This window comes from Paramacrobiotus metropolitanus, unplaced genomic scaffold (genome assembly GCF_019649055.1).
Source record: "Paramacrobiotus metropolitanus isolate TYO unplaced genomic scaffold, Prichtersi_v1.0 Parri_scaffold0000196, whole genome shotgun sequence".
NCBI lineage: Eukaryota > Metazoa > Tardigrada > Eutardigrada > Parachela > Macrobiotidae > Paramacrobiotus > Paramacrobiotus metropolitanus.
Window position 1 is genome coordinate 93,381 of NW_026570416.1, and position 69,110 is coordinate 162,490.

General features: G+C 43.4%; 9 protein-coding genes and 1 long non-coding RNA gene across 16 annotated transcripts; 3 read left to right on the forward strand and 7 right to left on the reverse strand.

Annotated features, from left to right (window-relative positions):
- Positions 1–2,728: 2,728 nt before the first annotated feature.
- Positions 2,729–3,323, reverse strand: LOC129600789 (uncharacterized). The gene is made up of 2 exons (XM_055499370.1): positions 2,927–3,323; positions 2,729–2,856 (listed from the first exon to the last, which is right to left on the reverse strand). The coding sequence occupies exons 1-2, from the start codon at positions 3,321–3,323 to the stop codon at positions 2,753–2,755; spliced, it is 501 nt and encodes a 166-aa protein (XP_055355345.1). The 3' UTR covers positions 2,729–2,752.
- A 545-nt stretch (positions 3,324–3,868) lies between these two features.
- LOC129600791 (uncharacterized) lies at positions 3,869–4,922 on the forward strand. The gene is made up of 2 exons (XM_055499371.1): positions 3,869–4,561; positions 4,665–4,922. Exons 1-2 carry the CDS (start codon positions 3,869–3,871, stop codon positions 4,920–4,922), a joined length of 951 nt encoding a protein of 316 aa, XP_055355346.1.
- Positions 4,923–10,969: 6,047 nt separating this feature from the next.
- LOC129600786 (uncharacterized) lies at positions 10,970–12,996 on the reverse strand. The gene is made up of 3 exons (XR_008692132.1): positions 12,862–12,996; positions 11,782–12,804; positions 10,970–11,726 (listed from the first exon to the last, which is right to left on the reverse strand). It is a non-coding gene; the product is annotated as an uncharacterized LOC129600786 (long non-coding RNA).
- A 238-nt stretch (positions 12,997–13,234) lies between these two features.
- On the reverse strand, positions 13,235–16,182 carry LOC129600792 (uncharacterized). Its single transcript, XM_055499372.1, has 5 exons — positions 16,050–16,182; positions 14,779–15,938; positions 14,580–14,720; positions 13,353–14,459; positions 13,235–13,279 (listed from the first exon to the last, which is right to left on the reverse strand). Exons 1-5 carry the CDS (start codon positions 16,180–16,182, stop codon positions 13,235–13,237), a joined length of 2,586 nt encoding a protein of 861 aa, XP_055355347.1.
- Positions 14,725–17,695, reverse strand: LOC129600793 (uncharacterized). The gene is made up of 2 exons (XM_055499373.1): positions 16,870–17,695; positions 14,725–16,609 (listed from the first exon to the last, which is right to left on the reverse strand). Exons 1-2 carry the CDS (start codon positions 17,693–17,695, stop codon positions 16,356–16,358), a joined length of 1,080 nt encoding a protein of 359 aa, XP_055355348.1. The 3' UTR covers positions 14,725–16,355.
- Positions 17,696–18,261: 566 nt separating this feature from the next.
- On the reverse strand, positions 18,262–19,955 carry LOC129600785 (acidic leucine-rich nuclear phosphoprotein 32 family member A-like). Of its 2 annotated transcripts, none has more exons than XM_055499366.1 (4): positions 19,299–19,955; positions 18,779–19,167; positions 18,638–18,712; positions 18,262–18,461 (listed from the first exon to the last, which is right to left on the reverse strand). In XM_055499366.1, the coding sequence occupies exons 1-4, from the start codon at positions 19,691–19,693 to the stop codon at positions 18,373–18,375; spliced, it is 948 nt and encodes a 315-aa protein (XP_055355341.1). In that variant the 5' UTR covers positions 19,694–19,955; the 3' UTR covers positions 18,262–18,372. The 2 variants fall into 2 exon arrangements, with proteins under 2 accessions (XP_055355341.1, XP_055355342.1); XM_055499367.1 differs by having other exon boundaries at positions 18,262–18,471.
- A 4,885-nt stretch (positions 19,956–24,840) lies between these two features.
- On the reverse strand, positions 24,841–26,419 carry LOC129600784 (hatching enzyme 1.2-like). Its single transcript, XM_055499365.1, has 3 exons — positions 25,967–26,419; positions 25,763–25,898; positions 24,841–25,679 (listed from the first exon to the last, which is right to left on the reverse strand). Exons 1-3 carry the CDS (start codon positions 26,187–26,189, stop codon positions 25,001–25,003), a joined length of 1,038 nt encoding a protein of 345 aa, XP_055355340.1. The 5' UTR covers positions 26,190–26,419; the 3' UTR covers positions 24,841–25,000.
- Positions 26,420–30,672: 4,253 nt separating this feature from the next.
- Positions 30,673–31,980, reverse strand: LOC129600787 (uncharacterized). The gene is made up of 2 exons (XM_055499368.1): positions 31,754–31,980; positions 30,673–31,689 (listed from the first exon to the last, which is right to left on the reverse strand). Exons 1-2 carry the CDS (start codon positions 31,884–31,886, stop codon positions 30,911–30,913), a joined length of 912 nt encoding a protein of 303 aa, XP_055355343.1. The 5' UTR covers positions 31,887–31,980; the 3' UTR covers positions 30,673–30,910.
- Positions 31,981–35,631: 3,651 nt separating this feature from the next.
- Positions 35,632–40,425, forward strand: LOC129600781 (arylsulfatase J-like). Of its 2 annotated transcripts, none has more exons than XM_055499363.1 (10): positions 35,632–36,246; positions 36,844–37,003; positions 37,962–38,066; positions 38,180–38,216; positions 38,287–38,360; positions 38,429–38,545; positions 38,794–38,929; positions 38,988–39,129; positions 39,457–39,849; positions 39,906–40,425. In XM_055499363.1, the coding sequence occupies exons 1-10, from the start codon at positions 36,026–36,028 to the stop codon at positions 40,213–40,215; spliced, it is 1,695 nt and encodes a 564-aa protein (XP_055355338.1). In that variant the 5' UTR covers positions 35,632–36,025; the 3' UTR covers positions 40,216–40,425. The 2 variants fall into 2 exon arrangements, with proteins under 2 accessions (XP_055355338.1, XP_055355337.1); XM_055499362.1 differs by having other exon boundaries at positions 35,635–36,246; positions 37,954–38,066.
- Positions 40,426–42,427: 2,002 nt separating this feature from the next.
- On the forward strand, positions 42,428–51,545 carry LOC129600782 (uncharacterized). 5 transcript variants are annotated; one of them, XR_008692128.1, is made up of 6 exons: positions 42,428–42,819; positions 42,986–43,135; positions 43,205–43,287; positions 43,671–43,730; positions 43,873–44,054; positions 51,168–51,545. XR_008692128.1 is itself a non-coding variant. In XM_055499364.1 (4 exons), exons 1-4 carry the CDS (start codon positions 42,770–42,772, stop codon positions 43,697–43,699), a joined length of 312 nt encoding a protein of 103 aa, XP_055355339.1. In that variant the 5' UTR covers positions 42,434–42,769; the 3' UTR covers positions 43,700–44,257. The 5 variants fall into 5 exon arrangements, 1 of the variants encoding a protein (XP_055355339.1); XR_008692129.1 differs by lacking the exon at positions 51,168–51,545 and adding an exon at positions 44,280–44,820; XR_008692130.1 differs by lacking the exon at positions 51,168–51,545 and having other exon boundaries at positions 42,428–42,908; positions 43,873–44,257.
- The last annotated feature ends 17,565 nt before the right edge of the window (positions 51,546–69,110 follow it).

Genomic DNA, 69,110 nt, shown 5'->3' on the forward strand with positions numbered 1-69,110 from the left:
ATCTTCTCTTGGTTTAAAAGGTATCGTCCGTGGCATTTCCTTTAGCAAGGGCGAGACTAAAACGCTGCTTAAGGAAAGCAGTAGAACGTGCTTCTCCAGTTAAGGGAAGTGGGCCGGTACATGGTACCGATTTCGTATACATGCGCGAAAACTTACACTTTCGCGCACTCCCAAACACATTTTTGTTTCGGTTTATGACGTTTTGTAGCCAGAAGGTTTGTATACACTGGCGTGAAAACCGTTTGTGCGCGCAACATCCGGTTCGGGAGTTATGGCTGTTACAAAATTCCAAAAAGTTTAAATGCGTTCAGGTGTAAAACAAAAGTCTCATTATAGACCGATCTCCCTCAAAATTTGCACGTAAATGCACATAACCACGAAGAACGTTTTTACACCGATCCACTGTTCTAGCATGTTTTTCAAATTTTAAAATGAATTTCAAAAATTTTAAAATTCATTTTAAAATTTGAAAAAAATCATGGAAGTCTGGATCGGTGTAAAAACGATCTTCATGGACATGCGCATTTACGTGCAAAATTTGAGAGAGATCGGTCTATAATGAGACTTTTGTTTTACACCTGAACGAAATTTCTAACTCGAACCGATGTTGCGCACAAACGGTTTTCACGCCAGTGTATTCAAATCTTCTGGCTGCAAAACGTCATAAACCGAAACAAAAATGTGTTTGGGAGTGCGCGAAAGTGTAAGTTTGCGTGCATGTATACGAACTCGGTACCATGCACCGACCCACTTCCCTTAAGTCTCGAATTTTGCGGCCCATAAAATGCAACAGTTCACTCAGAGCGGGCTAAATACTCTCAACGTCTCAATCACTAAAGTATAGAAAAATATCCATTTTCCAAAAACGAATATGTGCGACATTTGGCATTTTCTGCAAGCTGAGCCACGTGTCCAGATTTTTCGAGCTGCCGGTGACATGCGATTCTGCGACCGTAGATGTACACCAGCTAGTTGCATCCCACACCAGCAGTTTCCTTGGCGGACAGGAATCAGCGTCATCCCAGCTTCCTTAAGCAGCGTTTTAGTCTCACCGTTGTTACTGCCAAGGCTGTTGTGAGCACGTGACCTTTTAACCTAAGAGACGATAGAGATTTCGGCTGTTTTTTAATGTTTAAATTTTGGTTATTAAATTTTAGTAATGTAACGGCGCTTGCAATCTTTGCTATCCTGGCGGCTTTAACCGATTAAATCTGTTAAAAATTAATCTTTACCTTAATTTCGTGCAGCTACCGCATGGAGACTGTAATTTATTTGTTGTTCTCCCTTCCCGTGTTTTAGTCATTTTGCGCTTTTTCAAGCTGTAAATTATCCTATTACAGTTTATTTACTTTAGTTTCAGTTCCAGTTTGGCCACTAACACCGCTGGTGACTTTCGTACCCCAGCTAAATAATCAGTATATTAACAGAGTAATTGCTCTTGCTATTCCCTTTTTACTATTGCTCTGACCACAGCCAAACACTTCTAAGTAACTAAGGACAGAAGCATTTCGTTGTGTTTCCTTCCCGGCTTTAGCTCTTTTTCAAAATCGGCGCATTACATTACGAATACATTTCGCTGACGTTTCATACAAATCGTATGTTATTAGCAAAACCAAGCTAGCCGTGCAAGATTAGCGTCCACAATGCGTAAGTGTTTTCCAAACAAAGTCATATCCGCACGTCTAGGTTGTCTCCCCAGCGGCTTTATAAGACCTGCAGTGCATACATAAAGCCGAGCGATTACTAACTTTCGAGGCGACAAAATTATGCGGTACTCGTTATCACTGCGCGCACAACATACAAACCTGAGTGGTGCTGATTGTGCAGTTGCTCGTTTCGCCGCTAGTGCTTGCGCGGGCCAATTCGGCAAACACCAAAGAGTACTTAACAATGCGGCACATGCCTAAAATCAGCTGAAAACAATGATTGCGGTTTCGTTCAACACTAACTGCATAGTCGGCATTTATAGTAACCTTTGCATTTGTTACATAGCTATAAGCGAAACCGTTACAGTTTTTTGCCCGACGGAAATAATAGTAAGGCCGCGCAATGCGCACCTGCATTGCGCTTTCCCGGGTGACCATTACGCCGGCCAAAGTAAAACAACCCGAGTAGTAGAGGCATTTGTTCGTATACGCGTTTTGGAGTGATAGGCTAACCTGAACGAGTTTTTTATTATAAGGAGGGTAACCTGTACAGGTTAATGGAGAGGAGGCTAAGTGGAACGAGTTTGCTTAATATGGGGTTGTAGCGTACAGTTAAATGATTACGATGGTTGTATTTGCTAGCCGTTACAATGGTGGTATTTGTTGTACATAGACGCATACACGCACACACACTTCGCCACAGGTACAGTTTTGCTTTTAATTCTAATAATGCAGCGTTTAAATTCTCAACGGACTTGGCGCCCAAAAAATTACATTTCCCGGAATGAAAAAGAACAGCAGTGCATGTCGATAAGCGAATAGAGAGACCGGTAAATAGTTCGGGAGTATAAGATAAATGCAAGCGATTACTAATATCTTCTAAGCTTAATTTATGACCAAAGTCAAAAGTGCCAATCATGTTGACCACTCGAAAATTATGAAATAAACAACGATATCCAAGCGTACGCAATAAACTAATGAAATAGTGTAATAGAATACGAGCATCCCGTCTGGAGGTGCCTCCGTTTACCGTAATCCGTCCATTGGTGTATAACTGACAGTGACCTTTGAATGGTTGGTTGGTCCGCAGGAGCAATCCGGAAAATCTATGTGGTAGATACTGGGCCATCGGTAGTTTCCGCTCCAGGTCCGGTAGGTTTAGCGTGCAGCTTAACTCCGCAGTCACCACAACATTCGTCACCTTGACTGTCTGTATAATACGAGTACATTTATTAGCAAATTGTCAGTTAGGATAAAGGTAAGCAACGAACAGTCCTTACCGCGCCAATAATCGTTTCCACATTCGCATTCATGCTTAGTCAACTGGGTTTTGCGGGTGGGCAAAGCCATCATGCAACTGGGGCAGATCGTCGGATCCTTGCTTAAATATACTTCGGTCAGCCATTTTGCGTAGGCGGCAGGTTTGTTGTACTTGCTGGGGCGATCATTGGACAGGTAACGGAACGGTGGGCAGTCCAAATCGTCCAGATTGATTACAGCAGCCGGTCGCAAGATAGGAGCGAGTAGCGCACACTTGTCGGCTCCTTTGGCATAGAACTTTACGTCATGCTCTACAGCGTAGGTGTAGTCCCGGTCATCGTCAGTACCATTGAACGTCACAGCGTACCAGGTGTCCAGAGTATTCCGTAAACTGCGTCGGTTTTCGGACAACTGCATACCGAACAGTACCCCCTTATTAAGGTTTTCTAAACCAAACTCTTCAACGATGTAATCTTTAGACGGAAAGAAAACATTTGAAAACATGCTGCTGGCTCGCTCAGGGCAAATAATGGCCAAATGTTTAATGATCTTAACGTTTTGCATCTCAGTATACTGCGCATCGACAACACAGTGGAGAGGAGCCATTTTCTCAGCACTGTCAATTGACGGAAAAACAGCAAAGAAAAAATAGAGCAACTAAATTAACTACTGTATCATATACTGTAGTCAAATTGTTCAAGGTTGTAAAACGGACACGGTACCATAACGCAACGGTTGCAAAATGGACCCGTGGTATTTTTAACACCGCTGTCCAACTGGGTACCGGCTTGAGCACAAGTGTGGTAAGGTAGTTTACCGACTAACGATCATTTGTAAACGACCGCTTTCATTTTCAGTTAGTTCTCACTTGAGTCCGTTTCAAATTTCTTCTGCATCTCTGGCAAGTTTTGCTTTTGCAAGCTTATAGATTGTACGGTAGATACTGTAGTTACGATTTTACAATGGAGTTCCTCGCTGATATTCCATCAACACCCCGGAAGAACCCCAAGCGCAAGTTGACCTTCAAGTTCCCCAAGGACCGCCCGGAGGACCGCACGGAGCTGGAGCCCATCAAGCGCCAGAAGCTGGTTAAGCAAGAAGCGACCTATCCAACCAGTAAGCACACGCGTTTCGCTTTTACCGAACAGGGGCTGCCGGTTTACAAGATCGGGTTCGACAAGTTCGCTCTGGTCCGCTGGCTGGGAGGAGAGACGAAGGTGATCCTGGCCGAGTTCAAGGAGCAGCCTGATGGGACGTTTAAACCGACGGATGCCAACAAGTACATCGCCATGACGGTCAACAATTTTTTTCGCCTGAGTGGTTTAATCCTGACCGGGAAAGCTGACCTGGATTCGAACACGTCATCATTCGACAATGGTAAGCTGTCGCCGCATTTCTGCTTGGACGACAACCTGTACTTTCGCTGGAGCCGCTACAACGGTATGGATCTGGCTACTGTGCGTCGCTTCAACCTGACGCCTAACAAGGACCTGTACCCGACCAAGATGGGGATTTCTTTTGGACGCAAGGCCTACGAAGGACTGAAGGAGCTCGTTGTGGATTTTACCTTACTGAAGGAAATCCGGGACATCAATGAAGCTCACGACATTACTCCGGATCCAATGCCCGGGCTGGCTTCAGTCAGTTTGAAACAGGTGATTCAATCATTGTGTGAATATTGTATAATTTTTGGATATTTTATCCTTATTATGTATTGTGCAGCATTTATACTGTTTAAAATTTTTTGTTTTGTTATAGGAACTGGCGGAGATCATGTTTCGGAAAATTCGTGAGCACCGGGAAAGCACTATTGGACGCACACCAATGCGAGGAATTGCCACCGATGAAGAATGGACTATGGCCGAGAAAGACATTTTGGAAAAGAAACAAGTGCATGGTGTGCTGTTGATGTTGAATCAGGTTAATTACGAACAGCTGCTGGCATTAGATTTGGAAGGTTACATGACTCAGTTTCGCACCGAAGTGCGCGCTCAGCTGGATAAAATGATGATGTAATTTTGACTGCGTGTAATTTTCGCAATACCGCTTTTTTCGCATTTGTTTATTTCACTAAGCGAGAAATTTGATTCTCGAGAAATTTACGGTTACAAATTTGTGTATTTAAATTAAAACAATGATTAACATATCGACAAACCATCTTGTCATTATTAATTTTATTGTCATTAAATATTCTGATAATCGCTCCAAACGGCTGACCACTACATCGTTGTAATAAAAAAAACATACAATATTGCCCACAAACGGTAGAGTAATCAGACTGCAACACTTCACTTTGAGTTATCAATCGATCGCCATTGCAAAACCGCTTTTTCAGAGCTTCGCTGTAGTACGCTGGACTTTTGCCGTAGGAATCGAATATTTCCATGACGTCAGGCCGATCTTGGTAAACAGCAATCCAGTGTTCACCGGGTTGCTGAGCTGGGTCGGTATTAACAATACACGTAGCGGGATAGGGTCGTAGGTCCAACGGAACTTGGTCGGCAGCGAACACGCCACGAAAGTGAGCATTTGTAATGGCATTGGCTCGCATTGCCGCTGATATTTGCTCCGAGTTCATGTTGAAAAGTCAGCAATTAGTTGTCGATGCTGGTTAAATTCAATAATGCTATCAAATACCATCATACAAACCATCATTAAGGACTTTGTATGCGATTTTGCAAAGGTCACCGATACGCTTAAATTTCCCTGCTTGATTAAAGTCAGCGGTCCTCTTCCTGTGTGACCAGGCGTTAGATCAAAACCAAAAATAGCATAACCTTCGTTATAGCCATTACGATCCACTGTCCAGCATCCATTAGGATGGTTTTTAGCGCCCAACGCATCCAATAGGCCATCGTAGCATTCTAATGATTGGGACTTTGCAAAATCGGCATTGTAGGGTTTAGTAGGATAACTCTGACCATCTACTTCCACACTGATTTGACGTACGTCAAAATGGTGAAAATTAAACGGATTTTTCTGATAATTTCCATGAAAGTCTTCACTATCTAGAAAACCGATAAATACCACCTTCGGTATTTGTCCGATCTGCAGGTTGGTCACCACTGTGCTCTGTGTATTCTTGGGAATATCGGCCACACGCATTACGATGCGCTCGATATGATATTTCACCGTCCGGTTCAGCAGTTGGCCCGCTACGGCTGTCATAAAGTCCGGAGCTGGTATATAGCGCCGGACTGACAACCGAGCATTGCGGATAAAAGGTTTGTATGTTTTAGTGTCTTTGTCCGCATCGTACACGCGTAAACAAAATTCCGGTCGATTCATAACGAGACGTATTTGGACTGGTATACCAGTACACAATGGTTTACTCTGGTCGAATAAGTCGGCAAATATTTTACCGGACAGTTGGACATACTCACCTTTACCGAAAAGGTCATGGCGCCACAATTCACCTGTGTTGTCGGGATTTGTAGCCATTTTTCCCGGGGTATCCAGAGCAAAGCATGCTGAGGTCAGCTGTGACCTTTGAGCTTCCGGTGAATGAAATAGTAAAGATTCAAAATAAGCACGATAGGGGTAAAACGTGGCAGCATCTGAGATTAGGCGGTTGGCTACAGTCACATGCACCGATTGGAACAGAGAATGTAGAAAGTTATTGACAGGGGCGACTCCCTCTGCGGCAGTTATTACTTCAAAATTATTCTGATTATTTTTCTTGACTTTGATGGCTACTTCTAGTTCCAAAACCATGTCGCCTAGACTCAGCAGACCCGCTGTACTAGGGGGAATATAAAAGTTAATATCTCCAGCGGTACCGTCTTCCGTAAAAATAGTGGTGGGATTCAGTTTCTCATGTTCAGTACGCCAACGATCTGTCAATGTGGCCGGCAATGCAAACAGTTGGTTTTCTAACTGCATTGCTGGCTCCGAGTTGGGCATCATCATCATCGCCATAATTATAAAAAATCGGGAATATTAGTCGGGGGAATTCTTCGAGTGCGTTTAACAGATTTACGGGGTTTACGGGAACGTTTTTTCCGAACACCTTCGCCTTGCTGTATCTGCTTATTAAGGGCTTCGCTAGCTTTGGCCGCTACGTCTTTAATAGCTCCGGTCGCTGCTTCTTGCAAGTGCGGTGTGGCTGCTTCGAGTGCTGCTTTAGCGTGAGGTGCTGCTTTTCGTATAATAGGTTTAGCAAATGATGTTATCTTGGCAATAATGTTCTTTAATACTTGCGCAAAACCAGAACCATTCTGCAGAGTACCACGATAACGCAGAAGAGGGCTACCACCAGTTTGCGCCACAAAAACATCGTCATAACGCCGAGGATCGGGCACGTACGGTACCAGAGGCATCTTAAAATAATTTCTGAGGGCGAAAATGAAGTTTTACTAACGATTTACCGTTTTCGAATTTGGCGTTTTCTCCCAGGTCATCAGCTAGAGTTAGATGTACTGTTTCAAAGTGTTGAGCAATAACAGGGACATAATGCGCTTTATCAAATCTTGCTTCCACGAGAGGATCAGTACCGCCTCTAATAGGTACATTTCGCAAAAACTGCGCTGCCGTATCCCCAATTAGACTGTAGTCAGCCACGTCACAGTACACAAATACATTCTGATTTTGCAAATGGGCATTAGCCGCTTGATCAGCAATAAATTCCCGAGTTTCGGAATAATTTTCATCCTTGCATTTTTCTATAAACGTTTCGACAACGCCATCAACAGCCAAAAAATCTGCCTTTTGCGGGGTGAGATCCCAAAAGTCTGTTGTTAGGTGTGATTTTCGAAATCCCAGCATTTTCTGCAATGCCATGGATTCCGGGGGAAAATACACGGTTGTTCGCGGTGTTCCAACAGTAATTTTAACCCGTTGATTATTATGGCTATCGAGTTGCATTTGCACATACTTATTTTCTGGCAAAATGCTCAAGTTCTTGAGAAGGCTTCCGTTGACGCGGAAATAAGGGCTCTTCATGCTCATCACTGGTGCGTTCTTATTGATCACCTCCAGTATTGCCGCCACATTTTTATAATTACCAGCGGGCACTACTATGTCCTCAGTATAGGAACTCCGTCCTAGTATTTCTACTAACCGATCCGTATTGGCCTCTTTCTCTTTATCCCAGACTCTAGTATACTCCAGGCCATATACAGTATCCAAAATAATATGCTGGTCATGGCTCAGAGTGTACAGAGAATTATTGCACTGAAATTCGACCAAAGCCATTTCCCAACGGCCTTTAAGAGTGATGGGGTGCTTTAGCCGCGTTGTCCAGTCCGATGCCGTGTTCTCTGAGAAGCTGTTGACATCGCTAGGCAATGTTAAGTAGAATGGCGAACCTTCAAACATTTTTCCTTGATCCACGAGTCGTGCTCTGGCCCGTATCCTAACCACCTTACTAATGCTTTTCCCTTACTACGTTTAATAACAAAATCTATAGTATGTTCCTTATTCTCAGCATTCCGTACACGCGATAATTCTTGTTCGTAAAATTGGCCTTTAATAATTACGCCGCGTTCATCTTTTAATCGGTATACTGGAACAGGATGCCGAACGATTTTGGTAATGGTAAATATTTCTTCTTTGAAATTATAGTTGTATCCTTTCTCCAGTTTTCCTTTATTAACGGCTAGTCGAACTGTATCACCGATCTTGAATTTGGGTTTCTGTGGAGTAGATTCTTTATATAATTTATTGAAAACGTCCAAGGAATTTTCTGGCGTGACATCGACCGGGCGCATTCCGTGTGCACGATGCACAGAATGGTTGTACGAGTCTATTAAATCTGCCAATTTGTCTGTGTACCGCGTAGATACCCTGTGTCGGAATAACCGTACCATTCGGGACTTTATCGTTCGAATAACTCTTTCTACAATGGCACATTTAATATCATCGTTTTCGGAAGTAAAAAATTCAATTCTTTTAGCTTTTAGGAATTGTTGAACGACATCATTGACAAATTCACGACCTTTGTCAGTTTGCACTCGCATTGGCTCTCCGAGCTCGTCAAACACTTTTTCCAAGGCGCTGCGAGTTTCTGTCGCATTTTTACTCTTCATTTGAATTACACAGAGCTTTTTCGAGAAGCAATCAATGGCAAACAATAAATATTTAATACCATCATTTTCTTTATAGTACTTGGAAAAATCCGCTAAATCAATCTGGTATTGCATCTGCAGATCTGTCACTATTATCTGATTGCGTTTAAAGCGCTTAGGTCTATCTTTTGTTACCGTATACTCATCCAACTCCTCCAGCAGCTCCTTCGCTTTCGCACGGTTCAGTTTGGGTTGCTTGATCGCTTGATAAAATCTTTCTACGCCTCCAAAGCTTCCGGGGTTTTTGGCGTCGAGATATTTCTTCAGCAGTTGATTCATTACAACAAGTTGATACACAGTTAATTTTAAAAATGCGACAGAGGCGTAACACCGATGGTAAGAAGGCAGACATATCACGGTAAAGTAATCCACTTCAGCTGTGGATCACCCCCACCTCTCTGTGCTCCTTTTGTCTTTCGACGAGTGCGGTGAGCCGGTGGCGTATAGAAAAGCTCTTCTGAAATTTGATCCACAGGCGTTGCGGGTGGACTTAGTTGACGCTTAGGAGCTCTACGTTTCGGTTCTTTTGTCGGCTCGGGCGCTTTAGGAGTGACGTATTTGGGTATTTGCACCGGATTTTCTTCAGGAATAGCGCGCGGTTTTAAAGCTAGAAAACGTTCTAAGGTGGACGATAGCTGATTGGCCTTCTCATATTCACTTATATCTTTGCGTTGAATGATCTGGGCCACCAGATTATCCAGCGATATTACTTCGGCAGCTTCCGGTGGTTGTTTGTTCAGCTGGATTTTTGTTGCCAATCGATCATCCATGACTCGCTTCGGTACAATTAAAAATTCATCCATTACCTATAAGGCTGCTTAAAACGCCAGCAAAGACGGGTAGCAAGGCACCGATAAAACCACCTTGCTGTAAAATCTGTCGCTTTTGTTTGGAGGGATAGCGCCGTAGCGCGAGCAGTCTCAGTGACTTGCGGTGTCTTTTACAGGTATCCAAATGCTCGGCCGGTAAAGAAATGGTGTTTTTAATAATATTCACAGCAATCTCTTCAATAGCCTTGAGCTGATTCCGGTTGACATACTGTAATAACACCTTTCGCTGTTTCGGTTTAAGGCTCCGTAGCGTAATAATATATGGCGCAAGGGCTTTTACTCTGTCCGACATGGTTTGGGTAAACAACAATCGTTCTTGCTTAAATAGATTCGCATAAACTGTTCAGGCATTACGTGTGAGCGAACCCTTAAATAGTCGGGGCAGGTACTTCTTAGGTCTAGGATAATTGGCTGGTATGGTTCAGAGGTCACTTTGCGATACGCATCCACCAAATGCGATAAGCCCATCTGACGAGCCAAGGTACTTATTTGATTTATATCACGGACATTTTTGAATAATACTAGGTACTGACAATTTAGCATAATATCGCGCATTGCCTTTCCTTGTTTGTAGAGGTTTTGCAGTATCAGGACAACGGAAACGTTCTTATGATGTATGCCTTGTGTAAAAAGCTTAGTACAACGCAAATCTTTGCTAATTACATGTGAAAGGTCATCAATAATAAGTAGCGTATGCTGATTAGTGTTAAAAAAATCGTCTTTGCCTAGCACTTCTTCGACACCTTGAATAAACTCTACGGTCGGCACGGCTTCCAATAGTACATCAAATCCTTTTTGGTATTCACCATAGCAGTACACAATACGATCAGGTGGACGATCAATCACTTTTTCTCTGTTTTTTATTAAATTAAACACAAATTCACTTTTACCGGACATGGTCGGCCCGCACACACAACAACCAAAACATGCTTTGAACCGCGGATCGCTGTCTAACACTGAATACATAATTACAACAGATTTGTTAGCTCAATAAAGGCATAATAAAAAGACATTATACGGATACAAATGCAGCGAAACACTTAAATACTTATGTCCACCATTCCAAAGGTTGCGCTCCTCCCGAAAGTCTGTTGTGGACCTCATCGACCCACGCACTCCCACGCATTTCCAGAAGGTACTTGCACAAAGGGTTGAGGGTGACATGCTTTTTCCATGCATCTATGCTGACCCGATCATCTAGATCTAGTTGACACTGGCAGTGAACGCAATTTGCAGACCAACCGCCCATGTAAACAAAACCGGCTTCCGCTAACTGGCGTGATAAGTTTTGCTTGCAAGGAGACTTCCAAAAATCGTATGTAGCTAGCCTAGATTCATACGTGGAGAATACTCCGTCACCCATACGAAAACTTTCCATAAAACTCATTTTTGTGTTTATGTAAGCGCTCGGACAAAAACCTTATAAAAATCAGTTTTAACTGTTACAACTAAAGAAAGGCTAGAAATAAGTTTAGGATGTCGGTGGTTTATTTTGAGCAGTTCGGAACACTAAAAAGGGTTGCATAATTGTACCGGGTCGAAAATGTAACGGTGCTAAATGGAAACCATAATATTACCAAAAACAGATTTAATAACTCCAACTATTTAAGCAGGTTTGTTTTTGTTGAACTTATAACAAAATGGCCAACGTCCAGGGAATGATTCCCAGACTGGACCTTGTCGAGCGGATCGACAACCGTCTGGGAAAATTCTGCATTGGTATTTTATGGTTGATTTTAGTTCTTATTTTAATTACATTTATTTGTGCAGAAAATATTATCAAAATTATCGCTCACCGACCCCGCCTGGTTGACCTTTGCGTCAATGACACCGCCTGCACTGTCTTCGTTGCCAATAACACTACTGCTTGACTTACCTACCTGATCTTCTTCGGTTTGATCCGCTGGGGCATCCATATACGGAATCTACAAGGAATTTGACTTCAAAGTACCGTTGGGGGGCTCAAGCAACAAGACTTACATGGCAGTTCTCCTTCCAACCAGTGGGAGATGGGGCAGTCGGAATGCTGCGAACTTTTATTAACTCGACTTAAATGCTTAGCTTGCTAGTTTTGTGACAGTGTTATCAGAACAATAACGTATGGAAATGTCAAAATGTTCTGTTTGATTTAACGTCTGTTAGCACGTGTCAGAGTTTCTCAACTTGTTCATTAAAAATTCAGAACCAACAAATCTCATGGTATTCATTTCGGTACATAACCAAACGGTAGCGTGTTCCAGTTTTCCACTATTCGCCGTTTATCATAAGTCATACGAAGTGTTTTAGACATATCGTACTGTTGTAAAGTCAAAGTAGGTTTATCACGCTTGATTAAATCAGGATAATTCACACAAAGCTCGTCACAATTATCTAACATTAACAACATCTTTTCAAAATTTATTACTTCACTAGTCTGCCCATTCAGCGTGAATCCTTTGACCTTTACTGTATTAGCGTTGTCGTTCGTCACATAGGCGTACGTCTTCGGGCCCAAGCTGACAAACTCGGTGATGTATTGGCCCGGCTTAAGTTCGTCGGTCAGGTCGCCCAGAAATTTACCCGTTGCTGGTTTCGGTTTGTCTGGCTGATCCACAAAAATTATTGAATCTAAACAGATATAACTGCAGTTTTTCTGTGTCCTACAGCGCACGCAGTACGAACCCACCTGTATCAAAATATAACAGGCGGTCTTGTACGTGTTCCATAAACTGCAGTAAATGAAGGCGAGCCCAACAAGTGGTGAAACTAAAAACCAGAGTTGACCTTTATGCGGTGCAATTAAAAAAGGAATATACATACGCTGCAAGGACCACATTTGTACTCGGATCTTCTTCGAGAAACCCTTCTTCCTTCGTAAACATCACCTGCAGCACTTCCTCCCCAAACATATCCCACGAATGGACGTGGTACTGACCGGAGAGTAGCAATTCATAAAAGCGGGCTGGCTCGCTAACGTACTCCGTGATCAACCTATCACTTTGCATTCCCAAACGTCCCCAAAAACTAATAGCAAAACAAAAAAAATGTGTATTTTTGTTTTTTCTCAATAAGCTGGTCTACCTGTTCAGCATTAATTTGGCCAGCGAGCGTAATCCAGGATTCTCTTTGATCTTTTCCCGTTCCAGTTCAATACCCTCTTTACTCTTGTATTCGGTAATATACTGAGATTTCAGGGCTTCTGTCGTCACATCCACTGGCCAACCGCTAGCTTCGGTTTTAATCTTGAGGAATTTGTTGATATATCCTTCAAAAAGACGATCTTCGTACTGATCAAACTGCCACACCTCGTGAATCGAACTTATTATATAACCACGATCCAGTGCAGCAATAATTTCTGGTGTGCACCAAGTCCCAGTAAGCATCCGCTCTTCATCAGTATGCTGGCAGGGAGCATTGATGCGGTGGTCGGCACATGTACGACACAACGGGAACGTTAATTTGTCTTGGCTGCGGTACGGTAGTACTGGCAAATAGAGATCTGCAGGCGGAAGTATATCGCAATACATCAGACCGAAATAGCTGCGCGGGTCAGCAAAATTGCTAGTAATCACCCGAGGATGGCTGGTGGGGTAGCGCTTGGTTTTATTGACAAACGGATACTCGCTGCATACGTCATAATAACAGATTCTTTCATTGCCATTGATTTTATAATGAAGGCGAGTTGCGTTCGTCCGTCCTCCGTAGAAGGCGTCGCGCGGGTTAATTCCGGCCCGAATCTTGACCATTCGGATAAATTCATTGAATTCTGGCTCGTCTGCGACTAATTTATCGTATTCGTGCTCCCACATAACGACCACCTGAAATCCCAAATCTCTAAAGTACTGATCTCTATCCAGCGTTTCCTTGTAAATGTCCGACATCTTCATTCCACGGTACGGATGTACTGTATCAGCAGCGACGCACTGAGGACAGCCGTGGAACCAACAACCATGAAATTCGTAAACAGTTTTGGTTTCTGCGCAATATCCATCAACAAAGTATGTACCAATCTTGTACTCTGCTCCGGATAGTTTGGTCTGCAATGTGCACATGCTCTCGGCTTCTGTCCACTGCAACCATCGTAAGGCCTTGCTGGACTGGGGACGATTGCGGTTGTATGCATGATTCGGAATTAAGCCAATCTGCTCTGGCTGAAGTAAGAACGTCCGCCAGTAATTACTGCAAACACCGGCGATGGTGAGAGCTGAGACGAAAGGGTTCAGTCCATCGCTAATGTCCATGAATAGTTGACAAAACTGCTGGCAACACTTGCGAAGAACCGTGACGTCATTACGACAATAGCCTTCAAACTCACGGCGGAAATCGAACAATCCGTTCTTGTCAACTACTTCAGCTTCGTACCAGTGATCAAAGGCAATTCGGTCTTTCTGTTTCATGCTGGTATAACCGTACTCGTCCTTTGACGGGAAAGGAACAATCTTGTTCCAGTTCTCTTCGCGGTTAAACCTGTGCGGAAAGGTACCTTTACTCGTGTCTTCCAGACCGAACGTAGCTGGCCATTTTGAGAGGCTTTGCGGGTTATAGCTATAGCTATCACGAAAGTGTATGTCGTAGGGTGCCGGCACGTCCAGCATCAAAAGCTTGCCCCCGTTCATGATCACTTTGGGAACAATCCCATTGCGTAGAAGCCAGTTGAGGATGAAATAACCATCAAAACCCTGTAAAAGCCACCGATTAAGGTCACCGAATAAAGGTCACCGACTAAAGGTCACCGAATGCAAAGGTCAACTCAAGGTCGGTCGCCAACTACAAAGGTCACCAACGCTACGCAAACTCACTTTGAAATTATGTGCGATGACATAAAATCCCTTGTGGTCTTCCTGGAAGAGGAATTCGCAAAGGTCATTGGTAACATCGCCTCCAATAGGAGTAGTGGAATCAGGAAACGTCCACTCCTCCCCATTACTGTCCTGGACAACCTGTTTGATAAAGACAGCATGAAACACTGCAACGACAATTAGGTCGGTCGCAACTCACCGCCAAATTGGGCACCAGTTCACCGGATGCTGATACGTACGTCTCAAAATCAAAATAAAGAAACTGGGCAGAACTGCAGCGCGCTTTTCGATCGGATGTGAAGGGTTTCGGACGCATGTAACAACGATGCTCAGATGGCAAATCAAAAATGCTACACACTTTGCATTTGGTTTCACCACAGCGATGCGGATTGTCCGGTTTGCGCTGAGCGTTGGAATATATGCAACGACACTGGACACACACCTTTACGGTATCACACAGTGCTATCCGTTTCTTATGGCGACCTTTGCCACTGCCGAGCTTGTGGTGATCGAAGCAGTTCTGCCCCGGAAACTGTCGGTTGCAATCCAAACACGTGATAAAGTTAGCCGTATCTTCAGGGCAGTCAACTCGCAAACACAGGGCACACTTTCCTTTACAACGGTGTTTGACGCGACTACTGTATCCTTTCATACAGTCAAAGCACCAATAACTGCGTTTGAAAAACGCGGGAAGAGATTTCAGAAGATCAAAATGACCGTCATGATGAAGTAAAATGATATGCTTTTTGTGCTTTTGACCTTTATGCACGATAGCGTTCGCATGATCAATGCTGACAACAATAATACGGTAACCCTTGAGAACTTTCTCAAATGCTGGAATGTCGCTTAGACCGAATGACCGCTCCGGTAAACCCGCTCGCAAAATCAAAAGCTTAGCTAGCTTGGTGATTTCTCGCTTACCCTTCCGCAGGCTTCGAAAACGTTTGGAATTCTTGTCGGCCAAAGCTTTTCCCATCACCAGTGCTCGGGCCATGCAAAGGTCATCATCGCCATTAACAATAACCACGGACTGCATCTTCATGAGGCGGCGCTTCAAAAGGACGGGAACATCTTTCACACAACGACCGGAGGGCAGCTGCGTATGTTGAGCGGTGATTTGGAAGGAGTCATCAATAACAAACTCTTCGTGGCTATTCAGCACGCGCTGTATATCCGTCATCCAGCGTTTAACGCTGAGCTCCGAACGAAGCGTCAGCGAAGTGTACAAAGGGCGATTAAAATGCCGAGAATCAATCCGTAAACGCACGCGATCCGTATCCTTAACACCGTTCAAAACAACAAATAATATATACTCAAGAATAGAAACGATTGTCTCCGGGACATCACTAACATCAACATCTTCAAGATTCGAAAATTTAATGTTAAAAGTATTTAGGTGGACACGGAATTTTGGGGAATACTTGCGACCTATACACTGAATATCGACATTGTCTACAACGCTGGTATTACCACCCCATTGAGGCACAGGATCTTCAAAAACCCAGTCGTCTTCAGCAGCTAGAAGCGCGGCAGCGTTTAATGTTTCGGCATCTAACTCTACAGGGTCATCATTCCATTCACCATCGGTCAATAAAGCGGCCATGTCTACATCTGATAACATATAGTCCATTGTAGCAACTAGTTCAGTAAAGCAGCATAAAAATGTTCCCGACTAATATTTACTAACACTATTCATTTACCATTATATCTTGGCAAGCACAAAATGGAAACCGATAATCACCATACACACCGTGGAAAAATGGAAACCGGTTATTCTTACAACATTTTGAACGCATGATCAAAACAATATTTGCGCACTTCGTCATCGTTTGCAAAAGCAGCAAAAGAGCAGTCAGCATAGTTTGGTAACAACTCAATTAGAATGCTATAAAAGCTAGCGATATCCAGTTGACTATAAACCAGCCATCGTATATTATCCTCCGACGGATAGATATCCTTCACCTTGGCCAGATGGACGCACTCCATGACCAGGTACGAGCGATAATCGTTCCAGAATCCGACAGGCAAATCTGAAAAATAGTTTATCAGAAATTTAGTTAGCAATCCGGCATGCAGAGCAAATTCAATGCGAAAATTAAGATTCCTGAACACTGAACTAAATATATAAGGTTCAGTGAACATTGAACTGAATTTAATGCACATTGAACTTTATGAACATTGAACTAAATTTATTGAACATTGAACGTTATGAACATTGAACTTTATGAACATTGAACTGAATCAATTGAACTTTGAACTGGTTGAACATTGAACGAAACGGTGACCTTACCTCGTGTCCCTTGGGAATATCCCGGGAAGAGCTGCAACAGCACTGGATACAAGTCCATTTTTCGCAATTTTCGGACAGCGTCCATGCTGATCCTGGTGGTCGAAACGCTGATGTTGGCCTCCCCTACGCGGCAAACACGCAGCAGGCGTTTGCAGTCCGCTTCCTGACGCACCCATGCGGCATGCAAGGATGGCGAAAACTCCCGGCGGTATTGCTGGTCCACGAGCTGACACTTCTTGACGTTGGGCGAAGTGTTGTGACGATTCATGGCATCACATTCCGTCGACAGCAGGAAACGCAAGAGCGCCCGCAGCTCGCTCATGGCCATGTCGCAGCGTGGTCCCTTCCGTCCACGGTGCGCAACCACCGTGCCGTACTGCGGTATCTGGTTCTCCAAAATCAGCTTGACGGTCAGGGTGCCGGCACGGACCAAGGTGGCGACCTCTAGGTTGACGAAACCGATGGGTCGCGAGACAGGTCCTGGTTGGAGAAACTCCAGCAGTGCCGCTTGCTCATCGTCGGTGAGCGGTTGTGGGAGGAAATCGGGAGGCAGGTCATTCACGCCAGGCAATTCTGGGAGATGGACATGGATGGCCGGCGGTTCCGAAGCGGGTGGTGACAGGGACTCAAAGCGTGGGCAAAACTCCGGTTCGATCGGCGTGTCGGGATCCGCGTAAGCAGGTCCTGCTGTCGGCGCATTAGGATCGGGAAAAAATTCGGACAGGAAGTCTAGATTAGGATCGCTGTGGTTCAGAAAAAAGTCAGAACCGTCAGCTTCGTTTCGCAACCAGGCTTCAAAGTCAAAAGTGTCAACGTTATCCGACATTTTAAAAAATATTGTTGTTAATCACTCGTAAAAGTTAAGACTAATTAACAAAAATGTTTTGAGAACTTGTTACAATTTATTAAGGTAGCAAAATGTTACACCTGTGCCGACTGGCTAAGAGTTGCCGTGGCAACCTCCAGAAAATAAAATTACTCGTTGCAGACACTGTACAATGGGGATGTCTGCGGACGCTCTTCCCGTTTCCCGTGGGAAACTGCGCAGCAGTCGCGAACCCCAAAGCCAGTAGAGAGCGGCACGCAGCAGACGTATGCTGCTTTCGAGACGGAACTGCTTGCAATTTTACGTGAGCTTAATAACTGGTTGCAATGTGACGCTACCGATGCTGCCGTTCACTTCCAGTTAATTAAAAGTGAGTTTCTTTGATTTGATTTAATTTTTCATTTTACCAATGGTTCCTGATTTTTTATGCAGGTGGAATTGCACACCGAGCGTACCGCTATCATGCAGACGCAGCACGAGCCGCCGGGAAAGAATCCCCGAATTTATTACAATATTTTGAATTTTTGAAAGAAGAAAAGCTGATATGATATTATTTGTTACGATTGTTCGTATGAAACTACAATGAGAATAATGAATGTAAAGCGCAGAACGAGTGTCACTTTATTGCTGTCAGACCAAACCACATAAATGCAGACACTTTCAAAGAAGAAAACCATCTATTCAAAGCTATCGTCCATATCCGAATCGGAAAACGCCTCCACCTCGCTGTCGGATCCCGCTTCCGATCCCAGCTCCCAGTCTGGATCTGCAAACAGCTGAATTTATTTTACAGTTGTAGAATGTTTCGAAACAATTTTAAAATTTATTATTGAATTTGTTTTGAAATATTCCGGAATTTATTTTTAAATTTATCTTCCAATTACTGAATGATTTTAAATTTCCAATGATTTTATTATTTTATTTTTATTTGGTTTAATTTACCTTCTTCCAGTGCACGCACTGCTGCCGCCATTTCCACCGAATCCTTCTCGCTTTCCTCCTCGAAGTCGCTTTCTTCTACAAAAACTTTACCGTTCATACTACTATCACACAAACAATAAACCTAAATACAGAAAAATATACCGGTATCGGTATCCATTTCTTCTTCGTCCTCGTCGTCGCTCTCCTCCAGTGCGCTCTCGTCTGCCATCAGGTCCAGGATACTGGTGACGACTACGGTGTGGGCCCGGGGGAACAGTAGCTCCATCGCCTCCTGCAGCGAGGAGCAGTGAGTCACCGGATTAAAGCTGACGTCGACCCACTCCAGCGGCAACTTGCGCAGAGGAGCGAATTGCTCCGCGCTAGTGAAGCCGTTCCCCTTCAGATGGATTTCCGTCAACTTGATACACGGGCGCAGCGCCAGGAGGGCGTTGCCGGCGAGCTCGTTGTCATCCAGGTGCAAGGTTTCCAGGAGGTCCTTGCACGGCAACGTATCCAACGAACGCAGGCCGCAGTTCTCGGCCGAAATCGAACTGTAAACGGCAGTAATTTATTTTAATTTATTTTTCCATTTTTACGCATTTCATACATTTTTATTTATTTTGAAACCCGTGAGGTTGAATTAATAATTAAATATAATGAAACAATTAGCTAAAAATCTTACCGGATGTTGGTGAACTGCAGCAGCAGTTCGGTAATCGGGATTGCCGGCATCTTGATCCCATCGAATTCCAGGATCGCCGCATCCGTCGACTTGGTCAGCAGGTACGCGTTCACCTTCGCCGCGATGACAGCATCGGCCGGAAACTCCTCGACAGCATCATCGGCGTCGTGGACCAGAGCGGCGGCATCCTGGACCGGTGCGGCATCGTCCTGGACCGGTGCGGCAGCGTGGTGGACGGCAATGGCATCGTGGACCGGAGCGGCGGCGTTCTGTACCGGTGCGGCAGCGTACAGGACCGGTGCGGCAGCGAGGTGGACGGCAATGGCGTTATGGACCGGTGCAGCGACGTCAGGAACCGGTGCGGTAGCATCGCAGACCGAAGCGCGGGCCTCCATGGCGAAGTGTAAAAGCGATTTTATATTTGGAGAAATTAAAAATCGAATCCTATTCTCGATATCGTTTAATTAAATTATCCCGGGATCAACCATCCACACGATTCCCGTAGCGGGTTGTGTGGATGGTGTTCGATTTTTCAACCCGATTATGGGTATATAATTTATTAATTATTTGCTAGACCAATAGAAAAATTTGTTTGAATTATTTATATTTTTTACTGAATTTATTTTCAATTAATTTTCCATGGAAGGATTACTTGGATCCGCCTCTTGCGGTAATCTAACAATACGTAACAAATGAATGAATGAATCAACGAACAAATGAATGAATGAATCGATGAACGAATAAATAAATAAATATTTAGATAATAAATAAGAATTTTGGTAAATAAATAAAATATGAATAAATTTAACGGATCAATTTGTATTTACCGCGGTGCAGTTGCGTGTCACACACTAACATTTACCGTCAGGACTAACTAAACAACAACACCGAGCCAATACGAGTAGCGATTTGTACCGCAGGAACGGTACCGGAAGTTACTGGATGCAAACAAAAGATTTATATATAAATAAATTCTGTTCCCACAAACATGGCCAGCAGGAAAGCCGTTGTCAGCCAGATGGTGTTAGCATGACATAACCGCTCCGTGCCGACAACGGAATGCCTGCTACAAAATTATTCCCATATCTCTCTCGACTAGAAACCGATGGGAATCTCCATGCGACGTCTATGTGGACATGTATACTAACATCGCTTACAGTTCACTTTAAGAAGCGTTGACTGGATTGAAATGTCCGGCAAGAACGTTGCATCACATAATCAAAATCAGCTGAACACATAATATTCTGATATTTTAGACATATTTTGTACACTGCCTTTTTTTCCGGCTAATAAACGATGTACGTCATTTGCACTAAAAAAATTTGCTCTAAATGTTCAAACGACTCGAAGTTTAAAAAAATTGGTGAAGTTCATTAAGAATAAAGTACGCTGCAGGTCGAACTGATTTGAGAATCAGCGAGCGAAAACAAACATTAAATTTAAAACGAGAACGAACGAGATAGTAAAAGTGATTGGGTGCCGGTATGTTGGCGTGTCGCTCCACCTCAAGATCTATGCAAACAATGCCGTCACAACAATGTTTTTGCAAGATGAACAGAATAAACGCGAAATGACAAAATAAGCACCTCGATCGTTCACAAAACTTGATAAAATTTCTTCAAATTCACGAACACATAGATTTCAAAACTAATTTCTTGCAGATTTCTGTCATAAACTTCTCAACGGCAAATTCATCAAATTTTCAAGCATGATTACCTGGATTTAAAAGATGCAAGAGTATGAAAGATGAAGAATTCACGGTTTCTGCGTTTATTAACAATTTAATATCAAAGCACAGCCAACTTCTCTTACTTCCTCTTCGAACAACCAATGAGCCAACGATCTCTTGCACGCTCAACTGACAACACTGGCATCCACTTTCACAGATTTTGCAATGCTGCATACGAAATATTAAGAAAAAATAATCACACATATAAAACTTAAAAAGGAAAAAATTAGGTAAGCAGCTATAGCAATATACACACTGCTAATAATTCAAAACTGCAGCAATCACTTTCAGGCACAATCTCTGCTGTCTGATAACTGTGGTAATCGTGAGCATTTCCTGAGCAGTTTTTTTCTTAGAAATCGCAGCAACATCTGGATAAACTTATTTCAATATTTCATTCAATTTTCGTACAAATGCACGCTTACATTTGTGAAGAGTTCTGACTAAAAAACGCATTTTAAATTACACCTTTTACAGTGAATAAAATGCTGTGTGAACACTTGACGACCTCCTTTTTTCACAAATCTTCTCTTTTCCCTGCCTCGTGCGCACTCCGACAAATCGCTAAATTTTTCGCGGATTTTTTAACGGTTTTTTTCCCGATAATTTTTAACGTAATAAAAACACCGAAAAATAGCGAAAAATGCCAGAAAACACTGCAAAAACACCGTATAAGCAAACCTGTAGAATCCTGTGCATTGATACGCGCTTTTTTGGCCACGGGACCATCACCGACATTATGATCGTTCATTTCCACACCGATAGACACTTTGTCCGGGGAAAATAAAAAAATCTCAACGGAAAACAACATCAAGATCAACGCGGAGCAATGGCCAACATGGGACGACACAGAAATCCACGGCGATCACAATGGACACACGGATCCGACCAACGGCCGTACACAACCGAAAACTCCTTACGGATCAACGAAAATCTCCCGTTTCCACGGGATTTCGGAGCGGCGGAGGGCAGTGCGGAAGAGGAAGACACCGTCTCCACAGACGGACAACAGGGCTCCACACGCAGCTGACAAAACTGAGGATTTCTTCGCGCGTTCGGGAACACAAAAAAACATCCAATTCACTTGGAATAAATATCTAAGCAGGGGATGATCAAGGGGAGATGAGGGGAAGAGCGTCCACCGCGGCACTCTGGCCGTCGAAACATATGCATGCAGGGGAACGATTACAGATACGAACGATACACACTAAACAGTCAGAACGTGTGTTGCTGCCACTGCAGCAGCACCCACGAACTCGGGCGGATACTGATACGTAAACACTTCAGATCTATCATCCGCAAAATTCCGTGACGTAAAAAATTAAAAAACTGGAGAAGCTGTACTTGTAGCAAGCAATCTAACAGATATCAACTGACACTTTTGAATTTTGCGATGGCTCGGTGGATTCTCGACACCAGTAGCGAGGCGAGCTGTATGCTTAGCTGATAGATTTGTTATGCAGTATAACTTTACAGGGGGTAATCACCACCAGCCTGTGCACGGTGCGATACGCTGTTACGTTTAACAAAACACGTATTAAAAACTGATAACTTTTATTTTTGCAATTCCATGCAGAGAATTATGTAATGAAAAAATATCAACACGTTTTGTAAGCTCTGCTCTCCAGTACCCACACAAAGGGATCACACGACATTACAAGCATCTGCACAAAACAGATCAGCCTGGTCCTCCTCCAGCTATATGAGCGCCGACAATATCCGGTGCGTGCCCCTGCCCCCTAAATTAGGCATAACACTTTTTTTTAATGGTTTTAACTTTTTTGATGTATTTTCAATTAGCGTTAACACAAAAAACATTTAAATAACCAGGATTTAAATAGACTGGTGCTCACCACGGGTGGGGATTGATTTCCCCGTTGCGAAAGGCCTCCGCATCAGGCCGCAGTGCTTCGATTTCTCGGTCCCGGATCTTGAACAAAAGCAAATCATTGCTAGTGTTTCAAAAAAAAGGAAATCGGCCAGCCTGTCCGCGGTTCAAAAATTAAATAATAAAATCAACAATCAGTGAAAAAAACAAAAATATTTAGATCACGAGTCGCTGTAAAAAAAAAAAACTGAAAAAAATCAACAATCCATAATTGCTGAAAGACAGCTTCGCTGCGCATAAATCACCAGCACTGCGTTCGAACATATTTATTTGCGATTATATGCATCGGAACAAAATTGTTGATTTTCTAAACCGGTATATCTGTACTGAAAAATTACAATGATCTTACAAGAAGCTGTTGTTCCAGGGAATGGATGATCTCATCCCGTTCATCCAGTCTCTCCTCCAGGGCTCGCTTTTCCCAACGCAGGCGGAAATAACGGAGCAAAAGCTTCATCTGGAGACATTATTGATTTAATTTTTAGCTAATAATTATTTTCAATGAAATTTGTGTATACTTACTTTTTTAATAAAGAACAACCAGAAACTAGCAAACGAACAAACAAATCAAACAAACACTAAAAAACTCAAAATAATTAAACCAACAACCGGTGTTTGTGTGTGTGTGTGTGTGCTTGCGTGCCGTGTGAATTTCTTTGTCTTGTGTCCCTGTACTAGGATTACGTTGAGCACAACCCCATTCCAGTAATGTGATTTTATTGGAACTGGAACTCACTAAAGCCTAGCAACAGCTCCGCCGCCTTCTTACGGCAGTCAGAGCACTCCCAGAAAACTACACTGCTATTGGCAGTATTCTTCGCTATAAGAACATTGGCTGCATTACCACAGTTACATCTCAAAATTTCTTTTTGCTCCGGAGTTCTTGGCTGGTTCATCGGATTCCGAGGCTGGCATTCGGATCCGATCTTTGAAGTCCCTGGCTGACGTGCGCTGCATGACTCCCGGAGGTGCCGTTTCAGGCACCTCTTACGCATAGATATAGAGCAATGTATACAAGTGACATTACAAAGCCGATAATGCTTTTCGCGTAAGTGACGATCATAGTCGCCCTTTCGCTTGAACTCGCTCTTGCAAAAACTGCATTCAAAATTTGCTGAACTCATTTTACAACTGTAAAATGTAAAGTTACAAAACAAACTGAGAAATTATTTTTCGACTGCATTTTTGAAAAGTAGCAGTTACATTTTACACCCTGCAGTACTATACAGCAGGGTTACAATATTTTACACCACCTAGTAACTATCACCATAGGGTGGTTAGCACTATCACAGCTATCTAGCTGTTCCCATACGCTACACCCATATATTAAGCAAACTCGTTCCACTCAGCCTCCTCTCCATTAACATGTACAGGTTACCCTCCTTATAATAAAAAACTCGTTCAGGTTAGCCTATCACTCCAAAACGCGTATACGAACAAATGCCTCTACTACTATCTCGTCTTCGTAGCGCGGCAGCTTTCTATCAAAAAGCAATCGGCCCTTACAAGCTTGTCTGCTACAACGGTCATAAAGGTGTTGTTACATGAGCTCAGCAATGAAAGTCATGTTATCAGTGATTCAAACAATAACGGCAACGCTGCGTGTAATCAGTAAATTGCGTTTAAGGACTCAAGTGTAACGTAACCGAACACCAATCATCTTACGAGCCAAACGGCGATTCGGAATTAACCCCCCAAGACTCATCGTGGAGGCCACGAAGACGACTACCACAATGGCAAACAGACTTAAATTTAGTCTTCTCCCTATCTGAAATAAATGCAAAGAAGAAACGTTAACTGTTTACCATTTATTTCGATAGTTTTAGTTTTGATCGTTATTTGGCATGCAAAACGCGAATACGCTCTATTACAGTATGTCTGTGTGTTACACGCCGTCATCCGTCATTGTTGTTGTCAACGTGGTTGGCGAGGACAGTTTCAATTCAGCACCGGCGCAATAAAGCCATTTTATTACTACTCTACACATATTGCGTAATCGGCGGTAATCCACATAATTCCCAGCACATGTACAACAAGATACATAAGAATTACGGTATTTTACTACACTGAAAATTAATAAATAAACTACAACGCTGTGTATGCCGCCGTTAAAAACGCCAGGCCGGTGAGCAGACCAGAGCAGCGGAGTGTGAAGGAACACGACTGGCTGAGGATGCCAGATTTAGTCAACGCAAAGTGATTAAAGCTTTTGTACAAGGAACCGTCAGCATTCTGCGAAACTGCCAGAAATCCGCCATGGAATTTGACGGTATACAGGATGGGCGTCTTGTTGGTTGGCAGCGGCATATCCCCGTAGCGGACGGTGGTACTGAGGCTGCTCTGCAGGGGCTGTAAAATCTCGCTCTGCGAACAGTTATAGGCCGTCTTTAGCTTGGCCACATCCAGGTGGCTGAGCCCGTATCTCTGCCCTATCCGCAGCGGCGGTAGGGATTTCTTGGGAACGATTGCCAGTCTCTCGGGACTTATGGCCACTTCCGGGCCATAATGCATCAGAGACTGAACATCATAACGCAGGCCAAATGTCGCCATCTGCGACAACATCTGTATATCTTTTTCTTGGACTCCTGGCAGGAGATTGCTCCTGTTTATACTGATGTAATTGTCTCGGTCTGGACGACTGTGCTCATGCAAGAATCCGAGGGCGTGCATGACGACGTGTTGCACGATGCCTGGTGATAAGCATTCCGAGTGCAGGAGCACTTTTGTAGGACGGCTGGTGATGCGACCAATATCAGCTTGGCACCTGTTTCAACAATGCCTTTTCTGTAAATCTCGTTCTTCGACTCTACAGGTTGCAAGATTAAAGAATGAGCCACAGATATTTACACTGCTCGGATTCCCGTTTGGTGTTGAAACTGGATATATAATTCCTCCGTTGTGCGAGGCTTAAATGTTATACAGTCACTGCTCTTCCATGCAATGATGTCCAGAGCTTCTTCTATAATTTTTCTTTCTTTGATTTCTAAAACGAGGCTATGACATTCAATGCTCTTCCCCTTCAACTTTTGCTGTCAAAAGATAGCTACTTACTAAAACCGTGTAATGCATAGGGGATAGCTTGATTGTTCGGCCAATAGCCGGTCGATCCGAGAAACCCCGTTGCTTGGATGAAACTTCTATATCCAGTATCACGGTCTCCCCAGATAATATCGTTATATAAGGGCAGCCCGGTATGGGAGGAACACATCGCTTTTGTCATATACAAAAGCCAGACAGCACAACCCATTGGTGATAACAACTGTGTAGCAATCATTCTTTAATGAGCAGCAACTAATCCGTTCTAGTATCCGTATGCGGTATGCCTATTACCTCGCCTTACAACTTATCAACCTTCGGCTGGAACTACCCCTTTTCGCAATAACTATTGCTCTTTCTATCGTAGAGACGTCTGATTTAGCCCATTAGCGATAACCCGGTTTAAGCTAACAGAACCATCAATGAGCCTGCAGAATTCATGTGGCGCACATCAAACGGTTTATCTCTCTGCAAATGTTTTCCAAGCCAAGTGAATCAACATTGCACCAACGTAAGCATGGTACAGAAAGGGTGGTACCAGGTTTAAGTGGAATCGGTGTTAACAGTTACATGGTTCCAGAGATAATGGAGAGATTAAGAAAACCAGCCCGGTATACTTCAGTATAGCAAACAAATTTATGCACAGACGCGGGAACTTTTGCTTTCGCGCTCTCTCACACACGTTTCCCGCATTGTCTTCTGACATTCCATTCTGTAGCCAAATAATTTGTATATACTGTATGGACTTCAAACTGTGTGTACATGCAGCATGCGCTTGAAACCGATAAGGAATAAGAGTCGGAAATATTCAGACCCGAAAAGGTGCTCCAAATGTTTTGTTACAAAAGGCACTACATATCTGAACTGGCCGTTAAATTCTGCACAGAACGGTTGCAGTCGATTTTGCAGTGATCATTAGAAGCTTCCCTAATCCCTCCCGCAAAAGAAAGGGCACTGGTCTGATAATGCACCACATATCTATCCGGTGTGCAAGAAATTAATACACAGAAAACTGAAGTTCTTCTAGTCAGACAGCGCCAGTATGGATAATATACGACGGATGCGGATACATATTGTCAGAACTGTGCACATTTCGCCTAAGAGCGTTCCGGCTTCTGATCTTTGTCAACACTGGCAAGGCGGCTTCTAAAAAAATTTAAACTATTTTAAAGCGGTTTGGCATTGTGCAGAATGTGGTAGACAGCACCAGAACAAAACATCGCGGTACAAAGTTTAGCCGATAGAAATTGCAGCAAGCTTTCCCTGCGAATTGTTTGAACGACAAACCACCTGAACAAAGTTCTGACCAACACCAGGGCAGGCTTTTTTGCCGATGAAAAATTCTGTTGGCATCCTGTGTACCGATGAAATATTTTCCAACGGTTTGATAAGTCGGGATTATACAGTAACATACTACACACACAAATGATACGGGACATATGTACTTTACTGACTGTATTGGTTTTACTGAGGTTTAATTGGTGTGGTGACTTAACCATCGGTCAAAGTGCCCGGAACTCGCTACGCCAAAAGGCCCTAACTGCAATTTCGAAGACTACGATAATGCTACTCTTCCAGAAAAATCATAGTTTTCAGTGTCAGAATGCTGACTTTCGAGGGACGCAACAAAGCGTGATTTCGTTAGAATAACGTCAGCATCTTTAACAAATTATCCTTTTAATTAAAAGTTTGGCCAAAACAAAAAAAAACCTTAAAGTGTTTAAAGATAAATATTTTAAAATCAGAACAAGAAACAAGTTTTGCACCCATTGATACGTTTGGGGAAAAAAAGTTGGAAATATTAGATTTAGCACTTTTTTTGATAGAAAGTCGGCCTCTGTAGGTTGTGTAACGTGTTATTTATACCACTTATGCAATCTTAATGGAACGGGATTTGGCACCGTTATTGGAGCATCCGTAACGGACACAAGTCAAGTAATGCAAAACTGCTATATACCGCCATGACGCTATCAGAGTTTACCATGATAACGTCGTTTGCAGAATCCCGTAACGGATAGAAGTGAAGCAGTGCACTGGAGCTGTATTAGGAATGTATTGATATTGATGAAAATGGTTTGAAAACCCAGACATTCCATTATATGTCCCGTATCATTTGTGTGTGTGGCAGGGAATAAAAGGTGGCAGTGGCACCTGCCACCGGCAGTGGCAGTTGCCACTATGCGATGTGGCAAGCGATAAAACGTGGCAACTTAAAAAAGCTCAGAAGCAGCTTGTTCATGGGCACCTCAGCCTGACCTCCGCCTGAGTCTTGTGCCTGCCCTTTCCAGTGCAATGAGTGGTGCAACTCTGTTTAGCAGACGCAGCTCTCACGGAATACTTCCAAAATCAGTGCCGCTCGCTTTCAAAGCTCGGTAATGCGACGATATTACAAAAGCGCTCCATTCGTGCATTCACATAGGAGCAGGCCATGTCGAACAATCGTTTGGGAATGGAGGACAGTGTCCGTCATCGCGAAACGATTTTTCGACATGGCCACATGTCCTGAATGGCTGAACTAACTATAATCTGTCACCTCTTGATTAGCGTGGTGTAAAACAAACGCTTTTGACAGAGGAAGGAAGGGAAGGGAGAAACATATCTGTCATAAAAAAGAAACAAAACGAAAATTTAAAAAAGTCGTCATGTAGCGTTTAATTTTTCGCATCAGTGCTGGCAGTCCATTATAGTGTGGACAGTAATCACAGTATAATGTCTAGTTTGTTTAGTTAGAGGTAACGGCCCCGCTGCGCGGGGCCGAGTCGAAACATTTAGAAATTCTTGAAACGAAAAAGCTTTAAAGCCGACTTTGGAAAATTTTATGCAGTATAAAATTTTCCAAAGTCGGCTTTAAAGCTTTTTCATTTCAAGAATTTCTAAATGTTTCGACTCGTGCGCGGGGCCGTTACCTCTAAATATTTCTAGCCTCCAGAGTTTCTAAATTTTAAAAATATCTAGAAATCTGAGTACCTCAATATCTCACGGTCTAAAGTGTCTAATTTATACGAGTACTTATCTAATTCCTAAATATCTAAGAGCCGGTCCGCGGCCCGTTTATTGTATTCCTTAATGTAGCGGCTCTGTAGTACTGGTGGTAACTTGGGCATTCACTACCTACGTTACTTTGTAATACTGGTGGTAGGCTGGCAGCTTAGGTATTCACTAACCTAAAATCTAATAAATATGTATTAAATTTATTTTATTAAATACTGAACAGCTGGCTGAATGGCTGAAAATGCAATTAGTAAGTAGCAAAAGATGCAGTCTGCGAGGTCAATTTGAGCAACTATTAATTATTTCCCACAAGTTTCCATTAATTCTGCGCTGAAATGTCGGCTGAATGGTGTTTTATGGGCATCGTGTAAGTGATCCCACGCATCCATTTTATCACCGTTTAAATACTATCTGTCGTATCAAAAAATTGAAGTTTTGAGTTGGCTAGATCCGCAGGCTACGCGACAGGTCGTCGCGGGACATTTGGTTTTACGGACATTTCTTCTAAGGACAACTCGTTTTTGTGGCAAATAGTCATATGACTGTTCGTTGCCATAAACCAGTCGATATTTTTTCGACTCCGCGAAAGTCGTGCGACCAAGTGTCACACAATAAAACGGTTTCAAAACGAGCTATCCCAAAACAAATTAGCCGCTGCGACGAAATACGTGTGGCGAAATGTCCCACGACGAAATGTCCCGCAACCATTTGGGCTGTCACGAGATCTCGGCAATATAAAGCTACATTAAAAACATGAAAAAAAACAAACAAAAAGACAAAATTACGGAGATTATTACAGTTTTTACAAACTTATCGATTTTAACCGGAAAGCTTGAAAGCTGTCCGCATTTCTACGTGTTTAAAATATTTTCGTAGGTGGCCTCGGTGGGGTTTTATATTTGAAATATTTTATTGCTGCACGAAGTATATTTTGTATTTTCTTTCATTCTTCCATACCTTGAACTGTTGAACACAACTGGTCGCGCGCTAGCGCTACCGATACTTGTATTTACATATTTCTAAGCGCTTTTAATTTAATTCAAAGGATTTTATATGTACATAACGTCCTGTAACTTTGTGTTGACGGCTCTCCTCAGTGCGTCATCACCAGATTTTTTCTTTTTCGATTTCTTAGCCTTTTTCTTCACTCCGAGGCCGGCCTTGTAAATTAGCTTTCACAGACGTGGCAGTTTGAATAGCGTTATTCAAAGGAGCTTGGGTTCAGCAAAGGTACCGACAATTTTGGAGCCTCCTGGGTCGAGCAGAACGGATGGGAAGCGGCCAGATGGCGTATCACTCTTTCCGTGGAAAAACGGCCTTCCCCTAATATGAGACGTGACAGTGTGCGAGACGCTCGCTACTTCGTATATCGCCGGCTCATCAGAAGCAGCGGGATCGGCTGCAAAAGACGCGGAACTGCGAAAGCGAAACCTCTATTCTTAACTCACTGATCAGTATTATTTCCAGCCTGTGGCTTCCGAAACTACGGGAAGTTGCGGCCAAAGTACCCGTCAGTTCTTCTGTGAAGTCGGCCGGCTTATCAAAGAACAAACAGGAGAAGCGCGCGCTAGTGATTATTTGTGGCATCGTATAAGCGTGGAAATTCAGCGCGGAAATGCGGCATCTGTCATGGGGACGGTTGATTTTCTAGAGGGTTAGAAGAGTTGTTTTACTTGTTCTAATTGTGGGGTTTTTAGAGTTTATGTGTAAATGGCATCTGCTGGCACAGGTTGAAAATAAATGTATTTTTTATACAGTCATATAGTTTGCTGAAAAGATTAATTACAGTTTAATGAAAAAAAATTTAATTACAGTCTACAAAAAGCGAGATTTGACTGAATTAAATATGTGCCCTGGTAATTAATGATGAGCGGTACGGCTGCCGACTGTTGTCGAGGCGAGGACAACGTTATGTGTGGTACGGTGCTAGGGTGGACAAACCCCGGATGATGAGGCCTCCTTGTAGATTTATCGCAACGACGGCGTGAAATGGACGTATGCGGACTGGACAAACCAGTCGTGGCGGCCGATATCAGTGCGCAGCCAGCAGTCTACCCGCGCTGGTGGTGGCTTGGCGGCCGGGCTCATGATGATGGTCAGCGTGCTGGCGCAGAAAGTATCACGGGCTCCTGGAGCCGACACGTTGGCGTGGATGGTGCTGTGCAGCAGACCGGGGGTGTGCGAGTTGCCGGCGAGGATGCGCAGAGCGTGGTAGGGCGCCGCCACGAAGCGCCCGTCGTACTTCCAGATGAAGTGCGCCTCCCATCCCGTCCGGCTGCAGTCCACACGGCCGCTGCACGTCATGGAGAAGTTGCGCAGCGGCGTGGACACGTTGCGCAGGGGCGCCAGGAAGGCGTCGCGGGCGCGCAATCTCGGCAGCAGATTATGCGTGCGCACATGACACAGCTGACCGTCGCAGGGCAGCAGGCACTCCACCGTCCCGCCCGAGTCGCGGCTGACGCGGTGAATGAAGAAGTAGCTGGTGTCGGCGCTGGTGGCCTGCCGGTAGTAGCTGTCGCCTTTGGCGGAGGCCGGCAGACGGTCAGCGTGGATGGTGGCGTTCTGGTGGCGCCAGATGATCTGCTGCGCCGATTCGGGCGTGGCGGTATCACAGAAGAACATGGCCACGCCGGCCAACCGGGTCCGCACCACATCGGACAGCGGCCGCACGACGTCCTCCGGGAGTGCGGGCAGCCGCACGACGTTGGCAGTCATGTTGGCTTCGGCTTCCTGCACCGCACGCTCGACTGCAGGGTAAGACAACGGCGTAACACGCACGGATGCATCGCGACAGTGCACGTGGCAACTTACGGGCTGTCAGTTGTTGCTCCGCACGGCAGCGCTGCACCAGCCAGCTAGACATAGTGGCCAGCAGTCCTAGTAAGAGAACGCAGTTCATCATGCCGATTTTCCCTGGAAGAAGGATCCCTGCAATCAATGCCATGCAGCTGTGCTAGAAATCGTCTCTGTACAAATACCCAACAAGTATTCGGCGCGCTGCTACTCAGGTTAGACGCAGACTGAGTTTAATCCAAATCGTGCCCGTTAACCAAACCATCTGTTGCAGCTGCACGGGACAGACAGCCGAATCAGTTATTGAGCGTTGCTGTAGCAACGGATCGGCGGTGCGGGTGCGCTACCATTTCGGCATAGAATCTGCATTCAAAAGTATCGGAGAAATTAATCATTCTCAGTGATCTAAGGAATATAGCAAACTCTCGCACAATGATAACGCTACAGACCCCAATAAAAACATGAACAAAACTTTAAATAAAGCATAGCAGACCTAAAAAATCTAAGAAATTAAAAAATGGCTACAACCTTATGGATACGGTTTACCGACATTCCAAAGAAACGATTTTGACAAATTAAAAACACAAATTTACCTTTTTGTGCAACAGTAGCATGCCGAAATACCCGCGTGTGCCGAAGTGTCTACATGTCGAAATGTAATGTACTGTATGTCGAAATACACCATTGCAGTGCTCTAGTTAAAACACCGAAGTGTTATATGCGAAATCGCGTGTTTTTGCTGCCATTTTTTATTCCGAAATAATGGCGTTACGATGTTGTAATGATGCTTAATTATTCTTAATCTTTCATCTTTCGAAACCGTTTACTCGATATGTTAATATTATTATTTGCACATTTTGAAATTTCAGTACACAATTAATTACAACACGATGACTTGGTGTAATATCTGTTAACACATTAGACTATTGTGCCGTTAGTGTGGTCATATGCGCGCCGCCGTCATTGCTGTTCTACCGCTGCATACCAGTTTTATTTTGCAAAGAATTGCATGTCAGACCGCACAAATTTAGGTGAAGGATTCTCGTTCTCTGTAAGACTGTGCATAGGTCACACCCCTTGTTATTTTCTCTTGTAGAGAATTGTAGTGCATTAGCGCTGCAACTTGTACGTGTACAAATCACGCATACATACATACAACTAAGACGTTTTCGAAATTGCCATTGGCTGGCCCGGCCTACTTTTGCCTACTTGTATAGATGTATGCGTGATTTGTACACATACAAGTTTATTTTTTTTTTAATTGATGAACTTTATTGGTCAAATCGAACACAAGGCGCAAGATATCGGAACATAATAAAGTTATAAAGAAAAGAGTTATAACAGGTAAATCTCATTCAATTTATCCGCTTCACTCACGGTCCCGAGTACAGATGTCGCATTCCCTCTTTGGATTTCCAGCGACAATCGTTGTCGCAGAAATTCGTGAGAGCGGGACTCCCCAGTATGTTGCTGCAGTCTCGTGCCTAATTCCTTGACGATGGCCATAGCAGAGGGTCCCCACGGTCCCATCGTTTCAAAGGCAATTGGTGCGAAAATATAGCGGCCGATCAGGTAGGAATACAGTCCCGACTTCTTCTCTTCGGCTTGTGCCGCTGCCGCTCCCGCGGTTACGGAGGTGGCTCTGAGATGGGAAACCGCCATCGTGTCTACACAAGTCACGTCCCAAGCGAGACACATGCCGCGCTTCCAGGCGAAAGTTGTGCAGCCGTCGGGACGCCGATCTGTTGTGTGGGATGTCCCGCGCGGTTCCAGTTTGGCAGGCACACCAGCTGACACCAGTCCACGGCAAGAAGAAGTAAGAAACGCAAATGCACTAGTATCCCATTTGCACTTGCAAACATTTTTCTACACTGTTGACTGAGCACGCTGTAAATGGCAAGGTTGAGTTCATTCAGTTCACGACATAGCGTTGAATGAACTGAATAGGAGCGTAAAGTGCCACGAACCGTTTTACTTTGAGTCTTTCCGAGCGATTAATATGTTTAATCTTTCTCCGGATAAATTTTGAAAGCAGGGAAAATCTTAGAAGATACCGTTGTCAGGTGCTCAAAGAAGTAAACAAACTACAACAGTTTGCTGGCGTTGCCAACCGCACAGGCTACTGCTGGCAGTCTTACTGAAACTGAACTTTTGAATGCTGCAGCATAGCGTACAACTGCCAGCGCTGTAAAGTTTATTTGCAAGTGCAGCTGGGAATACGGTAGATATATCGGTACATAAAGGTCACAAATTGGTTTAAATATAGGTACGTTTATTCAAAGGTCCCACCTAGAGATGGCAGCGGCTGGCTAAACGGCTGAAGTCCTTAGCCGGCAACTCAACCGGCCGCCGGCTAAGCCGGTTGCAGAAAAACTGTAAAAAACTTAAGGTTTTTCAAAAAAATTTTTGAGCCACACAAAAACATCATCGCCGGAGTGGTAGGTATTCACAAAAAATCGTAGGCGTTTTGTCATTGTTGCGAAAAATGAATTTTGAAGCGTTTCCGATGAAACAAAACAAGTTATTTGGGAATTCCTGTCTGAATATGCCGCATCGGCCACCGTTCTCACGTTAGCACTTCGGAAATGTTATGCCAAACACCATGTTTTAACGGCTTTTTACATGAGTCCGACTGAAATAAGCGCAAACCTGGCTCACAAGGTGACATGGCGGCGCCAAAATTGACGCTAAAGTTGCATCGTAATGCCGCCGCTCAAGCCGCTTCAGCCGAGTCGGCTAAGCCGCAGCTGGCTGGAGCCATCAGCCGGCTTAAGTAGACGGCCCGAGATCGGCTACGGCTTGCAAAAACCCTCAGCCGGCTCTCGGCCAGCGGCTGCCCTATCTAGTCTTACATCGAAGCAATGTTCGGTAGCATGTTTAATATTAATCACTTCGTCTACTTGTATACAAACTCGTAACTGTTTGCTTCAGCCAGTTTAACGCTATTTTAACTAGTTTCAACTATTACTTCCGATATTATTTATTTAACCCGTTGACGGGCATGGGCATCAGGAGGCGACAAGGTGTTTGTGATTCTTTTCCCGTAAATGACAAAATAATCATTGGACACTAAACGGTCAGATTGCTTTCCAAACCGGCATGCTGAGAAGTGCTGTTGCTTCCCTCATTTAACCGCTTCATTTGTATTTTTGGCTTTGGATTGTTACGCCTTTCACGATCCTTTAAAAATAAAGCAAAATTCTGTTTCGATGTGTCATTCAGTTTCCTCATATGTCGCTTTGCTTGATTCCTAAAGTTTTCACTACCATTAATGCGGTTCTTTTGATCAACAACAGGCTCTCCGTGGTTGATACGATAATGTTTAAAATCTGCAATATCTAAAGCACTGTGGCGGTAGCATCGTGCACAGAAATCACAATCCCGCGGCGGCTGTAACACTGGAACAACGCAGTGCGCACCATGTCGGTTCCCGGTTGACCTGTACTAACAAACAGCTCCTGTGGAATAAGCGCAGTAATTTTCAAAACGTATTGAGTAGGACAAGTGCACCCTGATTAATTCTGGCAAGCTGCGTTAATTGCTGACATTACTGCTTCGGTAGTTGTACAAACTACGTACACATCATAATAAAATTATTATAAGCAAATAACGTAATTACTATTAACATCCGCACTATTTTGCCTACGATGTACGTCGCAGTATCGATCTAAATTATTAACTATGCAAATACTCGTAAGTGAGAACATATCGACTCTTCTTCTTTGTGCTTATCGTAAATTTTTAGATAAGTGAATTGGTCATGACGGTCGAGGTAGTGTACGTAATGGCAACCGTTCACCGCGCCACCTTCGCGCTGGAAATGGACTGTCTTTATTTGTACGCTAGAAATTACGGAACAGGCTTGTATACGTACCACTTGTACTTGTTCTTCCATCGCGTCTGTAGTAAACTCATAGTAGAGTATATTAGTGGCCCTGCTATCGCTCAGCGCTAAATCGGTAGCCGATCTTGATCTACTCTGCAGCGTGCACCTCGGTGACCTTCGACCCGCACCAATGCCACACTGTGCCAGTGAATTAAATAAGACCAAGACCGGAAGTACGGCGCTGGGGTACGGTATAACGTGTAAATGTACTGCAACTCGAAACTTTGCTGCAGATTACCGACGGCCCGATGGCGCATGTGGCTTGATCACGGTATTTTTTCTAATGATTTTCATGTGAAATCTGAAGTCACTACTATGACATACGTGTACGTTATGATATCATACTTTGATACACATTTTTAATTAGTGGCTGAAATTGTTGTGACTATATATGTATACTCGGCATGGATTCGAGGCAGCTGTATCTGTATACGTGGACGATCGTGGCAGCGTGCATAAGTATCAGCGCGCTGCCGGCGGCTTCTGCAGCGAGAGACTGCGGGGACGCGGCCGGATCCGGACAGGATCTGGACTGCGCCGAGGGCGGTCGCCCGATCAACACGGCCACGAACTACACAACCATCCCATCCGACCGAACATCGTCCTCGTCCTCCTCGACGACATGGTACTCCGCTAAATTCAATTTTTTTTATTTTATGTTTAAATTACTTTATGTTTATGTTACACTGTAATTTTTAAGGAATTTTATGTTTAAATTACAGTGTATATAGTATACACATTTAGATATTTATATATATTTATATATGTTATAAGTTTTATTGGGCAATAGCCGCCAAGATAACAATGATTGCAAGCGCCGGTACACTACGTGAAAGTTAAAATTTAAACATTAAAACAACAACCAAAATCTCTATCTTCTCTTGGGTTAAAAGGTAACGTGCTCAAAACAGCCGTAGCATTTCCTTTTACAACGGCGAGACTAAAACGCTGCTTAATGAAAGCAGTAGAACGCGCTTCTCCACTTAAATCACGAATTTTACGGCCCATGAAATGCAACAGTTCACTGAAAGCGGGGCCAAATACTCCCAACGTTTCAATCACTAAAGGATAAAAATATATATGTTATATATTGTTGTTATATATATTGTTGTTGTTAAATATATTGTTATATATTTGAACGCAATGATAATCCACTGGCTCCTTATAGCAGTGCGGCTTTTAGTTTTCTTCTGCGCAATGACTTACATATATATCTGGACAGGGCTTTAACGACGTTAGCTTCCACGGCTCGACACAGATTCCGACGCCGCGCATCGACCGGCTGGCGCGTGAGGGCATCATCCTGCACCGGATGTACACGCACTGCACCTGCAGTCCTTCCCGTTCCGCCCTCCTCACCGGCAAATACCCTTTCACCATCGGTATATAATTATACAGTAGAATCACATATGCCCATAGTACTATTGCCGTATCACTCCGTCCTACCTTAATTAAGGGATTTGGCCCGGTAATAACCATCAAATTCGGGTACATACACGGGAATTTTCGCTGTCGCGCACTCCTAAAAACTTTTGTGCATTGCTTTCTGACATGCTTAAGTAGCCCAAGGATTTGTATTCCTACCCTAGGAATGAAATCCGTGTACGCGCGCAACATCCGGTTCGAAAGTTAATAATGAAATAAAATTCCAAAAGTTAAACGGGCGGAGGTGTACCAAAAGTCTCATTATGAACCAATGATCCTTAAATTCTGCACGAAAACGCACATTATTACGTAGATGGTTATGGTCCCGAACCAGGTTTCTACCATTTCCTTCCAATTTTAAAATTCATTTTAAAATTTGAAAAAAATCATGAAACTCTGGATCGGTTTAGAAACGATCTTCATGGCCAGCATTTACGTGCAAAATTTGAAGGAGATCGGTTCATAATGACACTTTTGGTACACCTGAATGCATTTAAACTTTTTAGAATTTTTTTAAGAGCCATAACTCCCGAACCGGATGTTGCGCGCACAAACGGTTTTCTCGCCTGTGTACTGTATACAAATCATTGACTACAGAATGTCATAAAACAAAGCAAAGAAGTATTTGGGAGAGCGCGAAAGTGAAAGTTTTCGTCCATGTACAGGAATTTAGTACCATGTACTAACGGGCCAGTTCCCTTAATTCATGCGAAAGATTTATCAGATGAAAAATTGTGTGCAGATTTCGTTTCTATTATACACATCTTTAAAATTTCGATTTTTTAGAAATTTGTTATAATATTTTCAGTAGGTGTTTTTTAATATATCTACACTAGACTTTTTTAATGATTTCTCTTAGGTTTTTTGGGTTTTTTTTACGCAATAAAAAATTAATAACGCTTATCAGGGATGCAGGGTCACCCGATTAAACCCGGCGAGCCGTGGGGATTGCCCTTGCAGCACAAGCTCCTGCCGGAATACATGCGGCAACTGGGCTACTCCACCCACATGATCGGCAAGGCAAGCAACGCATCGTACATCAGTCCCGCCAATTTTGACCGAGCTTGCATGCAGCATGCGTAGGATGACGTTTTAAACCGGTCTGCTTTACGGAATTTGATTACTCGTTGCAGTGGCATCTCGGGGATCACCAGACGGCGTATCTGCCTCGTAATACATGCTCCTTAATATCCACCACGATTTCCCAAGATTTTTATTTTATGGCCATAATAATCTGCAGATAAACGCGGATTCGATACCTTTTGGGGAACACCCGGCGGTGTACTCGATTACTACTCCTATCAGACTTTCGAGGTGGAAATAATGATTTGATGGCTGGATTTTGGACGATTATTATTGTAACTAATTATTCAATAATTTAGGGATACAATATGTACAACGGATCGGACGTGCTGCGCTTCAACGAGAGCACCTACGTCACTGACCTTTTCGCCCACTGGGGGCAGGCGCTGATCCAGGAGCGAGCGGCCGCCCAAAAGGTCACTAGATTAACTTTATCATACGGATCTTTATATGCTTATATTGTAATTTTAATTTTTTAAAATTTTATTTTATTTTTTTTAATTGTTGTTGAAATTAATTTTTTTATTTAATCTTCTGTTAATTTTTAAATTTTGTATATATCTATTTAAAGATTTATTTTAATTTTGAATTTTTAACTTTTGCTTTTTTTAATCGCACAATTTCAATGCGGTTCTATCGATACCCGCGGTGACTGCATTCGCAGCCCTTTTTCCTTTACTTCGCCCCCAACGCCCCGCGGGGCAGCGTTAACCGCAACGACACCCTGCAGACGGCTCCCAAGTACCTCAACCGACCATCGGTCCAGGCCATCGCCCACCCGGGGCGCCGCAAATACGCAGGTAAATTTTTGCTAATTGACGGTATTTGTTGGTGCAGAAAATGCGCTGTTTTTCATAGCAATGATGCAGGCAGTGGATGACGCTGTTGGCACCATCCACGACGCCATCCGCGACGCTGGGCTTCTCCATAACACCGTCGTCTGGTTCCTCTCCGACAACGGCGGCCCGCTACCGCAACCCGGCACTTTCGGTGTCGCTGCGTATGTATTTGATTTATTTTCCTTTTTTATACCATTATTTTACCTAATGCAAATAGACAAATGAACTAAAAAAAATAAAACGGAAAGTTTGTTTAACTTCGGTATTTTTTACTTATTATAGTATAAAAACAGGAAGTTTTTGTCATAAAACAAAAATGATTAGTTTTTTTTATAAAAATAATTTTTGTTTTTTTATTGGAATATTTATTTATTTATTTTTTAGCGTTTTACTTATCTACTTTACTGTTTTTATAGTTTATATTAAGTAATTTTTTGTTTACTGAGAGAAGGGGTTAGAGGCTAAAGGTCACCGTGTTGGTTAACCAGACCGGCGAGTAACTGGCCCCTGCGCGGTGGGAAGCAGACGCTCTTTGAGGGCGGGGTCCGCGTGGCGGGCTTCGTGTGGGGCGGCCCGTACAACGCGGTGGCCGGCGGGAGTCTTTACCAGCACCCGATGCACCTGACGGATCTCCTGCCCACCCTGGTGGCCTCCACGCATGTCCCAGAGCTGGCCGACGAGCACCACGATAACTACATATTGGCCAACAGCTCCACGCACGGGTATAACCACTGGGACTACATTTTGACGGGCCGCGCCGGGCCCCGGCACATCACGCCCCTGGACATCAACCACACCGAAGGCCGCATGGGCCTAATTGCCGGACGGTACAAGGTGGTCACCGGGAACTACTTCAACGGCTCCCGGGAGTCCAATAAATGGTTCGAGCGCTTTCTTCGCTCGCCTCGCTCGTAAAAGTAATGTTCGTTTTGTTTAGGACCCGGCCGTTTGGGACCAGCGACGCCGACCCGCAGCAGGTGGAGACGCGGGCGCGCGTGCACTGCCACCACCCCGAAGGGCGGGAGCAGACGCCGTGTAGCCCAGAGAAAGAGGTGTGCCTCTTCGATTTGCTGGACGACCCCTGTGAGACGAATAATTTGGCGGCCGCCCGTCCTGAAGTGCTGGAGGAGCTCCTGGAGCACATTCGCCGCTGGAACGCCAGTTACCACCCGGTGATTAGAATACTCAACGACCCGGCCTCCGACCCGGCGCTGCACGGCGGCGTGTGGCGGCCGTGGATGGACTAGCTTAATTTATTTAAACCACCGTATACTTGTTATAAAACTTTGTTATTTGAAGTACTGGTTTGGTTTGCTGTAAATCGTTGCTGCTGAATGGTGCTTCCTCGTATGTTGAATACCAGTAATGTTACCGTATAGTAAAACTAACAAAAAAAACATGAATTTTTTTTATATAGGCTAGAAGTTGTTATACGTACAAAGTTGTAAAGTTCAATATCCAGAGATCGATGCGGAAGGATGAGCGCTGATATACAGTAATCGCCTGACAAAATTGCTTGCAGTTAATACAAGGAGAAAGCTGCACAAATAAGTACCAAACGGCACTCATCAAAAAGCGGAACGAATCAGCTGCTACTTTGCCGAGTTACAGTTCAGTAATTAAACGGTGCTTATTGTGCATAGTATTCTAGTTATCCCGCTTCTTTCCTAGTCGCTTCTTATATTCAACTTTTAAAAGCTAGCTTGTCGATAAAATCCAGCACATACTGCTTAATAAAGTGGTGAGCAGCATAATGCTTAATAATTCTGACCGTGACCTTTGGAAATCTTTTCATTTGTAATGGGTGTGTGTTCTAATTGACTGCCGGTGCTGCTCAGCTGTGGGACGTTTTGCGAATCGGAAGGGAATAGATATCGTTGCCGGCTGCAGCGCACAATCCGCCGTATATGGCCGGCTTTGTGCGTAGCATGCATATTGCGACCATATGCGGATGCTTGTGCGCTGCATTCGATTCCTTTTCCTGACTCATTCATCTCGGTCCGCCCGTCCGTTTTAGGCGCGTACAATTCGGAATGTTTTTACTGCGTGTTAGGCTCATATCTCGTAATTGTCGTACCGCACGATGAGCGATTTTCTCCCGAATAACTTGTACAGATACGTCTGTCCGAACTACTCTCCTGTCTGATATTAACTTCCAGAATAGCTGGTATTTCTGCGGTTATTTCTGTTGGACACGTTTTACGCTTCACGAAAATCGTTTAGCTGAACATTTCAAGGAAGGAAATCCAGGGACTTTCTGTGCTTGCAGAAATGAAATTGTAACCGGCCGGGTGTGGCAGCACGATGCCAATTTTATCCTGACCCTTTTGCAAGAATCCCATCGTTTTCCTTATTGATTTTCCTTCTTTCCTTATAAGGAATTCCTTAGCAGTAAGTCTATGTAAGTAAGATCTTCTTATTTAAGAAGATCCTTCTTGCACCGAAGTACTGCTCTAAAGTACCCTTTGAAACTTTACGGAAAAAAACTTCAAGAATGCTGACCGTTGTTGTAAAGTTGTTGGAACTCTGATAAAATAATTGATCTTGACACTTGTGCGCGTTGGCAAGCTATCGATGCAATATCCAAAGTTCCGCGCATGATCTTACAGCTTACAATTAACTGATGTAATCAGGTTAAGTCTTGCTCGCGATAGCGCCACTGTGAATGGCTACCTCGATGAAAACTTATCCGAATCGTTTTCTCTGGGCACAGTAAGAGGCGTAATGAGCTGACCGCAGACACAAACATTCCCTGATTAATTCATGACCTTTCCATTTTACAAGATGCCGATGAGGAATGTGTTTGTATTCCTTGTTTCCCTGTACTCTGTAGCGGGCGCTGCTTGCAGACGGATGAGGGAGTTCCTAATACAGATTGAAGATGCTACGGCGGCAGAATGCCAATTGATGCGATTGCGTTTTTCGTATATTGTTCCATGGAAGCGCTGCGATCAGTTGTTGCTGCGACGAATAAATGTGACAAAATGTTCCGTACGTACTTCTGCCGTGGTATCCTTTCCGGCGGAAATGCATGATGCTGACTTTTTTATGACTTGTTCATGGCGTGCGCGCCGGTTGTTACATGGTACGCTTACGTGCCAGTGTGTATTTATTATACATTACTAGTTTTGTTAATATCTTATAGAAGAAACAGTATACTGTATAAACATAAGATGGCGTCGGTTACGTCATAAACTGGAGTTGGGAGCTGGACTTTCTAGTTACAATTCCCGGTTGTACTTTGTACTTGCAGCTCCCAACTGCAGCATATGATTCAGCACAACTGCAGCATATGATTACTGCATATGTACACTGTATAGAAGTACACTAACTAATTTACTCACTTACTGATAATCACACACACACGCTGGTGCATCTGCTGTGCATACCTCAAGGATGCTCGCAGCCCAGATGCAGCTACCTGTGCAGCCGTGTTGCACGCGTGCAAGTGGTTGTTTACATTCTTTTACCGCATGGAGCGGCATTGGCACATTAGCGCAACTGGCTCGTCAGCGATGGTGCTGCATACCATGCGCGTCTCTTATTGATTGAAAACACTTATAGTAATGCTGCGCACTTATAATATACAAATTATTTGTCAACTTATCGAGTAGTTTAATTGCTTAACTGGATTGTGCACGGCTTATATATAATTGTGAAACTTGACATGCGCCCAATGGTTGGAGTACTGTACGGATGGATGGATGGTACTGTACTATATGGATACTACTGTACACTGTACAGTTATATTGGTTTACTTTCACTGCTTGATTCAACAAGTTGTTTACATTCTTTTACACTATGGAGGAGCACTTTAACGCATCTGGCTCGTCAAAGCCTTTCAACGCATAGTAAGTGAAATATAATTACTTTTCAGTGGATATTACTAGCTGCTCTATTCTCAATTTATTTATACATATATAATCATGGAAACTAACAGGTACGATGGAATATTATCTTCTTTATTACTGTACATTATGCCTGTAGTGTGTAATCAATTTTGACAATTATTTGCAGTCTACTGCGTGCATGCTTATGCGTGCGTGCAGATCAACTGGAAAAAGTCCGCCAGGGTCGCTGCAAAATTTTTTCCACTGGAGCCAAAGCCACATTTCTGTTAACGATTACTCCGCTAATTGCAGAATTTATGAATTTCTTGTACACGAAGTAAGTGAAGCAAGTGTTTTTAGTTTATATTACGTTGTAACCCATGCTGTATTTGTCATGTGTACATAGTTTCGGGGCTGCTATAAACAACGAGGGTTTGAGTGGAAAAAGTTGGCCTGAACTTCTCAAAGAATTTTTCCACCTTGTCAACGGTATGGCGTAATTTGCTGATTCCGCAGTTTCCTGATTACAAAAATTATTATTATATGCTTGTATGTTTGCTCAATGCTTTTATAACAAAAAAATACATTTCGTAATAAAATCTAATTATCATAATTAATGAGTAATGTATTGTACAGTATTGCACTGTATATGTAGTATGTACCAGATACTTTTAAGGGTAAACGTTCTTTACATTTCTTAATAAATTTAGCACTAATGCTTTGTAATGCCAGGTAACAGAAATATGCAACGATAGCTTTTTTTGTAATTTTATTTACTGCTGCATTTAGGTTCCTAATAACAGGCGCAATTCTGTTTTCAGCAGTATGAAGAGTATCAGCATCTTTTGCACCTAATAAATTAATTTTTCCAGAATGGAAAATCATCGCCGTACAACCTTGAAGCCGGACTCGCATGGCCGGAAATATTTCAGGTTCAAACATGGCATCAGCTTTTGCTCTTATTGAGTTGTATAATTTCTCTAAACTAAGAAATTTCCCAAAATTGAAAGTGGCGACAATGTTAACAATTCTTGGATTCTTTAACGATGCTTTTTGATAGCCGTATTTTTGCAGTTTCCGGTAATAGTGATCCAATAACGCGAGAGCATCACTGATGGACTTTGCACCATTAACTGTGATCTTGCCGTTGCGGTACACTTGGCAGTGCGATTTGTAAGGACGAATGGAACGGAGAAGAAGCCCGGAAAATTTATGTGGTGCATAATGAGAAAGCGGAGCGCGTTCGGATAAGCTGGGTAAGTCAATTGCGCAGCCAAGGTCAGCAGTTGCAACAACGTTAGTTATTTTCGCCATTCAGCCAATTTGCAAATGTCTCCGCTTTTGAAAGCGTTGTTTGTGGTAATGAAGTAAGCTCCTTAAACTTCGGGCACCCAATGTCTTCAAGATTAAACACTTCAGGCAAATAATTTTCCAAAATCTTTTGCTTTTCCAATCCTTTGGCAAAAACGTCAAACGCGCAGGTCGTTCACCAATAAGCTCCAGCATATCCTGAATCGCCCTGGCGATGTCCAAGTATAAATAATCTCCACGATTATGCCAGACAAGTCCGTGTGAGTGACGCGATTGGCTCCTAAATTCAACGCGGTAACGATTAAAGTGGGATGGAATGGTGAATGTGTAGCACCTGCTAACACTAGTTGGGCAATCACAAAATGCCAGCTGTTTTATAAGCCGTTGGGAGCCAGCGATAAACCAATCAATATCTAAGACAACCCTCCGCTTTGAAGTCTCCATTCTGTTATCGGTACGCTAGCAATAGCTCCGCCCTTTGGAAATGGATTCCTTAAATAGGTATCCGCGCACGACAGCTGATTTGAGATTCCGACTACCCGCTTCAGTCCTTGTTGTGGGGCCAACGACTTCGGGGAAAACGACATATGTGTCAAAATTAATTATGGAGCGCGATAAATTATTTGACCAACCATTTGGACGAATTATTTTGGTGTACGGAGAAATGCAGCCAGCCTACGAAGTGCTTCAGCGCAAAGTCCCTTGGATTGAACTGACAAAAATATTCAACAAATTGTGGAGGATGAAAATTATTTTGATGGTAAACAAAATATTTTGTTGATACTGGATGACGTGGCAAGTGGTTTGGTGAAAAATGAGCATTTGGCTAAACTCTTCACTCAAAAAAGTACACCATAAACGGCTTTGTGTATTTCTATTATTCAATAACCTATATAAACAAGGGTCTGCTATGCGAGACGTGCATCTTAATGCACAATATCTTATACTGTTCAAAAATAATCGTGATGTGAACCAAATCAAGATTCTAGAAAGGCAGACTGGTTTAAAACATCTCAGCGGAGCTTACGAGGAAGTCGGCCAGGAACCATTTCAACCTCTCATTTTGGATATGAAACCGGACACACCTGCCTATTTAAGGATTCGTTCAGCAATATTACCGGGAGAGTTGACTAAAATTTACATTAATCCACATACGACAACCTTGCCCAAGAATGTGTGATCAGATTTTAAAAGACTTTGCACCGTTTCTCCTTACCCTGCGATCGCTGAAACCCAAGCAGCGTCGTTTTCTTTTGGAAAATATTTCGAAACGACAACTTCGCTGTTTTGAAGAAATTTGTTTGAATTTGGTAAAGAATTCAGTGCCTCTTACCACCGATCAGCTAAAGGTGTGTCAGCGTTGGCGTCGACCATTAAAGCTGATTGCCCTCAAAAAATATCCTTTACGAAGCAAGAGGGAAATTTTATTACAGCGCGGAGGATTCTTACCTGCGGTTCTACCTGTATTGGCAGCTGTTTTGGGAACTGCCTTACTGAAATGAAACCGGAAGTGCATTATATTGTTCCCGCGAGCGAAATGAAAAGACTTGCAAGTGACACGGTTGGTCGTATTGTAACGGATGTCCAATTACAACAGCAGCCTACCGAAGTTGTGGATATTGTAAAACTGGCCGATTTGATGAGCGATATAATTTCACGGAATACGCTAAGCGAATGGGAGAAAGCGGAACTGTTATCAAGAAACTTGGCTCGCTTTTGGCGCTGAAAGAGTCGGCGTTCGGCCCTGACCAAATGGTTATTCCGCCTCCAGCATCTGTGCCCCCCATTCCAGTACAACTATTAAAGAAGCCGTGGGTACCCCCTAATATGCCTGATCGTATGTTAGATGCTTTCCCTCCTATTCCACCTGCACCCCCGGCAAAACGCAAGCGTGCAAAGCGAGAAGTATTTGATGAAAACACTTTACAAATCGAAGGTCCCATCGGTTCAAGAACCAAATCCCAGTTCAACTGGATGACTATTAATAACAAATGAGTGGTGGTGGATGCGTTCCCTTTTCTTTGTCTTTGGGTGAAGGTATGACATGGAACTGCACATCTAGCTGTTGCGATGGATCAAGCAGTAGCGACGACGAATACGATGGCCAATCTACTGCTACGACAAGCGTATCTGAACCCTCAGCACCCGGGCAGCTTAACAGGGATTCAAAAGTTTCGCAGCCACTTTCCACAAGCACCAAACTATCAACAAACGCGGGAACAGCTGGAGCATCTGGATCCATATACAGTCCACAAATCTCGACGCAAAAGGTTCAAAAGAAACCCCGTAGTTGTCTCAAACCTAGCGGAGCAATATCAAGCCGATCTGGCAGACATGTCAAAATATGCGAAGCAGAACAAAGGATACCGTTGGATATTGTTTGTGATCGACGTCTTCAGCAAGAAAGTGAGCTGTCAACTACTAAAGAATAAAAGCGGTCTAGAAGTAAAACTTGGGTTGGAAAAGGTGTTTGCAGAACTCGGAGCTCCCATTAAATTGCAAACGGACAAAGGTCTTGAATTTTACAATAAGGATGTTAAGAGTTTTTTGACAGCCCAAAAGGTTTTTTTGTTCTCTTCTGAAAATAAAGCAATCAAAGCATCCTTAGCTGAAAATGGCATACGCAATCTCAAGAAACGAATATGGAAATTATTTCGACACCGACAGTCTAAAGTGTACTGGGACGTTCTGGGAGATTTGGTAAACAGTTACAACAACGCAATTCATTCTTCGCATAAAGTCACGCCTAATGAGGTTAGCTAGTCCAATTCTCTGCAAATATTCAATCGACTATATGCAGAATTATTATTGGGAAAGCAGAAAAGCCAAAGTACAGCGTAGGTGACACAGTACGAGTAGCCATCGACAAAACACTTTTGAAAAAGGATATGAGTCAACATTTAAGGAGGAAATTTACAAGATACACCAAGTATTACCACAACAGCCCGAGCCCCTCTACGTATTACTGGATGAAGACGGGGACTTAATTCGCGGGAAATATTACGAAGCCGAACTCAGTCGTGTCAGAAATGGCTCATAATAGCTTTTATGTCACGCTTCCATCTGATGCCTGTATGCAACAGTTCCCAAAAGAATAATGCAGCTGAATGGACCACAAAGTTAAAGAGCGTGATATCGCTACCGGGACAATGGGAAATGGCATTGGTGGAAATACAGTATCCTAATTCAATGTACAATTTACCCAGTCCCCAAACGTTGCACGTTGACCAAATTACTTCTATGGATAGCAACGGTGTTTTCGCTATGGAGAGGGACACAATTACGGTACCTGCAGGGATCTATGAGAAAAGTGACATCATTAATTTTATCAACAGTAAAGTACCACGGTTAAAGCCATTTCGCGATTCTACAGCGAAAGAACAGGCGGCTTTCCAACTAGAATTATTTGCAACCGAGCCCAAGCTCAAAGTGAAATTTCCCAGCGTACGTGTTTTTCTGGATTTTCCTCCCTCATCTTTGCATCTATCCCGTATGCTTGGATTTAAAGAACGACGATTTTCTGCTGCACAGTCTGAACAATATGAAAATTTTTTAATGGAAAAAACGAATTTTGCTTCCGCAGCTACAACACTGTCCGACCAGCTGAAAGCCCTGGCAGAGTTGCAACTGTTGGAGACGTCTATAACAATGACAGCAGATAAGCCCGTAAATATGCACATTGGGAACCAGTCAATTTTTGTCTACTGCAACAAGTGCGACTACAATATTGTGGGCGATGAAACTATGCAGCTTTTGCGCGCTTTCCCCATTAAAGCAAGTGTTCCTCGCTTCGAAATTGTTTCCGAAAGGTTTGAGGATCCACATTATTTACCTGTTTTATACGATCGACTGGACACTATTGATATCAACATTGCAACTGATCTCGGAGAAGCGGCAATTTTTCAGACTGGAAAGTCAATGGTAAAGCTGCATTTCCGCCCCATTCAGTATTACTATCGCTAAAAAATGCCCGTAATCCTCTTTGAGCCGTCACCATCGTTCTATCTGGATTTATTTGCGGGGGCTGCCACGGGCGCTAGTAGCCAGCACGGCTATGGAGCCGTCATGACACGCTATCGCGGGAGTTTAATGCAAAATGGCAGCGGATTTATGCTACCTAATTTCCTGCGCGCAATGTTTAGTAAATTAGCGCATTTTGCTGCCCCGGTTATTAAAGCAGCGGCACCACATGCCAGAGCAGCAATGGAAGCAGCAAAGCCCCACTTACGCGACGCAGCGACAACAGTTTTAAGTGAAACATCCAAGAAGGTAGGAGAGAAAATTTCGGAAGCGTTAACTGCGCAACCTCAACAGCAAGGAGGCATCAAACGGCTCAAGCAGCAGCACAAGAGGACAAAAAAGATAAAGAAACCTTCCTTCCGACTTAAACGGCTTAAACGGATTCCCCCAAGAGAATTTGAGGACGCATTTTAAAATGGCTTTTATTTTGGAAGGAAGCGTGCCAGCTATGCAGGTCGAGTCGGATTTATTCTCCGTTCCGGCCACTCTAGCGGATTTTGTGCGGACAGAAGAAGAACGCATTCTACCAACATCAGGGCAAACAGAAGAAATTAGTTCTGGAGAAATTTCCTTTTACATTCCCCCTTCAACGTCGGCGCTGCTAGTGCTACCGGAAATTACGCTAGAAATGGATATTGCAATCAAAAGCAAATTGCAGGACTTGGTGCGGCTACGCATATTGAAAACACGGATCTGGTAGCACCAGTGAACTTGATTGCGCATTCTATATTCAGCTCGGTAGAGGTAACAATGGCCAACCGCCTGATAACTAATTCCACCCCATTATATGCCTACCGAGCGTACTTGGAAAATTTGTTAGTACACACCGGCTGCCCTAAAAAGCCAGGCAACAAGTGCTGGATTTTATATAGACACTCCCGGGTACCTAGAAGATCATGCCAATAACGCTGGAGAAGTAACGCGAAAAGCTATGTTTGTGACCAACGAGTACGTCCCGTTCAGCGCCAAATTATGTACGGACATTTTTCAGCAGGGAAAAATTTGATCACCGGTGTACCGCTACATGTGCGCCTCATTTTGAATAAGCCGGAATTCTACCTGCGTTCATATGCCAATCTTCCAGTGGATACCTTTAAAGCATACATTCGCAATCCGCGGTTGTACGTCAAACGCTTTGTGCCTAATCCGGCATATTTGTCTGCGCTTACCGCCCAATTATCGACAAAGACTGTGAAATACCCTATTGAGCGAGTGTGTATGCGTGTTAATGATATTGGTATGATTCAGAGCACAGTGCTGGCTAATTTACATATTGGAGCAGTACCCAAATGTGTTTTTGTGGGATTTGTAAAAAGCTCGAGTTTTCACGGGCTGCGCCGAGGTAATCCGTTTAACTTTGAACATTTCAATCTCAACTATATAAGTGTCGAAGTCGACGGACAGTCGTATCCCGCACAAGCCTACCGACCAAATTTCGCCACGGGTGATTATTTGCAATCATATGACGGTCTGTTGGAGACGCTCGGCCGCTTGCACGCACCGGACGGGGCGCTGCCTTTCGACCGTAAAGCATTTGCGGAAGGATTTGCTATTTGGGGATTCGATCTGACACCTTCACGGACAGGCCGGGGACCGATGAGCACCGTGCGCCAAGGAAATCTATCAATCCGCCTGCAGTTCGCCGCCCAATTAACTGAACCAATTATGGCCATTACGATGATGGTGTGGGATAATATTATTGAAGTCAATTCACATCGCTAGCTAATTGCGGATTTTACAGCGTAAAAACCTAACGTAAGTGTTGTAAGACTTAAAAATGCCGTGTTGTTGCCTGCGCGGTAAGCTTCAGGGTCGCTAGCGGGGTGGGCGCGCCGTCGGCCCCTTTGACGCTGAAGAGAATCGTGATGGATGTGGAATACTGGCGACCGGAGGCTTCGCGCTCTCGGTCGCCCGTTGTTTACAGGACAAAGTGTAAAAAAAAAAAATTCAGATTTTATTTTGAATGCAGATCGGCACTAAAATGGACACTGCTGAAATCGACCACGTGCTACGTTCAAGTACCGTGACGAAAGACGCTTTTATTGGTGTATTTGCTGCGGACATGTTACCACCGTCCCTGCCAATGAAGCTGCCATGGGCATGCGTTGTCAATACTGACGAAGCTGCAAAGCCAGGCTCGCATTGGTTGGCGTTCTACCAGGACGTCCCGGGAAAATTGGAATATTTTGACTCTTATGGTCACGAACCGAGATTTTACGGCATCCATATTGAAAGTTTTTGCAAGAACGCCGAGTTAGTTATTTCGCAAGCGCATCGTTTACAAATGGAATGGAGTACCGTGTGCGGACAGTACTGCTGCTTTTTTATTCTAAAACGATGCTCCGGCGAGTCATTTACCTCTCTTATTCATTTGTTCACCAATAGCAAATCGTCGAATGATCGAATGGTTTGTGCTTATATTAATCATTATTTTGATTTGAACACTGTAATTCGTGATCGCTCTATGATAATTCAGTCTGTTTTCCGTCAAATAATGCAATAAAATCTGGCCATCCAAACCCTTACGTATGAGTGTAGGTGTAGTTACTTTGTACCGCAACAAATTGCAGTGCAACAAAATATTACACTACAGCAACATTGCGCTGCCATGTGGATGTTTTGTTTCGAAATATAAACAGGACATCGCATTTTGTACTCGTGGTCTTGCCAAAAACATGTGCTTCATAGCAGTTTTTCCTTACTGCATCTATTTCTATTTGGCGAAGCAGAATGGTTTTTCGAATTGTTGTGGACATCAAATGGTATAATCGTAATGAGAAGTCAATTATAACGGAACTGGCAATTAGTTCTGTTGATTTCCATTGTCTATATTACACCCGATTTTTGCTTCCTCCGGATAATTACATTGTTAGCAAGTACGGCATCAGTTCCACGAATGTCGATGAAATATTTGTTAAAGCTTTCTCGGACCTGGAGATTCAGATAAATCGAGCGTTCAGAAACTATCTGCAAAACGTTAAAGACCCCTAAGCGTTGTTTTCTATGCGAAAGGTTCAGAAAAGTGCGGTATTATCCAGGATTTATTAAAATCTGATTGCATCAACTTGGACTCGTTAGGCTGCCCGCGCTTTTCCGATTTATGCAATGACAGATGCTACAGTCCCAACAAAGCACAGGCTTACTCAAACTGGATGCTGACTCAGTATCTAAAAGTTCCAAAAAATGCTTGCTTTGCCGCATGCCGATCCCCGACACTGGCGTTCGTCATCATCGACGATGGCGCAGTCGAATTTCAAGACCAGATCTAAATTACTATTCGGGTACGTGCTCAAATTTTGATGTTCTTTTTTAAAACATTTCTGACAAGGTTTACGAAATTGCAGATGAACAGGGTAACAGGTGCTGCATCCGTTGTGGAGCTGTATTCATTTCCGGTGAGGACCGCACTGAACAAAAAAAGGATCGCGGATATTAACATGCCTGACATTTTTAGCGCATGAATCATTGAGCGATCTGTTTGGAAATTCAGATGATAACAAAATGCTGTAGCGGAATTTATTCATATATAATCTGAGTATCTTGGGTGCATCTTTGAGACTAGTAAAATCACGTTGCCAGAGCTCGTCTTTACGATGACGCAAGTACCTGATCGTGTACAGGGCAACTCTAACGCCTGTACTAGTAACCCACAGTTTGCTGATACCGCACTTTTCAATCATGATTATGCTCTTCTTGATCATAATTATACTGTACCACGAGCTGATCTGCCAGCTTTGAATATAGCTGACGAAGTCGATCCAGACTTGAATGACATTAAAGATTATTATGTGCTCGAAAATATCGGAGCAAAATATTCCCAGAAATTTTCAGTTTCGTTCGAAACTTACAAATGTACAGTGACGGGGCTGGATAATCTATCGTTCAAGTATGCTGTTAAAACGATAACACTCGTTTTGAAAGATATTCTGGAGAGTGTGATTGCTGCGATTCCAGCGCATAACCTGGTGCGAATCCGCATGTATCAAAATGCTCTGCAGTATCCAATTTGGATGCCACCTATTCGGCGGGACCAAATAACAATTGAACGGTGGATGACGACAATAAGGCGGATTCTAAACTCTAATCAGGCTTTTCTGCTAGACGAATCATTTGAACTGTCAGTCCAGCACACTGATTTGCCATCCGGATCATGCAGAAAAAATGTATCAAAATTGTTGCAGCGGATTTTAGACAACAAAAGATGTATTACCCAGATTCGAAATACGGACTGTTTGTGTATGGCCAGGGCTATAGTTGTGGCACAAGCGCATGCAGATGGCGACAAAGAGCTGTACACAAAGCTTTACCGAACCAAAAAGTTGCAAGACCAGAAGACAAAAGAATTATTGTTGACTGCCAACCTGCCAAACAGAGAATTCAACGTGCAAGATATTCCCGCTTTGAAGAAGTTTTACCGAATTATCAGTTTATTGTGGTATCTGTGGATCATGGAAATTCTATCGTCTACTGCGGCGCCTACTGCGAAAAGCGAATTATGCTGCTGCATCACGATCAACATTTTGATGTTTTAACATCTTTACCGGCCTATTTTGAGCACCACTATTACTGTTACCGTTGCATGAAAGGCTACGATCAAAGACAGTATCACCGCTGCGAGTTCAAGTGCCACCAGTGTTTGTCTGCAACTTGCAAAATGAATAAGCAAGAAACCATACACTGTCTGGACTGTAACCGCGATTTCTATGGGCAAGATTGTTTTGACAGACACCAAGCTGGGAGCAGCACCATCTGCGCAAATTTTTTCATTTGCCGTGAGTGTAAAACCTTTGTCTCCATGGTAAATCGCCGTATGAAGACCAATTACGATACAATTCATGGTGAGGACAATGACCAGGACCACGATATTGCTATGAAATCGAACTAGATGTTGACGATCAGCAACATCGATGTGGTGAGGTTTTGTGTGCGACTTGCTCGTTATTCTATATGCCGGAGGAAAACCATGTGTGTTATATGAAACCCGTGGAATTTACGGATAAAGAAAAGGCCAAGCACCATAACGACAAGCTGGCATACTTTGACCTGGAAACATATCAAGACGAGAGTGGAGAATTTAAAGTCAACCTAGCGGTGATCGCGACAAAAAATGAAAAATTTATTCTTCCAGAAAACGGTAATATTAACGGCGACATTTCACAAGAACTTGGCGATTTCATTTTCAGTGAGCGTTTCCGTGGCTACACATTTATGGCGCACAATTTGAAGGTAGCGAAAGTCAACACGTTAAGTAACTTCTTTATTAAATAAATTGATAATTTATTTTTCAGGGATTTGATGGATACTTCATTTTGAATTATCTCGTGAAAACGGCGTTATTCCACGTCCGCTTATTTTCAACGGGAGCAAGGTTATGCAGATGGACGTGCCCAAACTCAAAATAAAATTTCGTGACTCTATGAACTATGTACCATCATCGTTAAAAATTTTGCGAAAGCATTTGGTTTGCAAGAAACCAAAGGAGATTTCCACACAAACTTAATAAGCCCTGAAAACTGGAATAAAATAACTGCTTGGCCCGATCGTCATGACTATGGCTATCAGTCTATGAAAAGAAAGAACGAAAGCGCTTCATGAAATGGTACCGCAAAGAGCGACGCCGTCACAGGAACAAATTCGACTTTAATGCACACTTTATCAAGTAAGCTAAACCCTTATGCTATTTACAGAATCGAACTTATCCGATTCGTTTTAGGTATTGCTCACAAGATGTCCTCATTTTGCAACAAGCGTGCGAAAATTTCGAGCGCTTTTCCAACAGGTAACCGATGGATTATGCCCATTTGCGTCTGGACTAACCACACCCGGCATGTGCAATTACTTTTGGAGAGCGCGAATGCTGAAGGAAAACCAAATTGCGTTGATCGGCCCTCCTGGTCAGGGCAAAAGTCATCTGTCAAAGGAGAGCGTTGGCTACGCTGGATTGAAATGGAAAATGATGTAAAACTGCAAAAGAGCATCGAATCGGTCACTGGACTGTGGATGGTTTTGATCGGGATACAAAACCGCTTACGAGTTTTAGGTTAGTCAGCTCGATATAAATGTTATCGATCACATTCAAAACGCAATTCACCTTCAATGTTTTTGTGCAGGATGTATGTGGCACGGCTGCAGCGAATGCACAACAAAAAAGCACGCTGCATCCCTTTCTGAAACGGCCAATGGAGGAAGTTAACAAAGCAACTGCCTTACGCCTTGAAGCTATCAAAACTATGGGCTATTCCGTAGTTTCGATCTGGGAACACGACTATGATAGCCGGCTCACTACTGACCTGGAATTTCAGAAAATAATTCAGTTGACCGGTATTGAAGAACCTATGCACCCCGAGACGCATTTACTGGTGGCAGGACAAACGCTATCAAGTTGTACCACAAGTGCGATCCTGGAGAAAAAATCTATTCGCTCGACGTTATCAGCGAATACCCTTATATTAACAAAAATCTACCTTATCCGCCTGTTATCATTACTAAAGATTTTCCGCCTGTGGAGAGTATTTTTGGAATAATTAAATGTCGCGTCATTCCTCCACCGTCGTTGTTTTTACCGGTGCTACCTTACAAAACTGATAAACTGACTTTTCCTTTATGCGCTAAATGCGTGACGGAACGCGTAAACGAACCATGTTCTCACGATGATGAGGACAGGGCTCTGGAAGGAACTTGGTGCACTCCAGAAATTCATCGAGCATTAGAAGTTGGCTATCGTATCGATAAAATATACTCGGCTTGGCACTATCCAGAACAAATGCAGTATTTATTCAGAGAATACATTGACCTGTTTTTGAAGCTGAAAACGGAAGCTTCTGGATATCCACCACAGTGTCAAACGGAAGATGAAAAGACAGATATATTCAAGAATTCCTTGCTAAAGAAAATATTCTACTGGATAAAAGAATATTGCGAAAAACGACGCATTGAGAGCTCTTTGCAAGCTTATGCTAAATAGTTTTTGGTACACATGTGAACTTATTTAATTTGTGCATGTTCATTATTTTTACGCTCATTGCAGGGAAAATTTGGTCAACAGGAAGACCGATCCAACACGGATATGGTGGAAAAGAAAGAGGTATTCCATGATTACTTGTTTTCTAACAAGTACGAAGTCGCCGGGTTCGATTTGGTCACCGATGAAGTTATGGCAGTTCAATACCGCTCCAAGAAGGACTACATTGCGACGAGCAAAAAGACCAATGTTGTTATCGCAGCTTTTACGACTGCGTACGCACGGCTACACTTATTAAAATTCATGGAAATGGTTGGAGACCGTTTGTTATACCACGATACAGGTGAACGCGCGAAACAGTATTATCGGCAAATTGCTCATCCACTTCTTTATTTTGCAGACAGCATTTTCTACATCCATAGAGACGATTTGCCCGATCCACCAACGGGAACGTGCTTGGTGATTTGTCCTCGTCTTTACAGCCTGACGAGTACATTGACGAATTTGTAGCGCTTGGTAAAAGAATAATTATCTAGATAATAATATGCGAGCAACTTAAAATGTTAATTCTTTGTTGTCCCAGGACCAAAAAGCTATGCTTACCGGACAAATACTGGATGTGAAACGATAAAAGTCAAGGATTTACGTTGACACGGCAAGCGAAAAACAGCTAAACCTGGAAAGCCTGAAAGAGATGCTACTGGAAAGCCTGGCACCACCGGACCAGCCAAGCGGAATTACCGTGAATTATCCGTTCAACATAACACGCAATAAGCGCAAGCTGGAAGTTTCGTCGGCGGAAATTAACAAACGATTTAAACTTACTTACTCAAAACGTAGAATTGTTGACTCTGATTTTAACACTCGCCCATGGGGTGATGTTTCGATTGAGTAAATCATCAACTTCCAGTGCGGTGCAATTGTTAATAAAGGTCCTGACACTGTGGCTTGCTCCGAAAAATGCTTCCAGCAGTATTATAAGAATTAACATAACAATAATGCAAGTCCCCACCACGGCTTCGCAAAAGTTTTTTTTACACACAATGCGCCATTGTAACAAAAGTCACTTGTTTTTTTTTTCTAGATTTTATGCGTTCCGTGGTGCCTTTAATACTTACTTCCTCCCGAAAGACTGTAATTAGTTAACTATTGTATAAAATTTTAACTACATATATATATATATATATATATATAGTATTATAGTATGCACTATGGAATATACTATATTCTTGTTATATCTTATTTAATTTACTTACATTTTAATATCTACCTAAAGTAATTATTTAGACGTTTTGTACATTTTTTTTTCTGGATCAGTTTAGATAATCTCAGTTTAACGTCTACTATTTATGAAACAGCTGTTTTGCATTGCTTTATTACGTGGAAATGTCGCATATGTATTGGACAAGGAACGCCCTGTACAAGTAGTCTGTATTCGTATTGGTAGAGGACTTAATGTAGACCCGTTCAATGTCGCGGAAGTGATTCTGGTGCACGGAATCTTTATTATAAAACAATCCCATTTTCTAACATGTCTACAAGTAAACCCAATCAAACGCTCAGACATACAATACGTAATATTATTACCACCAACGAAATAACCGCCGATGACCGCCAGTGACCGGCGAAAAGCATTATATACCAAACACATCAAACAGCATCATACAGCGACGTACAGCGTGCTCAAGCAGAAACGCGTCAGTACATGCATCGTCTGGCAAACTAAAAGCGTGATTTGTGATTAATTTATTAAATACTACATATTATCTGTTCAATTACAGTACACTGTGTAATACTCTGTACCGAGCATAATACCAGAGCACCGATGAAATAACGGAATCAATGCTACCAGCCGGCAGTACTGATACGGAAGCCGGCAGCCGAACTACCGTTCAGTAAATAAGCGGTACAAACGACACACTGCACATATTACAAAACATAATTATAATAATATAATTAAAAGAAAACCTTGCCGCCTGCTTTGCTTAACAGGCGCTTTTTGTGCCGTTCGTGAACTTGTTTCTATTGCGTTTTAAGCGATACCGATCAAGCAAAGTGCATAGGCTACATGTGTCGTCGCCTTCCTGTTTGGCCATAGCAAAACTCTATGTGCAGTTTTAATTTAAACTGCCTCTTGTACTGAAGCAGTCGTCTGCGTACGGATGGAACACTTCTGTGACGTATTTACTGAGCGCTAATACTTTCAGTTTATTAGCAGCTCAGGAGCTGCACCTTAGCAGACTAAAACATCAACAACGCAACTGCGTACAGAGTATGTACATTAACTACGCCAGTTGCCAGGTACAACATTCGTACAACACAACATGTTTACATTGGCATTCACGAGAATCCTTTACTATACACTACAACTTCCGCTCCAAATGTACTTTCCGATGAATCCTCCGCAGAACAGCGTAGAATCTTCACCTTGTTTTGCGGATCGTTTATCGTGAGCTTGCCGTTATTCAAACATCAAGTATCTGGCGTTTTCTTTTGCGGGCCAACCCCGGGGATGGGCGTCACCGTAATGAGCGCCGGCGGATGCCAAGCGTAATTAGCGTGGCGTGACGTGCCGTAGCATAGAGTTTGGCGTAGCCCGTCTTCGGCAGTTGTACATATTTGTCGCGGTGTTAATGCGATAGAAATTACGGGATATTCTTGTACAGCTAACCTCAGCGTCACTGTCATGCCGGTGATGAATATTTATCCGCACCTAACGCGTACCTTCGACAAGGTACCGTGTGCGTGCGTATTAAAATTTAATTGTTATCATATTGATTATTATTCTTCATTAGGGAATTATGTGTTATTATTAAACAAGGTATGCCTCGCGCTCCGCGCTCGGCAAAACTCTCTTGGACGGAAACTAATATTTGATCTCCCCACGATTTTTTCTTGAACCTCTGACCACAGGCTATTTTTTCACTTTTTCATTAAATAATGGTCCGTGCGATTCCGATTTTTCTCTACTTTATAAATTATTGCACTAATTGCTGCCTCCGTGGCAACAATTTTTTTTACTCTTAAGAGTGTACTACAGTACCACTGCACCAGTATCTAAAGAACGTCATTAAACTAAATACTCCATTTTCTATACTTAAGAACCTGTCAAAATTTCTTCTGACCAACGCTTTCAAAACAAAATCAAAATTCAGAAGGCACACCTATGGAAAATTAGAAATTTTTCAAGACTAAGCTTGACTTGAACTGACCACGCGTTGATTTATCCATAAAAACCCAGGAAAAATACGTTTTGAACGGTAAGCTTGTATGAATATAGAGATAGGCATTAATAACTTTACTCCAGCTTTATAATATTATATTATTGTTTTTATTATTCAACTGAGTCTTTAATATTGGTTTGGAGTTTCTTATGCGCGATTCCACATTCCGAGATGGTTAATTTTTCCAAATGGCGGCTCGGAAATGCTGTGTATCTGTATGTGCACGCGCAGATAAAATTAACTACTGTATTCGATTGGCTTGGCGTTGATTTAATCAGCTTGATAAATGTTATAGAGATATACAGATACAGTACCTAGAGGTTGAAACACAACTGGAAAAAAAAACTGTCTAGGGGCCCCAAAAATCATTTATATGCTGCGCTGTTGCAATGCATGGAAACAACCGCAACAACTCTATCAACTGGATGAAGCAGTGCGGATGTGTTTTCAGTCCCTGTGCAATGTACGCACGTCGCACGACGACTATCCGTCCTGGCGGCAGGCGACACTACCAGTGAGCAGAGGCGGTATTGGCATACGCCGGGCGGAAGAATTAGCTCTCCTGCCTTTTCGCATCGATTCACCCGTATCCGGCTTAATATCACTATTGCTTCCTGATCACCCTACTGTAAATGTTTCGGCCGCTTCTGAGTTGTGGAAAGTCAACGCGCGACTGGCAGAACCCCGAGCAAAATGTCAGAAAGGTACAACGAGCATGGGACCTTCCGCTATGTAACACATCACTATCCACACTGTTGGACATCTTTCGCGATGATGAAGTCAACGGGCCCGGCTCGCACAGTCGACACCGGAAGCCGGCATATGGTTAAATGCCTTGCCCTCGGCACACATCGGCAACCTCCTGGACGATGACACCGTGAAGATATCAGTCGGCCTGAGACTAGGGGTGAATATCTGTGAAGCGCACTTTATGTTCTAAGCGCCTGGCCCGTCGATGTGTATGGCCACCACGGATTGTCCTGTGCTTTCAGCCGGAAGACATCCACGCCACGGCGGCTTGAATAGTATTTTGTGCAGATCGTTAGTATCAGCCGGCATCCCTGCAAAATTGGAACCGCGAGGTACATCCCACACATCGGACCGTCGCCCAGATGGCTGCACCACGTTTGCGTGGCAACGCGGTATGTGTTTGGCGTGGACGTGACCTGCGTGGATACTGTTGCTATGTCTCACCGGAAAGCCACATCAGTCACTGCGGATCCGCCGCCGCGCAGGCGGAGGATAGAAAGGCGGGACTGTACTTGTACCTACAGGCAGATACATCTTCGTACCGCTGGCTTTGAAACTCTTGGACCATGGGGAAATCAGCTAGCCGTTTAGTGAAGGAAATTGGCAAGCGACTTCAACAGCATACGGTGAGCCTCGCTCCCCATGAGTACCTCCGTCAACGTCTGTCGCTGGAAATTCAGCGAGGCAACGCTGCTTCCGTTCTCGGTACAATGGAAGGAGCGGCAGCATTAAATGAAATTTTGTTATTTTGATTTACTGTTTCAAAACTGTGATGTTACCGCATTTTGTGAAATAAAAAATCATAACTGGAAAAAGCGCTCGAAATGCTCAGACTGAAATGTGTTTGTTAATCGAAGGACAGTAAGTATAAAGTGCACGAATTACAAAGGACAGATTCTGAGCGCGATTAATGCCTGTTAAGCGTGCGTTTATGCAATAACCTCGACGCTGCGGGCTGGCCTGCAGTCATTATGGAGATATTTCTTAATAATCGCAAGCTGCTTAATGAAGTACACGGCAACACTTCCGGTCACTTGACTGGCTGCGCTTCAACGAGCTGCAGCTTTGTTGTGCATCATCATTAGTTCTTCGTTCCGACAAAAGACAGAAAGATGCCTTGCTGCTTTACGCAACATGATGTGTGATGGATGACCGTTCCTATTGAAAAGGAATTTACGATGAAAAGGCCGCAAAATAGGGTGGGATCTTTACGCTGTTTTGTGGCTCGTTCTTCGTACAGCTATCTTTTCAACGTTACCATAGCTGTCCGACAGCCAGCCGCCGGAGAGTGCTGCCACAATTCATGGCGCGCATCCGACCGCCCCTGGTACGCCGGTTACCATGTCCGCTGCATCGTGGGAGTAGAGGTTAAGTGGCGTGGCGGGGCCCGCCGAAGGATGGAGTTGTGGCGTAACCCGTGAATTTGTAATTGTCGTTCTATTAATAGCTTGTATGTACATGGCTCATAATTATGAGCATTTGAATATGCACCATAACGAATGGATAAACAGCCGCTTATACATCACAGTAAAATAAATTTTGAATTTTTGTTGTGTCACAGGATCACTATCGTACTGTAGCCGCTAGATGAAGTGAGACCACTGTTAGATCCGGGCGCTGCCTTCCACTCGTCAGGCATTGAGCACGAGCCTTCCTCCCACCGGGCGGCGCACACTTTGCATTGCCTTTAGTATTGTGCCACTTGCCAGGGGCACCCCAGAAACCACAACAAATCAGATTTATAAATTGGAAACTATCAGAGCTCTGTTATTGTGCTCTTAAAACAAATATCTTTCGTTGCGAAGAATTAAAAATAGCAAAGAACAGTAAATCATGTCAAATGTTGGTAGCAGCAGAGGGAAATCAAACACATTTTTGCATGCAGAACAGTATGTATATTGGGCTTGCATTTTTCCGTACACCAGACTCTGTGGTCTCACTTTATCTAGCGGCTACAGTAGTCAGTCGTGGCGTGGATGTGGTGATGACTGATAAGCACAACCACGGTTTTGTACGCGTACATAATAACTTATACCGCCGTATTTTTGCATTATATTAATTTTCTTTTGAAATTTTAATGTTTTTATTCTTGATATTCAGTCATATCCGTGCTAAGCAATGATTCGTGATCGCTTTTAATTTACACAACATGCAGTTCAGTAGCCGGTACCGGTCAACCACAAACGGATGTGAGAGTTCGTGTTGAGAAGGAATTAAACTGGTTTTTACGATTTGCGTTCCACATACGTTGAAATGTAACTCTAATATGTGGATCGTTTTTTGTAAGCTCTTTTTCTCGAAACACAACGCACTAGAACTCCGGGTACGAGCCCGGAACTATCCAGTATCGCGGTACACTTCACACTCATATCAAAGTGATTAATATTAAAAGTGGCGGAACAAAATCGAATTTACCGTAAAGCAAGCGTAATCGAGTTCTTGATAGGGGTCGGGGACGGATAGGAGCTGCAGCATACAGAGCATGTGTACTAATTTCTACCGATATACTCTCTATGTTGAAGCATCGGGTGAAATCAGAGCGCTCCCCGACCACCAAGTAGGAAACCCGTTACGCTTGATTTTCAGTGAATTCGATTTTCCTCGACACTTTAAATATTATTCACTTGGCTCATATTAATGCAGTGTAGCCAGAAAACAATTTAATTAGAAGCCGTTAGTAAACTTAGATAAAAATTTACTTTGTTACTTTATCCAGTTAACTGGCATTCACTGAGCCGGCGAGTGCCGTGTGGCCTCGCCGGCGGCAGTCAGATGGGCATATTACGTACGCTTCCGGCGGAAGTGCAGAATAATTAATTCTGTACGAACTGTGCACGGTATTTTATCGACCGATAAACGCACTGCGGACATGGAGATGCTTCCGATGGGCGTTATTATCTGCACACGCTTCCGGCAAATAATCACAAAGGTCACCAGTGCAAGCAGTCCGCTGCGGCAGGAGACTAGACTGCAGGCGTTGGTGTGGCGGTATGCAGCGGCTGTTGATTTGTTTCTAAAACCGGCTGGACAATTGCAGAAGAATTCGTTCGTTTTCGTACTGATTTTCCGTTTTTCCCTAACAAGATTGGGTAAAAAATTATCTTTACACTTGTGTCCGTTTTCGGAAGCTGTCAATGCAATATCCAAAGTTTCGCGCTTGCTCTTAATTCTTCAAGCTTATGTAACTGATCTAATCAGGTTAATTTTTCGTCGACCGTTGCTCGTGACAGCGCAACGGTAAATGGCTTACTCGATAAAAACCTAACTGAATTATTTTCTACGAGCACAGTATGAGGCGAAATGCAGACTGTAGACACACATTCCCTGAGTAATGCACGACGCTCTCTATATTTAATAAATGGAGAGCGTCGACCAGGAAAGTGCTTTTATGTCTTATTTCCCTATAACGGTGTAATCGGCTGCCTGTACACAGATGACAGCGTGCCTGTTATTAAAATTATGGATCTTGCGATAAAGGCACTATAGAGCAAGCTGCAGTTGCCACTCTGTTTTTTGGAGCGTTTTTTCTTCCTGTACATCAAAGCCCCTTTTTTTCTGGAAGCACTGCAACCAGTTCGTGGCGTAAGAAGAACGCTTCCACAACGAATTTGTGGAAGCGCTATCGCTGGACATTCAGCGCGGAAATGCAGCATCTGTCCTTGGCACGATGGACGGAGTGGATAGCTTAAATGAATTTTAGTTTTGCTGTTGTGAATAATTTAATGTGTTTATTTTTCTTCCACCTGATTGTGCACTGAAACAACGAATTGCCACTGCGACGGAATAAATGTGGCGAAATGTTCCGCGACCATCTGTACATCTGTCACGGTATCTTTCCGCCGGAAATGCAGGATAATGATTTTCTTATGACCTGTTCATGGGGCGCGCGTCACCTGTTGAACGGTGCCGGTACATACGCGGTTTGTCCGTCGCGACAACGTTGAGTTGACTATGCAGGTATTATGCATTGCTAAATTTTACTATATATTATATATATTAATATTTCATTTTTTTATTATTTGTTTAATATATGGTTGCAGTATATTAGTTTTGGCGCATTACATTGCATTTTTATAGCACAGATTACATATCACAAAATGTAAGAGAGGACGACCGTACTTCCTAGTTCCTGGTATAGCGTCTTGTGCCGTTCGTGAACTTGTGCCCATTGCGTTTTGAACGATATCGATCAAGGAAAGCGCAAAGCTACATGTGTCGTCCCCTTAATTTGTGGCCATAGCGAAACTCAGTGTGTATTGTGTCCACTGCCCTTGTATTACAGCAGTCATCTGCGCACGGATGCGACAGTTCTTATTCAAATTTCAGGATTTTACGATAAACCCGCTGCAAAACAATGTGAATTTTCACGTTGTTCTGTGGATGGTTTCTCGTGAGCCTTCTTTATTCAAACACCAAGTATCTGGCGTTTGTTTTTTGCGGAACGTTTGCGGAATTGTTGTCACGTGGCTGCCAATACGGGAGGCGCCGCGTAATTGTTTCCACAGCTTTGTTAAACGACCGATGCGGGTCGGTATGACTTTGTCCCGTATGTAAGTAATTTCTGACAGCATGTATTTAGCGTGTATACCTTGCTGCTTTTCTGCAACAAAATGTGCAATAGTCATATACCGGCAACAACTGTAAGTGCAATTTTTCGTACCCTGGACAACTTTTCTCAGAACAAACTGCAGATTCTGTTTTCTCGCAGCATTCTACGTTAGAAAAGCGGGGTAGCACTCGGCGTGCGTTACGGAGGAGCGATGTATGCTAATGTATATTTTACGATGTATGCTCCGCAAAATAATGGAATTGTTCCCTTGTTTTGTGGAGCGTTCTTCGTACAAGCAACCTTGCAACGTCTTGTTGCGTGTACGGAAGCCAGCCGACCGGAAGTCATGTTACATTTCATGGCGCACTTCCAGCCGCCCAAGGAACGCCGGTTACCAGCTACCCGGCTCGGGAAATGTGTCGACCGTGGAAAATCGCGAGTAACCCAATTTGCAAGTAATAATTCGCATTACCTGGACAGATAATACAAGCTGCTTGTCTGTAATTTCTGTCGTTAAGGTGCAGAATATAGCGCGTATTCAGCGTGAAGTTTCGCAAGAAACCACAACCAGTACGCTAGCCATCACGACAAATTAACTCTGCCCAATATTTTAAAGTAATTTTAAAGGAGAAAAATAATCATTTTATCATTTTCACCGATAGACTTTAATTTAAATCGCCTTGGACATGCTTAATCCGTGCCAAATGCATGTACCGGTAGAGCGTAAATAGTGTGGCGTGGCGCGCCGTACTGCTGTAATATACGACGATACGAGCATACGTTTCTGGCAGAAATGCCCAATGGTGATTTTTTTTATGAGCGGTACGTGGCATTTTATTGTACATATGTACCTTTATTAAAGTATCGCCTGGATCGCGGAATAAATTTATTATTATTAATTTTATTATACACTCGGCCGCGTGACTCGGATTTATTACTCCTGATTAATTTTTCTACAACTTTGTGATTATTGTTTGTATTTTTTAACTGGGTCTGTACCATTGGTTTACAGTTATGGTTCCTTAGGTTTCTTGGTGGCCCATAAGTTAAATAGTGTGTACATATTATTTCACAGTCTGTGTATTCTTAAAATTAATGTGTTTTATGTAACGTATTTAATATTATTAACGTCTCGAACGTGCAAAAGTACTAAGACAACTGTTTATAAAAAATAAAGCTCTTCAATTTTCCTTATTCACCACAACTCACAAGCAGCCTTTTTTTGGGACCAAAAGTTTTCTGCAGATATGTGAATGACCTCTGCGGAAAGCTGGAGCCCTTCCAGAAAGGTGGGGCTTGGGCAGAAAGGTGAATGACCATCCACCATCCGGCGTACCGACATTTCGGCATAGGGACTTTCCGGCATTGACACTTCGCGCAGCCGAAATGATCTTTTGTCGAACTGTCCTATGACGAAACGTCACTATGCCGAAATGGTCGGACACGCCTCCATTGTGCTGTAAAGAGAGTAAAGTGCTTGCTTGTCTTTAACTCGTGTCCGACCATTTCGGCATATGATTATGGACATTTTGGCATAGGACATTTCGGCATAAGACATTTCGGAATAAGGACATTTCGGCATGTGGACACTTCGGCACACGGACATTTCGGCATACTATTTTTCGCAAAATTTAATGTTTTATGTATATTTTGTCGAAATCCTTTCATTGTGTGGCGTAGTGCAGTGGCACTGATGTCACGAGAATGCCTCACACATTGGAATGAATATCTTTAAACAGTATTCATAACGTTATAGCGATTTCCAAATTTTTTTGAATTCTTCAGGTTTCTTAGGTTGTCCTGTGTTTTCTTACGTTTCTCAGGCTTCCTTAGGCCTTTTATGTTTTTTTATGTTTTCGTAGGTTTTGTCGGGATTTCTTGCTTTTTTTATGTTCTCTTACGTCTTATATTTTCTTATATTTTCAATAAACTCTTGGTTTATTAGGTTGTCGTATGCTTTCTTATCTTTCTTAGGCTTATATATATTTTCTACTCTTTTCTTATGCTTTCTTGTACTGTCTTATAGTTTCTTTTAAAGATTCTAATGTTTTCTACTTTTTTATATGTTTTTTACTGTATTTCAAGTTTTATTCTTATGTTGTTATAGGATTTGGTCTCATGATCTAATGTTTTCTTTGTTCTTATGGATTTGTACGAGTAGTAGTGAGGCGGCGAAACAGGTGTGAAGTCGAAGTTGAGTTAGGAAGTGGATCGAACGCGTTGAACGGTGGCTAATGGGAGAAGTGCGCAAACGCTACACAATGCCTGCCACACAACGACCGTTGAATAGCGTTCGAAAGTTCTTGTGTTTTGGGTACACTGATTAGCCCGTTACTGATATATGTAATTCATTTGAGTTCCAATCCACGCTTTTTCCTGATTTTTTCTCCCGTGTATAGCAGGTTTCCATGTCAGTTTATTTAGTGTTAAAAATTTTAAGCGCAACAAACTTTGACTTGTTTTACGAACGGTGTTGCTTTTCCACCATATAAAAGATCTGCTCGACAAACTTTTAATTTTTTGACAACATCACACTTTGCAAGTCTGGCAGACTCATTATCTGCGTTACATAATTTCCTTCTGATTGGCCGTCATTTTTGTTGTTGTGCGGCGTGCTTTGGTTGCGCACTTCCAATAGTAGCCACGGTTCATCTGTTCGATCGACTTCCGACTCCAAACCTTCTACTTACACCTGTTTCGCCGCCTCACTAGTGTTAACAACTCGCGTAGATTTTGAAGATTTCTTAGGTTGCCGGTAATTTTAAACTTAGATGATTCTGAATTCTGATATGCCGAAATGTCCGTATGCCAAAATGTCCACATGCCGAAATGTCTTCATGCCGAAATGTCTTATGCCGAAGTGTCCTATGCCGAAATGTCCCTATGCCGTACCCGAAATGTCGGTACGCCTTTTAACGGTACCAGTGTATCTGTGCGTATTGCGACCGGGTTGTGTACTGTTAGTGTTGATACTAATCCCAAACAGTATATTTTTTTTCTAGACAGTTTTGTCTAGAGTTCTTGTTTTTCCTTGCGATTCACGTAATTTTTGGTAAGCCTTTTCGACTAAATATAAGCCCTGCCATTTCTGGTTCCAACCAGATTGGCAGGGCAAACCATCTCACGGAACTGTTCGCCACGAGCCCATCATTACTGAGCACCTCATTTACTGCTTTCCAGCACATTTCTCCATTCCTTGATACTCCTTCCTGCTTTTACTCATGACTGCTGATCTGATGTCGCACTGTTTCCCTGTCTGTTGTGTGGAGGTCCTACGGGGCCTGGAGTTTGGGCCGCGGGGAGAACTTTGATGGCCACGGGGCGGACTGCGGGGATTTCGGGTGTCGTGTATAAGCGTTCACGCCGATTAAGGCTCCATGAACAATTTTTACTCTTCCACGCCTGTAATGCTCAATCGGTAGGCACTCGTACTCAAACTGTAACAGAAGAACTATGGTGGAAATAGGACGAACAATTCAGGAACACTAGAAGATCAGGAATCCAGGAACGAGCTAACCACAACTTCCGGTCGTAAGTCCTGTGAGGATCGGCAAGAGCTAGGACGATTGTGTCACGAGCAAACCTGTATTCTATGCAATAATCCAAGCGATCATGTACACCAGAAGGAACAAGTATTGCTGTCTCTTATCCAATTCACATCACAGTTCACAACGCTAGAAATTGTAATTAGATAGCAGTCTCAGAAGTAAATCTCAGACTGCTGATTCCGATATTAGGCATCACCAGAACTTATATAGACTTCTGCGTTATGACATCATATACATCGCTAGTAAAAAGAGAACAGCAAATCACAGAAGAGATTGACTAGATATTCCTTTACGTTGCAGGTGGAAGGTGACAGTCAGCATCCGTACGTACATCCGGCGTATGATCCTACTCCCACACGTCACCCCCCACGAACGATGCTTGGCCGTGCCAAAATAAACAATCAATCCATCCCGCAACATCCCAGTGCGATTGTGCACTTCCATCCATCCTGATCCCGATCCACTGCACAATCCACGCGTCCATCCGATGCCCAATGTGACTGTACGCCGCGATTCCCAGAGAGTTAGTGTGGAATCCTTGGCGAAGAGGCATCCGGAAGTCCACGGGTTTGGGGCGGAGGTCCAAGGATCCAGGAAGACGAACTATGAGTTACTAATACTGTGCCATTTGAGTTTAGATGGTGTTTTAGTATGTACAACAGACGGCATCAAGCTTATTGACTGTAAAATTAAAATCTGAAAATGTGAGTATGTGCGATTCTGAAGAACTATGGATTAAACGAGCGAAAGCACCAAGTCAACCAACCAGTAGTATTCTTACGAATTCTCGAGTACTACAAATCACATCGTATAGCAACAAATGTCAACAACAACAAACAAGCTACAAATAAGCGTATCAAACAGGAGTGCAATCTACCAGCGCACTGATACAATGTAAACCAGTAAAGGCAACAAAATCAAAAGTCAAGGCAGTGCAACAAAGCCAGTAACAATATGAGATCAAAGAAAGCAACCAAGGTCAATGTCAGAGGTGAGTCAAGGTTACTTGCCAGCACTGGGAGCCAATGAAAAGAGGCCAGTGATACCAGAGCCAGATGCAGCGGCATCCAAACGGCGAGAAACTTCCGCAGCCATCTGTCGTCGGCGATCGGCATCCACCTCTGCCGCTGTTGCTGAGCCAAATAACCAGGCAAAAAATTATGTTCAGCAGAACCAACAGGACCGGAAGGTGCAGACGGCGCACGTGGGCGATCAGCTGGAGAACGGTCGCGAGCATCGCGGACAATCGGCACTTCAGGAAGCGGCAGCACACTGGTGGCAAACCGGGAAATTCAGCGTTCTGCGGAGCTTGCTGCTGCACAGGTGGAATGACAGCCGGAGGAACGACGGCATTCAAGGCTGGTGGGCTGCGATTGATTGACAGCAGGGTTGACACCATTCACCCTGCAGCCACATTTCCGTTGCCTTGACCGGATTCTGGTGCATTCGCTGCTTGGTTGCCCGGGTCGTCAACTCCATGTTTGCGGCAGCTTCCACTGGAGCAACTGGGTGAGCGTCTCCATCAGGTACTTCAATAACTTCCGGTGCGCCCAGAGGTCGGCCATTACGACGCCAATGATCGTTTCCACGACGCAAGTTATTGTCTCCAAAATTCCTTATGATTTCCTCGCCGTACGGACGAAAGTTGCCACGGTAAGCACCACGGCTCCACCCTTCCTCGGTGATTATAACCGGCATTATACTGCTGTTGCTGCTGGTTAGAAGACGAATGAAAAATAGCGTCAACCAGCTTATCGAAAGCTCGGTTAGGATCAATAGGCGGCATGCCCTACTAATGAAAAACTAATGACCTTTAACGCGAAAAGTGTAGAGAAAAGCGTCAAAATCGCAGTCTACACAGTGAAAATCCAGCATGCCAGAAGGCCGAAACGAAAACCACAATGCCGATTTCTGCACACTACACGCAAGTGATTTTATACCTGTCTGCG

Bases quoted from the DNA above. Each gene is read 5' to 3' on its own strand.
- LOC129600792 (XM_055499372.1), bottom strand. From the start codon at position 16,182: ATGGCCGCTTTATTGACCGATGGTGAATGGAATGATGACCCTGTAGAG. The intron at 15,939-16,049 runs GTAATACCAGCG...CGAATCTTGAAG, and splicing joins TCCTGTGCCTCAATGGGGTG to ATGTTGATGTTAGTGATGTC. The intron at 13,280-13,352 runs GTGATTACTAGC...TTCCGCCTGCAG, and splicing joins ACCCCACCAGCCATCCTCGG to ATCTCTATTTGCCAGTACTA.
- LOC129600784 (XM_055499365.1), bottom strand. From the start codon at position 26,189: ATGATTGCTACACAGTTGTTATCACCAATGGGTTGTGCTGTCTGGCTT. The intron at 25,899-25,966 runs GTAAGTAGCTAT...GCCTCGTTTTAG, and splicing joins CTATGCATTACACGGTTTTA to AAATCAAAGAAAGAAAAATT. The intron at 25,680-25,762 runs GTAAATATCTGT...TTGTTGAAACAG, and splicing joins CAAACGGGAATCCGAGCAGT to GTGCCAAGCTGATATTGGTC.
- LOC129600789 (XM_055499370.1), bottom strand. From the start codon at position 3,323: ATGCAGTTGTCCGAAAACCGACGCAGTTTACGGAATACTCTGGACACC. The intron at 2,857-2,926 runs GTAAGGACTGTT...CGTATTATACAG, and splicing joins TGGAAACGATTATTGGCGCG to ACAGTCAAGGTGACGAATGT.
- LOC129600785 (XM_055499366.1), bottom strand. From the start codon at position 19,693: ATGGAGGCCCGCGCTTCGGTCTGCGATGCTACCGCACCGGTTCCTGAC. The intron at 18,713-18,778 runs GTATATTTTTCT...AAGTTTTTGTAG, and splicing joins AGAAATGGATACCGATACCG to AAGAAAGCGACTTCGAGGAG. The intron at 18,462-18,637 runs GTAAATTAAACC...AGCTGTTTGCAG, and splicing joins AGTGCGTGCACTGGAAGAAG to ATCCAGACTGGGAGCTGGGA.
- LOC129600782 (XM_055499364.1), top strand. From the start codon at position 42,770: ATGGAGGAGCACTTTAACGCATCTGGCTCGTCAAAGCCTTTCAACGCA. The intron at 42,820-42,985 runs GTAAGTGAAATA...AATTATTTGCAG, and splicing joins TCAAAGCCTTTCAACGCATA to TCTACTGCGTGCATGCTTAT. The intron at 43,288-43,670 runs GTATGGCGTAAT...TAATTTTTCCAG, and splicing joins ATTTTTCCACCTTGTCAACG to AATGGAAAATCATCGCCGTA.
- LOC129600787 (XM_055499368.1), bottom strand. From the start codon at position 31,886: ATGGCATTGATTGCAGGGATCCTTCTTCCAGGGAAAATCGGCATGATG. The intron at 31,690-31,753 runs GTAAGTTGCCAC...CTTACCCTGCAG, and splicing joins GGAGCAACAACTGACAGCCC to TCGAGCGTGCGGTGCAGGAA.
- LOC129600793 (XM_055499373.1), bottom strand. From the start codon at position 17,695: ATGTCGGATAACGTTGACACTTTTGACTTTGAAGCCTGGTTGCGAAAC. The intron at 16,610-16,869 runs GTAAGGTCACCG...ACTATTTTTCAG, and splicing joins ATATTCCCAAGGGACACGAG to ATTTGCCTGTCGGATTCTGG.
- LOC129600791 (XM_055499371.1), top strand. From the start codon at position 3,869: ATGGAGTTCCTCGCTGATATTCCATCAACACCCCGGAAGAACCCCAAG. The intron at 4,562-4,664 runs GTGATTCAATCA...GTTTTGTTATAG, and splicing joins CTTCAGTCAGTTTGAAACAG to GAACTGGCGGAGATCATGTT.
- LOC129600781 (XM_055499362.1), top strand. From the start codon at position 36,013: ATGTATACTCGGCATGGATTCGAGGCAGCTGTATCTGTATACGTGGAC. The intron at 38,067-38,179 runs GCAAGCAACGCA...TACTCGTTGCAG, and splicing joins CCACCCACATGATCGGCAAG to TGGCATCTCGGGGATCACCA. The intron at 38,217-38,286 runs GTAATACATGCT...AATAATCTGCAG, and splicing joins CCAGACGGCGTATCTGCCTC to ATAAACGCGGATTCGATACC.